The sequence below is a fragment of the Ceratotherium simum genome, chromosome 9 (genome assembly GCF_057802395.1).
Source record: "Ceratotherium simum simum isolate JZ-2026a chromosome 9, ASM5780239v1, whole genome shotgun sequence".
NCBI classification, from domain to species: Eukaryota; Metazoa; Chordata; class Mammalia; order Perissodactyla; family Rhinocerotidae; genus Ceratotherium; species Ceratotherium simum.
The window spans coordinates 11,687,693-11,759,338 of NC_141908.1; the positions used below are offsets into that span (position 1 = coordinate 11,687,693).

The 71,646-nt window shown below is 48.8% G+C and overlaps 1 protein-coding gene across 1 annotated transcript; it reads left to right on the forward strand.

Annotated features, from left to right (window-relative positions):
* Window positions 1–48,253: 48,253 nt before the first annotated feature.
* Window positions 48,254–52,544, forward strand: EN1 (engrailed homeobox 1). Its single transcript, XM_087434937.1, has 2 exons — window positions 48,254–49,139; window positions 52,228–52,544. The coding sequence occupies exons 1-2, from the start codon at window positions 48,254–48,256 to the stop codon at window positions 52,542–52,544; spliced, it is 1,203 nt and encodes a 400-aa protein (XP_087291063.1).
* The last annotated feature ends 19,102 nt before the right edge of the window (window positions 52,545–71,646 follow it).

The following is a 71,646-nucleotide window of genomic DNA, read 5'->3' on the forward strand; positions in this document are numbered from 1 at the left end:
AGAGGGGTCTAGCGTGTGGGCATCACCCAGCTCTGAGGATCTCCCCACCTGGACACTGGGGCTAGGTCTGCAGATGACAACAGACACGAGGAGCAAGAACAGCCAACTCAAGGCACTTCTGGCCAGTGAATGTTGCCAACTTGCTGTGTGCAGAGGGATTGGTGATCTAAATGAAACCCAGCACGGCGGAGTTTACTTACAGATATAGTTGTATAAGATATTCATAATTAATTGTGTAGGTTTAAATGCTTATGAAAGTTTATTTATCATCTTAGTCGGAGTCTCTGCATTAAGTTCATCTTAAACAGAATCCTAATTTAGGAACTCAGCAAGATACGAGTCATAGCTAATATACTGAAATCTAGGTGAATTCTACTCTTCACCTGGGCTCTTACAAACCCTACCTATGGAGCAAAGATAAGGGGGCATAGAGAAAAAAACCACACAAGTACAAAATATTATTATGATTTACTCCAGGTGAATAACGAATGTGCTGCTCGAGTTTGCTTTTTCATCCCTGCTATGGGCTCAATTCCAAGACCCAAAAGAAAGGACAGTGGGCAGCCAAAGGCATAAACTCAGGACAGGGCAGTGCGTGTCCAAGGTGTCAGCTGCACTCAGGCATTGCCGACTGACCCACAAGGCAGACAAAGCTCGGGCTTGGGCAAAAGCAACGGAAATTGAAAAATTATTTTGAAAGCACTTGATTTTCAATCTGTTCCCCAAAAAGAATTCAAGTAGCCTTCAAGGGGAAAGGGGATTTTATTAGACCTTCTTGCAGTTATGTTACAGTTTGGTTTGGGGGTACAGGCATCTTAATCATCATTAAGCCTTCCAGAAGGGCTCGCCTCTCAAATAAGGCAGGTGAGTCTATACATATCTCATGAAGTGAAGAATTGGAGGGGCTGATTCAGTCAAATCAGGCCTCAAACATTCAATTGTGCAAAAACATCCAAATGATGAATGTACAGGTATTTCCTGCGTGGTACCAGCATTTCACCTCCTTTGAGTTAAGAAGGGCGGCCTCAGCCTGGCACTGACTCACAGAATACTTGGTCCAACTGCAGAAACAAAGTGAGGGTGAAGCGATTTTTATTGTTATTGTCATCATTAATCCTTTAATTAAGGTCTCCTTTATTCATGTCAATATCCTGCCCCTTTTTCCCCTCCCTCTCTTCTAAATCTCATTCGTTGGGCTGGTTTCTCCAAGCTCTCTCAGCTCAAATTTTAATTAAAGTGAGTCACAAGCCTTGAATCTCTAATGAGCCCCTCTTCTAGATTCCATTAGAAATCAGAGTTGCTGCACTCTCTGCGGTGTTGTTCATTAGCATGGTATTATTTTTTGAATACAGACGGCCCCTGTTCTGAGACCTTTTGTTTTAAGTTGATATTCAGATGTGAGATTGCCTCTTTCTCACATTTTGCATAGGCACAAGTGGCAATGTCATTGAAGACATCAAAATGAAACAAGCGAAAGATGTATGAGCAAACCCTACCTCATCCTGAGAGGATTCACGGTTCATCCTGCATCCTTGGAGGTGGCGGGGTTCCATACTGGGGGGCTTTTCAGATGGCTGAGACCTCTTCTAGATATCAACTGCTTTTGTTTTACCCAGTTAATGTAAGTTTTCTAAAATGCAGCCTCTTCTTCAACAGAGGTCCATTCTTTCTGGATGATTCAGACCCCTCATTACGATGAATGTCAGCCAAGGTTTGGTACAGGGCATCCTGCAATCACATGCTAGGTTATAGCCCTGTTCTGGAAAGTTGAAGTTTCCACAAGCTGGACTTCCAGAAAAGTCTGGAGGAGTGGGATGCTAGCAAGGAGAGAGCGGGTTGCTACATTTGCTCTTTATCCTATTGTAGAATGTGTGAGCTGGAGAGAACCTCAACAGTCCACTAGTCCAATGCCATAATTTTACAGATTAGGAAAGGAAGGAAAATGTTCACTCAAGGTCACAGTGGAGTTGTGGCCGAGGTGGGCGCTCAACCAGTTCTGATCCAGGACCTGTGCTTTTCCCTATCCAGAGCAGGAAGGCCAGCACACATGCATCTTCCACTCACAGACTCAACGCCAGTCCTTTACTCTGAAACGGTATGAGGAAGTGGATCATCACCTGGGATCCACCAGCAAAGAGACAGGTGACTGGACTACCCGACCTTGAGCAGATGATCAGTGTTGCTGGAGAAGAATCACATTCTCTTCTCTCAACACATGTTTCCTTGTCTCCAGTTCCTCTCCACACACTCACCCTTGTGATTATTCCTTAATGTTTTATATATTTGTTATTCATATAGTCTTTTAATCCAAATTCATTTTAAATTTTTTAGCTTTCATAATTGTCAAGCATGTGTAAATGTGAAAGAATAGTGTAATAGTGGTAATGCCTATGTACCATCACCCACTCATGCCAATCTCCTTTCATCTATCTCCCCACCCACTTCCCAGCCCAGATTAGACATCACTTTATCTGACAATATCTCAGTATGCATCCCTAAAGTTCTGTTGTTTCTATTGTTTTGTTTTCTAATAATAATTCCTTTTTTAGAAAAATAAGTATAGTAATTCTTTCCTCTGCTTTCTTTTGGTTCATTTTTTTTTCTTTTTTCCTTTGTTTTTTTTTGTTGGTCTTCAATTTATTTTCACGTTTTCATTTTCATTGATAGAGACATGTAATGGTGAAAATTTCCTTCTGATAATTGCTTTACCTGATTCTACAGAATCTGACATACTACATTTTCATTCTCATTATTTTTCAGAAATTCTATAATTTTGTTTTGTATTTCTCCTTTGACTCAAAAAAAATTTTAGGGCAAGTTGCTTTCCTTTTTAAATTTCCAGGTATAAAGGCCTTTGATTCACTAAAACGTTCAGTTTTATGGCATTATGATCAAAGAATGTTATTTTTATATAATTTCTGTTTATTGGAATATATTGAGGTTTTCTCTGAGGCTCAAGACAATGATCAATTACTGTGAAAGTTACATGTGTATTCTCTATTATCAGGCTTCAGAGTTTGATATGTATCTTCAGATTTATCTAATTGATTATGTTGTGTAGGTCTTCTATATCCTAACCATTTTTTGTCCATTTGATCTTTCTTATACTGAGAGTGATGTATTAAAATCCCCCTAGTATTACACGTATGTTTACTTTTCCTGTGATCTCCGGTAGGTTCTGCTTTATAAACACTGTCGATGTGTACTTGGGTACATAGACATTAACAACTGTTTATTAGCATTGTGAATTGTAGACTTGAGCATAATAGAGAGTCCTTCTGTGTTGCTTTTAATGCGTTGTGGTATGAATTCTACTTTGTTAGGTATCAAGTTGCAATTCTTAATTTCTTTTTATTTGCAATTGCTTGTTATATTTTTGTCCAAACTTTTATTTTTAACCTTTCTGAATCTCTTTGTTTGAGGTGTATCTCTTCATAAATCACAGCACTGGATTTTGCTATATTAGCCAATCTGAAATCTTATGATCCATATATTTGGCCTCAGCTTTGTTCCATTGAGTGTTTGTGCTTTTTAAGAGTTTTTACTATGTGGTCTATTTTATTTGCTCTCTTTTTTTAGTATATCTTTTTGTTTTTAGGAAGGTTTGCATTTTTGTTCTGGAGGTTACTGTTTGACTAATATCTTCACATAATACTGTTGGCTCCCCCTCCTTTTTTGTCACTTCTTGTCTGGTGGTTACCGCCTATAAACAATATTGAAATTGGCTAGTTAAGTTTTTCCCCTTCTTTTCTCTATCCTCCAGCATTGATCTGGGGGATAGTAATATCCTTGTACTCTCACTTATTAACTCTAAGACAATTAGCAAGTTATATTTTATTTTTCACATATTTTTTCCATCTCCTCTTTTAATAATTGTATTGTATTTATGTTGTCAGAGCAGATAGTCATTACACACTCTGTTCTGTCTCCCTCATAAGCATCGTTTGTTTTAGATCCGCAGTATACACATATTTTAATATACATAGATATTAATACTTACCACCGCTCCATGCACTGATGTCTCTCCAATCAACCAAACATTTTGGTTTTTTGAAGTTGTTTTTTAATACCTTCCTGAGAAACGGGCCATGAGAACAATATTGTCTCTGTTCCTACATGGTAATAATAATAGGCTCTGGACTTTTACTCAAAGATTAGTTTGGCTGGATATAGAAATCCATGGTGTTGATGACAATCTGATTTTCTTTCGTTTATGGATGGCATTGTCTTTTTGTCTGGATTTCCAATGGATTTTTCTCCTTTAAAGTCCAGTAGTTTTACTAGACTATGTCTCAGTGTTGCCATTTTGGGTCAGTCTTCCTAGGTATATGCTATACCTTTTCAATACGTGGTTTCAAATATTTTTGTTTTCTTAATTTCAGGAATGTTTTTTGATTTATAAATTATACTATTTGCTCTGTTCCATTGCTTCATCTTCTTCTTTGTGACCTCCTCTTACACATAGGTTGGCTCTTCTTTCCTTATCTTCTATATCTATCATTTTTTTTGAATACCTTAAAAAAATCTTTGTTTTTTCTTTATATTTAAAATTCTCTACTTTCCATCTTCTCTTTGTCTTAAGGTACTATCCACTGTCATTTTTCACTCTTGTGTTCATTTTAGTTCTGTTTTCATTTATAATTTTTTTCTTTTATTTCTAATACTTTTCTGAATGTTAGCCTCTCTTTTAAAATCTTCCTTTTCTCTAGTGACCTTGTTTCTGAGCTTTCCTAATTCATTTTTATGTGGTCCTTTCTATCATTTAAAAAATTATTTTACCTCGTTTGGAATATTAGGGTATAATTTCACGTGGTTTATGGGCATGTCTTTTCAGCCAACTTGCATCATTTGTGTAGGAACATTATTTTGTTCCTTTTTTTTTTTCTTCTTATAATGACCTTGTACATATTCTTTGGACATTCATTTCTGTTGTTCATTTTCAGAGGAAATGACATTTCTTGTGCTTTCAGGAGTGTGAATGGGTCAGTGCTTCACAGCTCTGGCTTCCTTCTTGTGTCGTTTTTATGAAGCAATCAAAAACGTAGTTTCTACTTTGCAATATCTGCATCCGCTACTTCCTCTGGGATGTTTTTTCTTTTGCCTCTATTGTCCTTGTCTTTCTCAATTTTAATTCCACCTCAGCAGTTTGTCCTCAGGGTAGGGCTGTTTCCTGGGAGCCATATTTTATTTGGTTTACAAGGTCCACACTACTCCAAGACTTCCAGACCTTACTGAGGTCTCTTTGTGCTCACCCAAAAATTGGATTCTACAGAACCCCCTTCCAGTTTCAGCTCTACTCTCAGACTGGCCCATTGTGTTTTCTAGTGAGTACCTGTGGTGGTTTTGGAGTTGCGTTCTCGGGGCCATCAGAGGTCCCTTGTCTTCATTCTGAATGGATGCTGATATCTAACAGCTCTCGTAGGTGTCAGTGACTTGTCCCCAGTCACTCATAAATTGGGGTTTGTGAGCATATCTTTTCATTCAGTTTTGTTGTAACTATGGCTCATGAGTTTTAAATTTTGCTATCCTGGTTGTTATATATGCTTTAACTGGGGATTTACAGAAATTTCAAAACTACACTGCTACAACCATCTTGCCAGAATCCATCCCAAGTGACTTTGAACATGACTAGGCTGCTGGTTCTTGATCATAAACTCCACGAAGACAGGGAGAATAATAATCTGTGTCCTACAGCAGGACATAGAGCACCATAGATAGATAAGTTTACATTTTTTTTTTTTTTTAAGATTTTATTTATTTTATTTTTCCCCCCAAAGCCCCAGCAGATAGTTGTATGTCATAGCTGCACATCCTTCTAGTTGTGGCATGTGGGACTCGGCCTCAGGATGGACGGAGAAGTGGTGCCTCGATGCGCACCCGGGATCCGAACCTGGGCCGCCAGCATTGCAGCGCGCGCACTTAACCACCAAGCCACAGGGCCGGCCCATAAGTTTACATTTTTGTTAACAGATTATAAAAGCAATACGTAGTCATTCCCCCAAATTTGGAAACTACGGACAAGCATATAGGAAGAAAATTAATATCACCAGTTATACTCTCATGGTAGAAATACTCACTGTTAATACCTTGGTGTTTTCTCTTCCAGTCTTACATCTAAGCAAATTTTTTTAAATGTGCATTTTAATTGAGATCACAGGGTACACTGACATCTTTTTGTCACAGCAACCAGAGACTCACTCAATTTACCTTAGGGAAAAGGGAGATTATTGTAAAGTTATTTACAGATTGAAAATAGAAATATAATGGAGAGCCACCAGCCACTGTGGCTGCTTTAGGGACTGGTGAGTCCCATGATTTCTCTTCTGGGCCACATGCTCTTCTCTGTAGCTTCTCTGTTTCTCTTGTGTCTACTCTGTTATAATTTCAGAATGTCTTTTGTCCATCTTGGCTTCTCTCTACATCATAGTCATCAGCCTTAGCTCCTACTAATAATGGACTCATTTTCTGGACAATTCTTAGTCCAGATTCCTCAGAGAGAGGATCTGACTGTCCTGAATTATCTTTTTATCCAGAGGCCTCTCTTAAACAACCACCAGATCAAAGAAGAAATCACAAGGGAAATTAGCAAATATCTTGAGACAAATGAAAATAAAAATACGATATGCTAAAACTTATGGATGCAGCAAAAGCAGTGCTAACAGGGAAATTTTAGCTATAGTTGCTTACATTAAAAAAGAAGAAAGAACTCAAATCAACAACCTAACTTGACACCTTAATGAACTAAAAAAAAGAAGAACAAACTAAACCCAAAGCTAGAAAAAGGAGGGAAACAATGAAAATTAGAGCAAAGATAAATGAAATAGAGAATAGAAAAACAATAGAGAAAATCAACAAAACCAAGAGTTACTTCTTTGAAAAGATCAACAGAATTGACAAACTTGTAGCTATATTGACTAAGAAAAAAGAGAGAAGACTCATCTCAGTTGATGCATGAAAAGCATTTGACAAAATTCAATACCCTTTCGTGATAAAAGCACTCAACAAACTAGGAAAAGAAGATACTACCTCAACATAATAATATTTTGGCCATATATGAAAAGCACACAGCCAACATCATATTCAATGGTGAAACACTGAAAGCTTTTCCTCTAAGCTTAGGAACAAGACGAGGATGCCTGCTTTTGCCACTTCTACTTGCCATAGTAATGGAAGTCCTGGCCAAAGCAATCATAAAAGAAAAATAAATAAAAGGCATCCAAGTAGAAGAGCAAGAAGTAAAACTAGCCCTATTTGCAGATGACATGATGTTACATGTAGAAAATCCTAAAAATTCCACACATATACGCAAATCTGTTAGAACTAATACATGAATTCAGCAAAGTTGAGGATACAAAATCAACATGCGAAAATCAGTTGCATTTCTATACACTAACAGTGAACAATGTGAAAAGGAAATTAAGAAAACAATTCCATTTACAATAGCATCAAAAAAAGAATAAAATGCTAGGAATAAAGTTAACCAAGGAGGTGAAAGATCTGTACACTAAAAACTATAAAATATTGATCAAATAAAATGAAGAAAACACAAATAAATGGAAAGACATTCTGTGTACATGGATTGGAAAACTTAATATTGTTAAAATGTCCATACTACCCAAAGCAATCTACAGATTCAATGCAATCCCTAAAAAAAATCCTAGTGGCATTTTTGGCAGAAATATAAAAACCCATCCTAAAATTCATATGGAGTCTCAAGGGACCCCAAATAGCTAAAATAATCTTGAAAAAGAACAAAGTTGGAGGCCTCACACTTCCTGATTTCAAAACTTATTACAAAGCTACAGTAAACAAAACAGTGTGGTACCAGCATAAAGACAGACACATAGACCAATGGAATAGATTAGAGGGCCCAGAAATAGGCCCTCACATATACGGTCAAGTGATTTTCAAGAAGGTGCCTCCATTATTCAATGAGGAAAGGAGAGTCTTTTCAACAAATGATGCCAGGAAAACTGGATATCTACATGCAAAAGAATGAAGTTGGACCCTTATCTTATACCATATACAAGAATTAACTCAAAATGGATTAAAGACCTAAATATAAGGGCTAAAACTGTAAAACTCTTAGAAGAAAACATAGAGGAAAAGCTTCATGACATTCAATTTAACAATGATTTCTTGGATATGACACCAAAAGCACAGGCAACAAAAGTAAAAACAGATTAATTGGACTACATAAAAATTAAAAATGTCTGTGCCTCAAGGGCCACAATCAATTGAGTCAAAAGACAACTTACGGAATGGGAGAAAATATTGGAAAATCATATATCTGATAAGAAGTTAATAGCCAGAATGTATAAAGAACTACAACTTAACAACAGAAGAACTAACAACTCGATTAAAAAATGGGCAAAGGACTTGAGTAGACATTTCTTCAAAGAAGATATACAAATGGCCAAAAAAACCACATGAAAAGATGCTCAACATCACTAATCATCAGGGAAGTGTAAATCAAAGCCACAATGAGATACCACCTCATGCCCATTAGGATGGTTACTATCAGCTCTGTGATTCTATGATTTTAAGAAACATATTTGATTAGATGAGGGTTTCCCAGCCTTGGCACTACTGACATTTTGGCCCAGATAATTCTTTGTTCTGTGGGCCTGTCCTGTGCATTTTAGGATGTTTAGCAGCATTGCTGGCCTCTACCCACTAAAGGCCAGTGGTATCCCCTTCCATAATCGTGACCATCAAAAACATCTCCAGATATTGCTATATGTCCCTTGAGGGACAAAGTTACACCCAGCTGAGAACCACTGGATTAGATCACAAAAAGTAAATGAAGAGCCTGCTTACTTTACCAGTATGTGAGAGATTCAGCCCTAATAAAAGAATCCTTAAGGCATTGAGGCTTAGAGAACTGCATGCATTCATCATCAGCAAGAGGCAGTTTGTGTTCAGAATTCCCTTACCCTCCTCTTCAGAATCCCTCTGTATTTTTTTCCCATAAATTATGACCCCCCCCACCCCGCACATCCTAGGAATATGGTATCTTCTCTTTCTACTGCCATTCAAATATAATCTCAAGAAAAGAAGTGATACGGGCCGGCCCGTGGCTTAGCGGTTAAGCGCGTGCGTTCCGCTGCTGGTGGCCCGGGTTCGGATCCTGGGCGTGCACCGATGCACCGCTTCTCCGGCCATGCTGAGGCTGTGTCCCACATACAGCAACTAGAAGGATGTGCAGCTATGACATACAACTATCTAATGGGGCTTTGGGGGAAAAAATAAATAAATGAAAAAATTAAAAAAAAAATAAAAGAAAAGAACTGATAACAGAATTTAAAAGATGGTACAGGAGCAATATGGTGCAAGAAACTGAACTGGGAGTCAAACGACCTGGGTTCCTGTCCTGGCTTTATCACAACCAATCCTGTAGCCCTGGGCAAGGCAAGTAATCATTCTGGGTCTCCGTTGTCTCTTCTGCAAAGGTGAGTATTGGATCAGATGATATTTTACCACTCATTTTCACTAAACGGTAAATGACTAACAGAGCAAGCTTTGCTGGTTGCAACAGGGCACTAATATGCAACAAGGTGGTTGCAAGTTTGTTGGAAATGAAACAGCTAATTTTGAATGCCAGATTGAACATTCTACATCCATGTAAGATGAGAAAGCACAGAAAGTTCTGGAATATACATTCAGTCACGGAATTTAAGACTCTCATAGCTTGAAGGTATGTTAGAGAACACCTTTTCCTACCCTCTCATTTTACAAAAGAAGTTCCTGAGGCCTAGAGAGGGGAGATGACTTGTCTGCCTCTTGTTGCTAAGTGGTATAATCAACATGGTGTTTTAAATAGTGGGAACTTGAAAGCACAGGGAGAATTGCTTTTCGGAGGCTATACACATTACTCAGCTCTATGCACCATCAGGGTCACCTATCTGAAACCACTTAGCACACTCACTCATGTCTCCTGCCCTTGGTGGAATGAAAGAATTCATTTCCTGATGTATTTCTACAAACAAGTCCTTTGGTAAGCAAGACAGACACAAAAAGAATACTCAGAGCAGACAGATATTGAAAGACTAAAAACCTTCACTGGTCACAACAAGAGACCAAAAATACACAGGATTTTAAGCAGGAAAAGTTAAGTCAAGAATTATTAACCAGTAACAGGGAAATGTAGTAATAGGGCTTCGGCTTCTAAGGATAAGGAGAACTCCAAATAATCCAGGGTTGGCAGGTACGGGGAGCAGGCACTACTTTAGGGCTGAGGCAGAGTACCCTAGGAAAACACCGACTTGGGATCCCCCCCCACCAGAGGCGGAGATCCAAATCTTGTTGGAGGGGGTAGGGCTGTGGCCCACTAGATGGTGAAGTTGCTAAGGTTGACACAAGTGGAGATAGCTAAGCAGGAAACTGCCCCCTGGGGTGACAAAGAAACTTTCTAGGAAGCTGCTGAAGGGAATGCTGTTGAACTTTCTGGAAAGCTGGCTGGGACAGTGGTGAGATTCACCAGGAAGCTTCCGGGATTCCACCCTCAGGGAGTGTTCTTGAACTCCCTGGAAGCCAAATGAGGTGCCTGCAGAACTCACCAGAAAGCCACACACAAAAGGGTGGAGAAGGCTCCATGAGTGTCCTGCACAGGGAAGGAGCAAGAAGGAAGCAAAGCATGGGGAACCAGGAAGAGAAGCCCCTTCCTCCTGCAGTGTACCTCCTGCGCCCTCTACTGGCAAAGCTTAGCATCGTGCCAGTTGGCAAAGGAGAAACGTTTGCACGATTCAGATCCGGTATCACAAGCAGGGAAAAGAAGGATGGATTGGGAGACACGAGGCAATAGATTGATAAGGGACACATTCACAATCAGGAGCACAATCACTGTGTGTGTGTGTGTGTGTGTGTGGTGCGCACACACACACACACAGACTACACACGTATCAAAATAACACAATACACACATGGCTGTCCAGGTAACAGCTATGCAGCAAGCACACCTTTTCTTTAGTTCACGATCTCCTCTGGATGCTCAGAATCTCCACCCGCCTGGAATCACCAAGGAAGGCACACCATGCCCTTGCCCTCTTGGTCCCAGGCAGCACCCCAAGGTCCAGCCTTTCCAGTTTTCTTACTCTTCCTCCCCCAGATCTTCCATTAGGCCTGCAATGGACGATTCCACAAATGTCATGAAAGCTGAAAAACAAGTCCTGCTTGGGTCTCAGAGGCCGGGGGTGTTAGAGAGGAATGGTAGCTTAGCTAGGGTGACCTCGTGTCGGGTTTGCCCCTGCTGTCCCAGCTTGTCCAGTTAGTGCCCCTTCTCACACTCCAAAGCGTCCCGCTTTAGGCGATAAATTACATGGTCCCCCAGATGTAGCCAGCAGTCAGTCTATTGCCCTGGGCTTACAGATGAGGGACTCTCCCACACTGATGATAATCAAGAGGCTCCAAGGGGTCATGGGGAAGACTGGACTTGGATCTACCCTGTGACTTTGGCCGGTTACCAAGCCTCTCTCTAAGATGGCCCACCAGTTCTGGCTGAGAGATGATCAAATGAGATAATGTGTGCAGAGCATCAGGCACCAGCTGTGGCCTGAGGGATGTACCAGCCCCCATCACATAGCTCCTTTGTCTGCCACCTCCCCATTTCCTAGCACACGCTGTCGGTCATCTTTCAGACCCAGAGGACAAGATGCATTTTGATAGTAATGGAGCACGATAACCTTTCAGAATCATCACTACTAACAGAGAGGTTGAAGGGGGTGACTCTCAATTCATTTGGGAAGGAGGATCAGGGCTGTAAGTGACCCGGACTTGCTAAGCAACAAGGGGATATTGAACCCGCTCTCCAGTTCATGCCTCCCTCCCCACAAATTCGCTCTTCCTGAAGACTGCCAGGTGCTCAGAGCAGTGGACCGGGAGCAAACGCCAGCCCCTTGGGAGGCAGGTCCACCCGGATGCAAGTATTCTTTGGGCACAAGCATCCCAAGATTGCCATCTTGTGGCCACGCTGTAGAACACACTCCCTGGCCAATTTGATGACCAACCAGGTGGGCCACTGCCCTGAGGCCGTTTATTAGAGAAGAACCCCAGGCTGGGACTCCTTGTGCAGGACACCTGGTGATGGCTGCTAAAGGGAGCATGTGTCTGTACATGCCTCAGGCCACACTTTGACATGGATTCAGAGACTGCTCTGCCAGGCTGGCTGCCCTGGATCCAGAACAGGTTGCTCCAGGGTTCCTCAACTCAGCACTACTGACATTTTGAGCTGGATAATATTTTGTCATGAGGGTTGTCCTGTGCATTGTAGGAAGTTTAGCAGCGTCCCTGGTCTCTACCCAGTAGGTGCCAGTAGCAACTCCCACCCAGTTCCCATTTATGACAACCAAAATTGTCCCCAGATGTTGCCAAATGTCCTCTGGGTGAGGAGAAGGGAATTGCCCCTGGTTGAAAACCACTGGGCTACTCAACCAGTTAGCTGTTCATTTAACAAACATTCTAGTTCTTACCAAAATGGTGAGGGCAGTGGTGACCCTGTCCAAGTTAGACCAGCAGCAGTCCCCAGGTACCCACAGCAGGGGGTCTAGGAAGCAGAGATAAACCAGCCCCCAGTCCCAGCCCTCTAGAATGCCCCTCCATAAGGCTTTGCCCATGGGGCACCCATCCCCCATACACATGTATGGGTATTTCAAGGCTGATATATTTTAGGTCTTAGCTCAGTGGAAAACAAAACCTGTTCAAATGAGGTTTAGGTGAGCTCATCTCAGAATCCTCAGAATCAGGAGGGCCTGTAAAAACAGTTACTGTTTTTTTGCAGCATGAAATAAGTGCCAAGCCCCGTGCTCAGCATTTTTCTGCTTTCATTCCCCTCTACAGCTCTGTGAGGGGGGTGCCATTTTACAGATGAGAACACTGGGTCACAGAGAGGTTATGTAACTTGTCCAAGGCCTTGGAGCTTGTACTTGATAGAGCTGAATTTTGAACTTGGGGTCCACACAGCCTTCTGCAAGCCCCTGCAGCATCAGTGAGCTGACTTCTCAGATGCTGCTTAGAACTTGTCATCAGTCCCCCATGGTATGGGCTTTGATGAAGTTTCCTTCTCCTCTGCCTTGGGCGTGCTAATTCTTCTCCTTGAACGAGCTAGAGGCACCTCAAGGAAAGGGACCATGCCTTTTGCCTTCCTTATGCTGCTTTCAGATCCCGCACAGTGTTGGGCTCAAAAGCACCTAACGGGCTCACCAAGGCAGCCCCCTTTGGTGCAGAATGGGGTCTCTCAAAATTATGATTGCCCTGCCTAGAAGACCCCAGAATTCCACAGACCTGTCTGGCCCCTCTTTCCTTGGAACCATACCTAATGAAGAGATCCATCTCATCTCCACCTGCATCTCCCTCCAGTGGCAATCTAATTAGGTTCTTTCTACAATTAACTGTTCGTAATTAAAGAGGAGCAAAGCCCATGTGTCATTCTTAAACTTCATCCATTAAACAACAATGTCCAATTTTGAAATCCCTTTTCAGACAAGGAGAAACAGTACATGTGTGGGATAAGAATTCTCCAGATATGCTAACCTAAATTTAATTATGCGAGGAGAACAGAGGTTTAACTTCATTCTTCTTGGAAGTGCTGTAATTAAAACTCAATTAGGGGCAGTGCTGGCCGACATCGTTGTTCGAGCGTCACCTTGTTGAGGAGACGAACAGCTCAGTAGCTCGCACGTGGACGCTGGCCTGAAGTTTTTCAAGGAAACGAGTCATTTGGCCCATCCTCTGTCTTTCAGCAGTCTTCTAAAAGCACCATTTGTTCAATTGCTTCTTCTTCACTTATAGCTTTTTTTTTTTTTTTTTTTTTTTTATTGCAGTAACATTGGTTTATAACATTGCAAAAATTTCAGGTGTACATCATTGTACTTCTATTTCTGCATGGACTACATCATGTTCACCACCAAAATACTAATTACAACCCATCACCACACACATGTACCGAATTATCCCTTTCACCCTCCACCCTCCCCCCTTCCCCTCTGGTAACCACCAATCCAATCTCTGTCCCTATGTGTTTGTTTATTGTTGTTATTATCTACTACTTAATGAAGGAAATCATACGGTATTTGACCTTCTCCCTCTGACTTATTTCACTTTGCATTATACCCTCAATGTCCATCCATGTTGTCACAAATGGCTGGATTTCGTCGTTTCTTATGGCTGAGTAGTATTCCATTGTGTATATATACCACAGCTTCTTTATCCATTCGTCCCTTGATGGGCACTTAGGTTGCTTCCAAGTCTTGGCTATTGTGAATAAGGCTGCAATGAACACAGGGGTGCATGTACCTTTGCAAATTGGTGTTTTCAAGTTCTTTGGATAAATACCCAACAGTGGAATAGCTGGATCATATGGTAGTTCTATCGTTGATTTTTTGAGGAATCTCCATACTGTTTTCCATAGTGGCTGTTCACTTATAGCTTTTTAAAGCTGTTCTACCCATGCATCCAGGTAAAGGAGGAAATGGCCATGCAGGTGTCTTGTCCACTAATGATTTGTCAAGTGCTCGTGATGGGCCGGGAGCTCCACATCCAGTCTCTTGTTTGATCTCTACCTCAACCGCAGGAAGCAGGTGCCGTCCTTATTCAAAGACAAGGGAATCAGGGTTCACGGGAGTCCAAGGAGCTGCCAGTCACACCAACGCGAAACGGAGGGGCCAGGATTTAAACCAGCCAGGCTGCCCCCGGAGTCTGTGCTCATTATGTTACATTGGCGCTTTGAAATAGTTTCCCAGATATCTGATATTTGACATGAGACGCAATCTTACTCTGTTTTTGACTGTAAAACAAACAAACAGAAACAGGGTACTCTGAACTCTTCTTACAAGGATTGTATTGGGAAGAAGGCCCATGAGCTGGGAGATTCCATGCTGGCCTCATGCTGGAGTTGGCGCGAGTGAGTGATTTGTTGGGTGGGTCATTCATTCATTCAGGTGGCAAGAGGCTCACCTGCTTGGAGAAGGTGCTGTTCCAGTGAAACCCAGGCTCCCAACTCCGGGGCACAGTGCTACGAAGCCAGACTGGCCCAAGATGCACTATAGTTCAGTGATCAGAATTTCCAGGAACTCAGGGTTCACAAAGGATTTTGTGAAATCAGTGTGAATTTATATATCAGTGCCCTTGTTCACAACTTCCCTTCCTAAACCCCTGCCAGGAATCTGGGTAATTCCATTGTGGTTTGGGATCAGTCATAAGGGAACTGTGGTGTTTACATACCGGCAATGGGGGGGCAGGACCCAGACCACTTAGACCGTCAGAGAAACACAGCCCACATCCTTGGTGGGGCTGCTGCACAGACCACCCATGTCAGTGAACAGTCCTTGTGGCTCCTTCTTGGGAGCACCACCAAGAGTACACATCTGTCAAGCTGGGTACCTCTCCCAGGGCCACCACTTACAGTTGGTAAGTCGTGCCCTTCACAGAGAGGGCATCTGTGGGGGTACGAGTGCCTGAGATCCAGCTCACACTCCACTCCAGCCAAAGAAAGGGGACCTCTTCTAATTTGCCCAAAGGTGCTGATGGGATGACCGTGGTGTGACCATGCTGGCTTCAGAGTTCCCACTGGACATGCTGCCTCTAGCTCTTCCCACACAGAAAACAGAGGAAATTCGAAACCTCTGGAGGCAAACCTGTGGATTCACGCAGAACAGGAGGCAAGAATGACAAGGACCTGGAGGAAGGGCCACCCCCCTGCTCCTTTCCTTTTTCTAGGGGTCTGAGGCCCTCTCCACTCGTATCTTCTCTGTCCAACGATTTCATTCTACCACCTTTGTGGATTTCACTTCCCCATAGATAATGAGATAGTGTGAAACAAAGTTCTTAAGAGATCAAGGTTTCAGAATGAGGGCGGGAAGAGCTTGGTGTTGAGATAATCGCTTCTTCCAATAACAATCATGGTCAGAAACTTCAAAAGCCTCCAGACAGAGCTGAGCTCTCAGAGAAAGGTGAAGTGGGAGGACGGGGGTTACCCAAGGAGGGACGAAACCAGTGCCTGAGCCCCATCCTCAGCCTCCCCCAATGTTATAATCCGTTGGGTGGGTCCCTGCCCACAGCTGACCTCTGAGAGGGAGGGCCACTGGAGGCCACAAGCCCGTTTGGAGAACCAGGTGGTGGCAGAGCTGGGAAGGGTGCCTGGGCTGCTCTTTCACTTCAGTCGTGGGCATCTGCCTCCTGCCTTCCTAGGGAACAGAATGTTGTGTCTTTAGGATTAGCTTGGCTGGATTTCCTGCGAAAGCATCTGCAATAGGAATGTGGTTGAAAACCCAGGAGGGGCTCCCCTGGTGGCCTGGGCTTGGGTTCTTGGTGTGGTTTGCTGTACAAATGGTGCAGCAGGATGAGGCCAGTGAGCTGGGAGGCTCCATGTTGGCCTCATGCTAGGTCGGAGGGTGAGTGGTTTGTTGAGTCATCCATTCATTCATTCATTCATTCATTCATTTAAAACCCACCTACTCCCAAAAGTTATTGAGACAGTTTAAAAAATATCTAATATTAAAAGTTAAACAAAAGAGAACACGGTACAACCACTGTAGAAAACTAGAAGTTTCTAACAAATGTAAACATACACCTACCCTTTGACCCAGGAATGTCATCCCTAGGTTTTTACCCAAGAGAAATGTCTATATATGCCTGCAAAAAACTTGACAAGAATATTTGTAGCATCTTTATTCATAATAGTCAAAAAATGGAAATGTCTAGGTATCTATTGAAGGAGAATGAATAAACAAACTACAGTATATTCATATAATAAATTTCTATTCCATCACAAAAGGAAGAAATTTCAGATAGATACTGTATGAACGAATCACACAGAAATTATGCTGAGCGAAAGAAGCCAGACACAAAAGTGCATATATTTATGAGTCCACTTATAAGAGAGTCAAGAAGCAGCAAAACTAATCTATGGTAACAGCAGTCAGAAGAGCTGTTGCCTCCGTGTGGGTTGAGGGACTGGGAAGGAGATCAAATGAAGAGGGCATGAGGGAACTTTCTGGAGTGATGGAGATGTAGACCTTGATTTGAGTGTGAGTTACATGGTATATATATTTGTCAAAACTTATCGAACTGTACACTTAAGGTGTGTGCATTTCACTACATGTAGAATATAACTAAAACAAAGCAGAACAAGCAACAAAAACCTCCACAAATTGCTTAACAAACAAACAGACAGATAGAGAGGTAGTCTAGAGCCAGATGGGCTGCATTCAACCCTGGTCCAGCTCTTACCCGTGGTGGAACTTCAGTCACACCTAGTGGATGGTAAGCTCTCAGTGCTGTGTAAAAGAAATATTAACCTTTCAGGAAACTTACTTTTTACCTGGAGATCATAATTGGAGGTCTCCAAGATGGAGCTTTAGGAAGGGGCTCACAAACCTGAAAAATGTGCTGAGGGTAATGCGCATTTGTGTTGGGAGCCAGGTCATAGCTTTTGGTCAGATCCTAAGATAATGGCTCCAGGGCTGCAGGGTGAGGTGAGTCCTCCAGGCGGACAACAAAGTTAAACACTGAGCCCCCTGGCCTTCTACTCCCTACAAATGAGTTACTGAATCCAGCTCACCCTTAAGGGGAAGGGAGTACACAGAGCATGGCGTCCCCCACAGGTGGGAATGAGTAACAAACATGGCTTCTTGGGATTTAACCGAAAACAAGGCCAAGGATTGTGCTTTCCCAGCCTGTTAAGGGCAGTGATGCTCATCTGTGTGGACTGTGGAACCAGGGACATATGTGTAGGGGGCAGGGCTGCATCATGGGAAATGACAGTGAGAGAAATCCTTGAGCTTGTGGAGAAGCCATGATCAGACATTCAGGAAGAGGTGAAGGGCACTTGGAAAGTGGGATGAACTACGGAATGGGAACCCCAGCCCAGGAAGGGGGACTCTCCTCCTCCCACCTTCCCCTTCTCCTCCAGCATCTCCTCCATCCTCGCCTCCTGGCTTCTTGCCCCAGGAGGAAGTTATTGGAGTGTCTCTTCAAGGCCCTGCAGTTGTCTCCACTCAGGAAAGGAAGACGGGCAGGGGAGCTTGGTCTAGCTCCACTGTGAGGTGGAGGACACACAGGTGTTCTTGGGCAGCAGGGCAGGACGGAAATGACCCAGACTCTGGAGCCGGGCAGACTGGGATGTGAAGGTGCCTCCACCATGCGTTCACCAGGTGAGCTTCAGACAGGCTCTTTGCTCTGTGTGCCTCAACACATCATCTATAAAAAGGGATGAAAATCTCTCCTTCACATGGTGTCTGAACTGGACAGGGCCTGACACTCAGTAGGGCTCCGCACACAGTAGGCACCACATTAAAGCTCCCACAGCTACTACTAACCCACTGGGAGCTTCTGACTTCTTTATATACTGTCATCTCATGAGTTCAGTGAGTGCCATTTGGACTTATTAATTCATTCATGCAATAAGCCTCGAGCCCCCTACTGAGTACCAGGTGCTGTGCTCTGACCCTGGGACACAGTGACAATAAAATGGACACAGCCCTGTCCTTCTGGGGCCCACCAGCATCTCTGGAGCCATTGGGGTCTGCTGGGGTCATGGCAGCTCCTGCCTTCATCCAGGGACTCCTAAAGAGAGACCCCCAGTGCTCCCCCTTCCCTTCCCAGCCTGCTTGACATGCTGGGGCCAGGGTTGGGGTAGGGGAATGGCTCACAAGCATCAGCAGTTCCCGTGAGTTCTGGCTGAGAGCACCTCTGATGAAGGTGCCAGAGGTAATCGTCTTGGGATCTGATTCCCTGTGATTCATTACTGCTGGGTGTTGACAGCCGTGCTGGCGTCCCCACCTCCATGGCTCTGCCTGGGGCTCTGAGCCTCAGGACACCCTGCAACGCAACAGGAAAAGCCCACATGCACGTGGGCTGGGGAAGCCAGTGCGTTTCCAGGGGTTCCCATGTGGGGAATTTGTCCTGGTCACAGCTCTGAGTGCTGGCAATGGTCTTTCCTGAGATGGAGCCCGTGCAGCCGGCCACAGTCCTTCGGGAAGCTGGATGGCAATGAGTCTGAGGACCAGCAGTTCCCAGGAGAGCAGTGGGGGGAGGAGAGCCTCTGGTGGGGGTCGAGGAGGGGGCCTGGCCTGTAGTCCCAACACACTGCCACCACATCTAAATAGCAATGACATCAACAATCATTCTTGTAATAAGGCCCACAATCCCTTATCCAAAACTCTGGGAGCTAGATGCATTTGGAAATTCGGAATTTGGGGGGCTCTAGGAAGGTAATATGGTGTAAATAGTGTGTGGTTTCTGACACCTCCAACGGGGCTGGGGCACCGCCCCATAATCAAACACACAAAACGGACAGGTATTCAAACCAAGCCAGAGAAATAAAGACTATAAATTGATCTCACATTCATTTAGGAAGGGTTTGACTGCCAAACAAGTTCTGAAAAGACATGGTTTTCTCAGCCCTTTGGATTCATGGTCACGAAGAAGGGACTGTGGAAAAATGCTAATTACAATAACAGTTATAACAATAATAATATTCTCCTCTCTACAATTGTTTTCTTGATCTTATTCAAGTGGAGGAAAAGAACACTTCTAGAACACTGCATTTGTATTGATCTATAACATGCAGTTTAAGTAAAAACAGCGTTTTGGTGAGTCAGGGCCCAGCCCTCCCATTCCCACGCCTAAGTCTCTCTGATATGGAAATTCTGGAGCGGCCCTTCCAGAATGGTTCCTGGGAGAAGGCCTGCATGAGAAGATGCCTGGAAGGACTTCTGGCGTCCTCCTGCTTCATCGAGTACCTGCTCCCAGAGGTGGACCAGGAGCATCTGCAGCCTCAGTGGAGACTTTGCTGGAGCTGAGGGCCAGCCTGGTGCTTCTGCCAGAAGCAGAGAAAGAAGATGTCGTCTCCCGTCTTCCCACAGGGCTGTGAGGGCCATTCCTCCCTGGCTTAAGAAGCTTCCAGGTGTGTGTGCATGAGGGCGGTGGGGACATGGCCTCATGGAGTGCACATGGGCACAGGGTTGGGTAAGGGCCCTGCAGGGGGCCTCTTGGCTCCAGGGACAGCACCCACGGAGCAGCCGGCTGGATGGACAAACTGCACGTCCCTCTGTCTGCCTGAGTCCTTTACTTTATCCCTGACCTTGAACAAGGGAACATAGAGGAGAGGCAGAGTCCATGCTCCGGCCAGAACCTCAAAGGGCAGTTGGTGCCCTGGTGGCCTCAGCGCTGGCCACTGGTCACAGGGAGACACCAGGCTGGCGGTGGTGTTACAGTTGCATCTCAATTGCCTGGGGACCAGTACAGAGACTGAATTTTTAACTGTTCCCAAAGAGCATTTGCACACTAAAGTTGAGAAACTTGTGGCAGAAGAAAAGGGGCACCTCTGAGATACAGGGAGTCGAGAACGGCAGGTCCAGCCTCCTCAGCCCAGCATGGAGGCTCTCCACCATTGCCAATCTCAGAAGATCAGGGCTTCCTCAGCGAGAATCAAAACGTAATGAACCTGTGCGACTTTCACACGATTACTGTATTGTGTCATTCCAACAGCCCCTCGAACAAGGTGCTGTCCTTCCCGTTTCATGCTTGCACTCAGAGAGGGAGTCCGCGGTGGAGCTGGGATTCCACCGCTGGTCTGCTGAGGCTGAAGACTCGCTGTCTCCCGGTGCTGCCTGTTATACAGCAACCACAGGAGCTTACACTGTACCTGGGAGAACGAGGGAGTTTATGACACAACTGAGAGAACCCGCGGAACCTGATCCTCCCTTGCTTTACCTCCTGTTTCTAAAGTAGCCCATGCAAGTAACACCACCAAGTCATTGTGGATAACACAGTTTACAAAGCCCTTCTCCATACTGCATCTCGTTCCGATACTCTCAATGCAAAGGCAGGATCTGTAGAGTTTGGATTTTCTATGAGTTTGGGCATGGAGGCTCGTGAGAAATAAGCCCTCCTCTCCCAGCTGCAGGCAGACAGCAAGGACTCAAACACCAGGTTCCTTTATGATACATGTGCTGCCCATCAGCCGCCCTCATTCTACTTCAAACTTTCTTCCCAGGCTTCCTGACATGGTCAGCCTCCATCCAGTTCAGGCCAGGTTTACTGTTTTGGGTTCCAAGAACCTAAAGATTCATAACTTCAATAATTAATTTATATTGTCATAAATAATTGCACTCTAAAAGTTATTTTCAGAAAGTTGACATCAAAGGGATCATCTAGCGTGAGAGCAATGTTTGCTGACTCCAGGGACAATGAGACGCCCACTGGGGGATTGTGCCTTCATCAAACCCACGTCACTTCCACTATCTTTAAAAAAAAATCTTAATAGGGAAACAATAGCTCCTGTGAAACCCAGAATTCAGGTGCCTTCCCATATTTATATCTGTTTAATAGTTGATGAGTTCATTTAGAGACTCAATTGTTAACATTTTTTTTTTTCAGTTGAACCTCCCTGCTGCTAACTATGAAGGGGCACAAATATTGATTTAAATACAAACAATGGAATAGCTTCTGTGCATGTTCTTACTTGTCAAATGGAGGCAAGCCACAGCTGGGGGCAGGGTACATTTGGGTCATGCTGCTGGAAGCTCAGAGTTCCCCTCCAGCCTGCTGCGTGGGCTCATCCCAGTCATTTCATTAACCTCCCAACAGTGTGACCTCACGTTAGGTGACTGATTTTTACATTTTTTGATCCACTTAGCACACTAGGGCAGAGTTTTATTCATATATAATCTAAAACAAAAGTTTCATGAGACAATTCTTACCCTTACTTGTGGATGCACTCTGGAGTGTTTTAGTCTATCCTATTTCTTTGTTTTTAATGCTGGACATGGCCCACTAAACTGATTTCATAATCGGCTAATGGGTTAAGGTCTACAGTTCGAAAAATACTGGCCTAGGAGTTCTCATCCAGTCTCTTGTGTCCAGTTGCCACTTGTGTATGAGATGAGTCACTCCTGAATCTCTGCTTTCTGTTTTGATCTCTCTCCTGAGCTACAGACTCTAATCGTCAACTTCTCCCTGAGCGTTGACTAGGGGAATTCAGAGTGAACGTAACCCAAGCAGAACTCAACACCTCTCACTCCTCCCGGGCAGAGCTTCCCTCCCTTGTGTTCCCCATTTCCTGAGAGGATCACTCTTGATCCAGGTGCCAAGCCAGGACCCTGGTTGCTGTCCCCTTCCTTCCCCTCCTCATCCTCCATACTCGATCAACCATCCAGTCATGTCCAACATCCTTTCTAAATGTCTCTTGAATTGCCTACTTCTTTCCAACACCACACCCTCTCCCCTACATTAGCCCGCCATTGAATTACTCCAACAGTCTCTAACTGGTCTTCTTACTTTCCAGCATGGTCCGTCTCCGATTCACCTCCCACACCGGAGAGGAGTCCTTCTAAAATGTGAACCTGATCAGTTGCCTCTTTGGCTTCACTCTTTGCTTCACTTTTTCAATAGTTCCCCAGAGCTTGTGGTAACATGCTTCCCTTTGCCTGGAACCCTCTTCCATCCCCTCACCCCAACCCCACATCTGCCTCTGCTTGGCCCCTACTCATCCTTCATGTCTCAACTAAGATATCACTCGCTGTGGGAGATCTGACTCCACCTAGACAGAAAATTCAGGCCACCTCTGATCTGGGCCCCTCTGTATGTGTTCCTTTAGCACCTTACCCTCGCCTGTCCCACCAATGACCACCCTGCACTGTAATTGCATTTTTTCTGTCTCCCTCCTTGACTGGAAGCCATGTTTAGACAGAGACCATGTCTGTCTAGTTCCCATCATAGCACCAGTGCCCAGTCAGTGCCTGACAACAAATATATGCTGAATGAAAAAATAAATACTGGTATGTAATCTATTCTTTTCATTCAATACATCATAAGACATGCTTCTACATCATTTTAAAGGGGGTCTAATATATTACCGCACGAATGTACCATGATTTATTTAGCTATTTGTTGGGCACTTAGGTAGTTATAAGTTTTTTCTGATTATATATATTATTACAGTGAGCATCTTTGCATGCAGTTCTCAACACACAATCTTAATTATTTTCTTGGGCTAAAACTCCTAAAAATCGAATTGCTAGGTCAAATGTATGCATGTTTTAGCAGGTTTTGATTTATATTGCCAGACTGCCCTGCCGGAAGTCTGGGCTAATTTACAATATTAACAACAATATAAAAGAGTGCTCATTTTCCCTCATCCTCAGCAACACTGAGTTTTATGTTTTTTTTAAAAATCTTGCCCAATTTGAAAGGTGGAAAAAATAACTCCCTATAGTTTAATATGGGATATTAGCATCAACAGTTTCATAAAATCTTCTCATATAATATTCATTGTATGAGGGTTACAGGGGCACACAAGATGACAGCTGTTGTTTGTAGAGTGTCTACCTGTTGGCATTGTCAGAGAGAGAAGAGGAAAAATGCTGTTGAGAACTCTCCACATTAGGTTGTTAGAAGTTCTGTTTACATGACTCTTCACCAAATCCTCACAACAACCCTGCAGGGTGTGTAGTATTACATCTATTTTACAGAAAAGTTAACTAAAATAATTATAAATTAATAATTATAAATGATTATTAATGTGAAAATCTCTATTGTGTAATTCCTATGTGCCAGCTATTATGCTTAGTGCTTTCAAAGTCCCATTTAATTCTCACAACAACGCTATTATACATATATAAATTTTCGACACAGATGCCAAAGTAATTCAATGGGGAAAGGATAGACTTTTCAACAAATGTGCTGGACCACTGGAATTTCATATGCAAAAGTGTATTCCTCCCCCCTTATCTAATACTATATACAAGATTTACCTTGTAATGAACCATAGACCTAAATGTAGTAGCTAAAACTAAAAATTATAGAATGAAATACAGTGATAAACTTTGTGGACTCCGGTTAGGCAGGAATTTCTTAGGAAAAAAATAACAAACTATAAAAGAAAAAGATTGGACTTGATCAAAATAAAAAATTTGTGCTCTTCAAATGATACTGTTAAAAAAATGAAAAGACAAGCCACATACTGGGAGAAAATATTCCCAAAATACATATCTGATAAAAGACTTATATCTTGAATATATAAAGAATTCTTACAACTTAATGAAAAGACAATCCAATTTTTAAGAGTGAAAGATTTGAACAGCACTTAAAGAAGACATTCAATGGTCAACAGGCACAATACAAGACGATTAAAACCAAAATGAGATACCATTACACATTTCTGCAATTGGCTAAAATTAAGAAGATTGACAATACCAAATGTAGGTGAGGATGCGGAGGAACTGGAACTCTCATACACTGCTGGTGGAAAAGCAAAATGGTACAATCACTTTAGAAAACAGTTTGGTAATTTCTTAGAAAATTAAACATATGTTTACCACATGACTTAATAATCCTACTTTAGGTATCTACCCAAAAGAAATGAAAACACATTTCCATGCAAAGAACTGTAGCAAATATTGATAGTAGCTTTATTAACAAGAGGCCCAAAATGGAAAAAAAATCCCAAATGTTCATCAGCTGGTAAGTGGATAAATAAAATGTGATATATCACAATGAAATATACATCACTCTGCAATAAAAAGAATTGAACTACTGACATATACAATAACAGATGAACCTCAAAATAATTATGTCGAGTGAAAGAAAGGAGGCACAAGAGACCACAGAATGTATGGTTCCATTTATATGAAATTCTAGAAAAAGGCAAAACTGTGGTCACAGAAATCAGATGAGCGGCTGCCAGGGGCTGAGGGTGGGGGAAGGTGACTGCAAAGGGGCAGAAGGGAACTTTTTAGGGCGATGGAACTGTTTTATATCTTGATGATAGTGGTGGTTACACAACCAGAGACCTTTGTCAAAACTCTTTGTATTGTACAGTTAAAATTGGTAGACTTGATTGTATATAAATTATACCTCAATAAAGTTTATTTTTAAAAGAAAGACAGAAAGAAAATGCAGTACCCATCATAATCCAGAAATCTGACTCCTGGGTTTATATGAATCCACAGGTGAGCACATGTGCACTAAAAGGCGTGTTCTGTGATGTTCACAGCTGTCTTATTTGTAACAGTCCCAAAATGGAATCAACCAAAATGTCAATCCATAGTGAGATGAGTTGTGGCATATCATACAATGGGATATTACACAGCAATTGAAAAAAGCCGACTACAGCTACATGCAATATCCCGGATGAATCTCACAGAGGTAGCGTTGAGCTAAAGAAGCTATCTGCACAAAAGTACGTGTGACGTAATTCCATTTACAGGAACTTCAGAAACAGGCAAAACTAATCTGTGGTGATGGAAGCCTTATGAGTGAAGACTTGTTTGAGCACTGTCTTGATGGTTTGGGAAATTACTATACACGCAGTCACGTGTTCACATTGAATGTGCAAATTATAACTACTTCTTATCTGCTCATCGGATCGGACTTCCCAGCCACTGCCTCCAGGGCCCCTGGAGTCTTGCGAAGACCTAATTGCCGTCTCCCTGTCTGAGGACCTATTAAAAAGTGCTTTAAGCAAATGCTTGGGCTGCGGGAGGAGTGGCGAACCGTCCATGTTGCAACACTCGGAGGGCGAGGGTGCTTTCTGCCGCTGTCATGTCACTCTGGGTGACATGGTGTATGTGCAAGCTGACCTGGGAGTCCTCTTTACAGTTCTTCTGTCCATGAAAGTCCTTATTGAAGTGGGTAGGCTCTCAGGCCCAGCTCCCCTAGAGCAGGGAGGGGAGGGCAAGTCACTGATCCCAGAGCTCATCACAGTCTCGCTGCATAGACACCAGGTGTGGGGCAAGCACCTTACATGCATTACCTAATTTAATCCCCTTCCTCACTGACCTGATCTAGGAGAAATAATAAGTATCAGTTTTTAGAGATGAGACAACTGTGACTCAGAAAAGTTAAGCAACTTGCCCCAAGTCACACAGATAGAAAATGGCAGAGCTGGGACTCGAACTCTAATTTTCTAACATGTGGGCCTCACACTAAGGGTTGACTCATCCAAATGCGAAACTCATCCCTTTCTGCAACCTTCCTCCCTTCACGCACAGCCCCAGCTCCTCCCCAAACAGATCTTGTGCTAGGACAAAAACTGAAGCTGTTCGTAGACGTATCATGGAGCAAACAAGGGCCTGGAGACCCTCCCTTCAACACGCCCAAGCTGTTGGGGCTGGGGCTCTCCTTTCCTCTCCTGGGGTTTGTTTTGGTGGCTGCTCAGTGAATCATACGACTCTCCTCTCAGTGCCCATGCCTGAGGCCCTGATAACAAGGGCAATCGAAGCACCTATCTACAGGGGCCAATTGGCCAGGAGAGAGGACTTGCTAAAACAAATTAATGGTGCAGGCTAGCTGTTTAGAGCAACGACTTTTGGGTAAAAATGGTGGTCCTTCCACTAACTAGCTAGGTGACCTGGCAAAAGTCACTTAACCTCTTTGAAACTCAGTTTCCTTATCTGTAAAACAAAGATACTAGGAGATATATCACATGTTCATAGATAGGAAGACTCAGTATTTTGAATATGTCAGTTCTCCTCAGTCAATCTATGCATTCAGTGCAATCCCTCTAAGTTTCCCACAGGATTTTTTTCATAAAACTTGACAAGATGATTTTCTAAAATACATGGCAGTCCAAAGGACTAAAAATAGTCAAGACAGTCACGAAAAAGAATAGGCTGGGGGTAATTCAATACCAAGAGTTATCATAATGTTATAGAAATTACATGACAAATGAAACAAACTAGTCACCAGTACTAGACTTAGCTACATATGGAATTGTCATGTGACTTGGTGGCGTTGAAGACAGCAGAGGAGGAGGCACTGGGGCTGGGACAATTGATTATTCAATTAGAAAAAAATAAAATTGGATCCTTTCTTCTTCTATATATTCTGGATTTTGTGTCAATTCCAGACGTACTAAGGACTTACAGGTGAAAGGCACAATTTCAAAACTTTTCAAAGAAAATATCCTAAGTATCTTTCTGACTTTGAGAACAAGAGGATTTCTTCAACAAGAGAGAAAAAGCACTAACTATAAAAAGGAAAAGTTAATAAACCTGACTACACGAAAATTAAGAACTCTGTTTATCAAAAGACATCAAAAACAAAGTGAAAAGACAGGCTACAAACTGGGAGAAGATATTTGCAACATCTATAACTGATAAAAGATTAGTATCCAGAATATATAAAGAGCTCTTGCTAATGCATTAAAAGAAAAACAATGCAACAGAAAACGAGCAAAAGCCCTGAACAGGCATTTCTCAGAAGAGGAACACAATAAACAACTCCATTAGAAGCAGGGAAATGCAAAATAAGAATCCAGTGAGATACCATTTCAGAGAAAAAGCCAAGTTCTGGACAAGATATGATTTTACAGGAACTTCTACGTTAATACATTTCTGATGCCTGTTTCTTTGATGCAGTCTCTTGGGAAAACAATTTGACATTCCAAAATTGAGCATTTGGATACCTGGGGCCCAGCAATTCCACATCTAAGTATATATGTATAGCAGGGGTCAGCAAATCACGGCTCGTTGGCTCTTTGTTTTGTTTTTGCTGAATAACATTTGATTGGAACTCAGCCACACCCACCTGCTCACATGTCGCTGGCAGCTGCTTTTGCCCATCAACAGCCCAGCTGAGGAGCTGCAACAGGGGCCACAGGCCCTCAGAGCCTGAATTATTGCTACCTGGCCTTTTACAAAGTTTGTCAGCGCTGATGTAGAGACAGGTTTTACAGCCTCAGTATGATTTTTCCTATAACTTTTTTTAACCCACAACATTTTTAATAGACTATTTTCTAGAACAGTTTTAAATTTACAGAGAAATTGAGGAAATAGTACAGAGAGTTCCCATATGCTCCCTCCTCTAGTTTCCCCCAGTACTAACATATTACATTAGTATACTACTTTCCTTGTTTTCGATGACCTCGACAATTCTAAGGAGTACTGGTCAGATATTTTGTAGGATGTCCCTCTATTGGAATTTTTACTTGATGTATTCCTCATGGTCAGACTGGGCTTATGGGCTTTTGGGAGGCAGACCAGTGAGGTAATGTGCCATTTTTGTCATTTTATCAAGAGTACATACTAACGTGATTTGTCACTGCTGATATTAACCTTGGTCACCCGGCTGAGGGAGTGTCTGCCAGGTTTGCGCTGTCAAGTGATTCTTGCCCTCACCTCTGCCTTTGCAGAGTGCGCTCTTGGGAAGGAAGTCACTGTGCACAGCCCACACTTATGGGGTGGGGCTGTATGGTCCTATTCCTGAAGGGTGAGGTATGTATATAAATTATTTGGAATTTTTCTGCAATGGAGACTTGCCTCTTCTCCCCCATCATTTATTTATTCAATCATTTATTTATATCCGTATGGACTCATGGATATTTTACACTTTGGGTTATGATCCAATACTACTTTATTTTGCACCTCAAACTGTTCCAGTTTTACCATTGGGAGTTCTCTCAGTTAGCTCCCGTGTCCCTATGACACACCCCTACCAACGTAGGTTTTTTAAAATTCTTGAGCCCTTCCTTACTTTCTAGCACCACAAGATGCTCCAGGCTCATCTTGTATGTTTCCTGTCCCAGTTCTATAATCAGCCATTTCTTCAAGGATCCTTGGTTCCTTATTAGAGAATGGCATTAGAAACCAAGATCTGGGTGCTAATATGCTTATTGCTACTAGGGTGTCATTGCTTCTAGGCCCTTTCAGCTGACAGCACAGGAAATGTGTGTGTGTATACTAACCTGTATATACACACATCTATATCATTTCTGTATGTAGTCATCTGTATTTATAGCAAGCTGAACATGAGTTCATACTGATGTCTCCAACTCTAATCCATAATCACATGGATCATTCTAGCGTCCTCTCCACGATTATTTGTAAATTCCTATCTCAACAGGAAGAAACCTGGCTCCCCCCTCTGCCATCCGTTTACTTAACTGTCCAATTCCAGTGTCCATGCATAGCAGTATCAGTTACCAGTGCCTGCCCCCGTGGGGAACAGCTGTATTCACCAGGGTACAGTGCTTACGTGCAGTCCCTTTGCCTTTACTCTGACTTATTTCCAAAGTAGCTTAGGTCAGCACCCTTCCCCCACCACTTCCGTGGGATTGTTTCATTCATTTGCAATGCAGTTAGATTCTCTGTCACAGTCTGCATTCCTTCATAGGATTCCTTGACTTCCTAAATGAATTTTTTAAAATTATATATATTAAGGTTCACTTTCTGTGCTACAAAGTTCCATGGGATTTGACAAATGCATAATGTCATGTATCCATCATCACAGTATCACACTTTTAGGTGGTGAAACTAATTAATAATAGTTCTGTCACTTATTCAAGAATAGTTTCACCACCCCAAAACATCCTCTGTGCTTCTTCTATTCAAATATGCTCCCCCAAGCTCCTGGCAACTGCCGATCTTTTTACAGTCTTCCAGAGACACTTTTACACATGTATACCAAGAGACACAAGTGAAAATGCTCACAGAAACAAAGAGCTAGAAACAACCCAAATGTCCATCGACAGGAGGATGGATGAATAAACTGAAGTATTTTCCAATGATGAAACCTTTTACAGCTGTGAACATGACTCAAGTCCAAGGATGAATCTTAGAAAAGTAATATTAAGTGGAAAAAGTCCCATAGGACTGTATAATACCATTTTTATGAACCTCGAATATAAGTAAAACTAAACAATATATAATAAAACCAGTTTTTTAAAAAGCAAAGAAATGAAAAACAGATTGTAGGGTGGTGATTACTCTGGGCAGAGGCAGGGAATAAGACCAGGGAGGAACAAACACGTGGAAGCGAGTCAACACTGATGTTCTAGTTCTTGGAGTGGTCCATAGGTGTTCACCATAGTAATATGATTGTAAACTGACACTTTTGTACGTGTGTGTGTGTGTGTATATATATATATATATATATAGTATGTGTCATATATTATATTAAATAGTTTAAAATTGACATAGGGGCCGTCCCGGTGGCGCAAGTGGTTAAGTGTGTGCACTCCACTGTGGCGGCCCGGGGTTTGCCGGTTCGGATCCTGGGTGCGCACTGACACACCTCTTGGCAAGCCATGCTGTGGCGGCGTCCCATATAAAGTGGAGGAAGATGGGCATGGATGTTAGCCCAGGTCCAGTCTTCCTCAGCAAAAAAAAAAAAAAAAAAAAAAAGAGGAAGATTGGCAGATGTTAGCTCAGGGCTGATCTTCCTCACGCGAAAAATAAATAAATAAAATAAAATAAAATTGACATAACAATACCCATTTATGGGATGTTGTGAGGATTGAATGAAATTGTATTAGCGAGTATTATCACCTCCTCAGAGACCATCTCAGCTCATTTTTGGGTCACCTCCCTGGACCTCGAGTTAGGCCCAGTACTGGGCCTTTCTTGTAGGTACCACCACTGAGGCATTATTTCAGTCTTCTCCACCGATGTCTCAAATTCTACCCAGATTCATGGATTTGGGGAGCCAGAGTGAGCTTAGAGGTCACCTACTGTAACATTTTGTTTTGCACTTGAGGGGCCCAGAGAGGTCGAATGACTTTCCTAAGACCGCTCCACTCTTCTGCAAAGTTGCCAGGCTCAGATTTCTATCTTCTAGCCGAGTCCAGAGCTGTTTCCTCAGGTAAGAAGGAAAACCTCCCAGTGGGTTAGTGTCAGAACCAATACTGCAGATGTGGCAGAGCTGAAAGAAGGTGGAGAGGAATAAGAGGGGAGACTAAGGGGGGAAAGATATTCTTCTGCAGGTTGAGGATTTCTGATTAATTGGCCTATCCGGTGCAGAAACTACAGCAAGTGGTGGGTAACGAGGACCAGGGGACTGGGAACCTGCACGCAGCCTATGTTTGGTGTAGTACCAAGACTGACCACACGATGTCGCCAGAAGCCAGTATTTGGAAATGAATCAACTAGGGCTCCCACTCTGCCCCTCAGTTCCCATTTAACAGAAAGGACGTTTTACTGAAGCTCTGAGCTGCCTCCATGCATGTGGCTAACAGAGAAGGGAACTAATGAGCAAGCACTCAAAGCAGTTTCAGAAGGGAAGGGATGACCTAGACCAGCACTCTGCTAGAAACGTAATGTGAGCCCTGAATGTGAGCTGAATACGTCATTTTAAATGTTTTAATAACCACATTAAAAGAAAATAAAACAAAACAGATGAAATTAATTTTAATAATATATTTTATTTAACCTAAGATATTCAAAATATTATCATGTCAACACATAATCAGTATAAAAATGTTAATGAGATACTTCACATTCTTTTCGTCGTGCTAAGTGTTTGAAATCTGGTGCGTGCTTTATACTGACAGTGCATCTCAACCCAGACCAGACACATTTCAATGGCTCAGTGGCCACCCTACTGGGCAAAATCAAAACAAAGTCACATGCATCAGCTCTGAGAAGCAGCTTATATACAGTGCAGGGACATCGGGATCAAGGCCAGTTTATCCCAAGTGCAAGGATGATGTTGCAGACAGCGAGAGACAGCCTGGACTCCCCTAAACTCTTTGCCTCCTGCTGGATAATGCCTGAGATCCCACCATCAGCTCCTTTTAGGCTTCATGTCCTTTAAACCCTAAATGTGACACACTTCTCTTTTTTCACTCACAGACCAGAGACTTGGGTTCTGAGTTTATGGAAAGATGTGGGCCACGAGGTCCTCCCTCTGTGGGAAAGGGTACAGCCCAAGAGGACAGAGGAACGGCTTCTCTGGCCCACCAGAGACTTGTCATAGCAAAGAGAGTTCAGGGCCCAGTAACTCTCTCCCACCTCCCCACCCCCACTCAGCTTCCCTGACCCCATGCTGGGAATGCTCAGGACAGCCACATTTGCCAGCCTTCCCATCAATCTAGCTTCCCGAGGACGTGCTGGAGGAAGGCCAGCCTGCTGGGTCCCTGAGCCCTAGTGCACACATTCCTTCCACCGCCCTGGACCCAGCTCAGCCCGCGCACACCGGGCTGGGTCACCTCATCTGCATGTGTTGGGGGGGTTGCCACTGGTGGGAAATGGGAAAGTCTCCACGTTTCCCCCCTCCCCACCCCCACAGGTTTGGAGAGGACTTCAGTTTGGTGGTTTCTCTAGGCCTTTGACCCTTTCTACTCTAAGGACTTCTGCGGAAAGGAGGAAGGTGAACTCAACTTCCCAAGCCACTTTGGGACCTAATAACATGCTATTATCTGGAGGAAGAGGACTGAACATTGCGGCTTCCAGTGCCAACCAGCCTACAGTGTGGAAACATCTGAATTTCTAGAGAGACTATTTTTCAGTGTCTGGCATTGTGTTGACAGCTGTGGAGGAGGAGATGGGCTTGCCACATCGGAACAGAAGCCCCATTTCTGGAACAGCCTGCTCAGATCAGTGTTTTTGAAAGAATTAACCAAAATAATTAAACACAACACACGAGTACCCACAGCCCACGGCAAACACAGCAGCCAGAGTAGAATTACAGATGCCTAATGAAGACTGGGAGTCCGGAGTGCAGGGCAATGAAAACCATCCAAGAAAGGTGGCCGGCTGCATTGTCTCCCACTATGATGCTCCTTCTTCCCAGCTCATCCTCTTCTTGCTTCTCTCCCTGTATTCCAGAACCTGGCCCCGCTCCTTCTCCTCCACTCCACCCCACATGCCCCTACCACCAACCAAAGGGAACCAAAATGTCAAAAATTAAAAAAAAAAAAAAATGTTTGCTATGTAACTCCCAGAGGAGGAATGTTTTCTGGTGAACAATATCTCATGAAAACAAGAAGGCTGACTCAGCAGCTGTTGCTGAAAACTTACCTGCAGTATCATCTGCGTCTCCCTAGGACTTATCTGATTTGGAAACAAAGTCATTCACCATGCAGCAAGAATCTCCCCTGGAGCTGGGTAAAACAACCACCAAACAAACTTGTTAAAAAGTTACAAAAGAAATGTACGCATTCGAATTCCCCAGAGGCTCCCAGACCACAGCTCCCATTCACTTGAGGTGATTCTTGGGGTGCAGCCTCAAGGCAGAAGATAAGCCAGGGGTGGAGAGGGGACACAACAGTTCACTGTCCTCTTGTCTTGGATGTGAAACTGTGCCACCTGGCCTGGAAGCTGCCTGCATGACTTCAACGTTGCCTGTGGAGTTGGGGTGTCAGTGGGGAATCGTATTTTTAAATTACAGGATTTGTCGACTCCTCAGGCCACATCTGGGAACTATAAGGGGTTTTATGTGTGGATTTTCCTCCCTGTCCAAAGAAGCAGCAGGCACACGGTGTGGCAGAAAGGGCATCGGCCTGGAAGTCAGTCTCTGCGTGCCAGTAACTGTGGTGAGAGCTTGCACATGGCACACACTTTTCTGTTTCCCAACTAGAAATAGATGCGGAGGCTGGGCCCTGCAACACTCAGGCTTCTCATTATAAAGAAGAAATAAAAAACAAAGCCTATATTTGGACAAGAAAGAGTGAAATGGGCTAACTCCAGACCTCCTTTTAACTGTGCATTTGTGCTTGTGAGTCTGTGTGTGCGCATGTGTGTTGTCAGTGTGAGATCTTATAAACCCCCTCAAAGTTCGACCGTGAAATCTCACGTGGCCTAAACCCAAACCCTCACACTGCCACTGCAGAGAGCATCCCTATTTGAGTGCCTTTTAAAAAAGAAATACCTGGGAAACCACCTGTTTCTGTAGGATGTGCAAAAAATTTTACTTTGAAAGATAAGATGTTTTTGAGTTACCAAAGCCTAACATAAACAGAACAAAGTATTTTGTGTGTGTGTGTGTGTGTGTGTGTGAGGAAGATCAGCCCTGAGCTAACATCTGCCAATCCTCCTCTTTTTGCTGAGGAAGACTGGCCCTGGGCTAACATCCTGCCCATCCTCCTCCACTTCATGTGGGACGCTGACACAGCATGGCTTGACAAGTGGTGCGTTTGTGCGCACCCGGGATCTGAACCGGCGAACCCCGGGCGGCCACAGCGGAGCGCACGCACTTAACCACTTGCGCCACCGGGCCAACCCCTGCCCACCCCCCCACCGCGCCCCCCCCCCCCAACAAAGCATTTTGTTTTTAAAGCTTAGACAAGAATTTGCTTCTTTTGAATAATAATAATAAAAAGTCACCTATGCGCTTTCCAGGGGGAAGGGTTATGTCATCACACAGCAGAAAAAGCTGAACCTGAACTAAACTGGGAAGACAAAGGCAGTTGGGGAGAATTTGTAACTATTCTCTCACTCACTCAGAAGTGAAATTAGGGCAAGTTCAATGATCAGGAGTATCTAGGTGACTACTAAATCTCTAAAAGGCCCAGCAATTTCTGGGGTGGAAATTCCCAAAAGCATCCATCATGAGTCACCGTAATTTGCAGCCCTCAAAGCCTCCCTGGTTTTGGCAGACACCAGGGCCCCAAATCTCCAGGCCAGCAGTGGGGAAGCGTGGTCGGGAAAGGATGGGGATGAGGGACGGGCGGGGGTGAAATTGCCTTATAAGGAAATTCTAAGTCCTGGGGAAGGCCTGGCGTTTCACCACACTAGAAAAATGTTAAGGGAAGATCTGAGAACCCCTTGCCCCTCCCATGAAGAGTTCAGACAAAAAGCAGAGTGAGGGATGTGTTCCCTAACAGAACATCCTTTTCTTTAAACGTGAAGGGTAACCCACCTAAAGGCTATGTCTTAACGGGGCTCTGGAAAACAGAAGGCACCCAGCTCACAAAGGTGACACCTTGACATGAACGCACCCTGGAGCCCGTCAGAGCCTCTGAGGAAGCAGAATCCACCATGTGGGGTGGCCACACCCTGGGAGTCACAAATTTCCACTTTACACGTGATGGGCTCAACTATCAGAGGGCAGTAACTTAAGGACGTCCAACCAGGATTCCACCTGGTCTGCCTCCCAGGTGATGGGTAATGACCTGGAGCTCCCATCTGACACCTAGCCACTCAGAGCCCAGGCTCCACAGCAGAAAAGATGGGCGTTCCCTGGGATCCTCCTAGACATGCACATTGGGCTCAGTGCTGGGCTGTCTGGGATGTGCTTCCCAGCGCATAATTACCACCATCAAGATTATTATTAGCATTAGGCATTTACATGACACTTAATATTTTCAAAGCATTGCACTGCTGTTTAATTAGTTTTTCCTTGCAACATTCCTGTCGAGTCCACACTTGATAGCTGAGAGACTGACAGGGGGAAAAGATAAATGGTAAAGGTGGATGGAGAGGAGAGGACGGTAGCACAGTCTCTTGGCTTTCATTCTCTCTGGCCACCCAGCCAAGATAAATAACCTCCCCTACTCCCTACAAATTCTGCACCCCCTACCCCAGAGCCCCACTATCAAGGTTCCTGTAATGGGGGGGGGGGCTGGGGAGGGAGGGTGGATGTGGGGGAGGGAGGGAATCTCTTCTTTGATGTATTTTGGCTCAAGGATCGGACACCTTACAAAAAAAAAAGAAAAAAAAAAGAACAGTGTCAAGTTCACATTCTTTCAGAACTGCTGACACCTTCTGTCTCTTTCCAAACCTCTCTGTTAAAGCTTCCTATAAAATCCCAGGGTTGTGACTCCCAAACCTGAGGCAGCTTCTGATAGGAAAGTTTTAGCATTTGACAAACCCTAATGAGGTCTTTTAAAATAGAGGAGTGGCGCAGGCCGGCAGGTGCTGCCTCTTGGTGGCAGTGGGGGCTTCTCTCCTCTCCCGGAGAGCCCTGGAGGGGCCTTGAGAAGACAGAGGTCCTACCTGGGAGACAATAAGACCCTCTCGCTGCAAGCCCTCTTGTTCTGCTCCCCTGGTTAAAAGCGAAAGCTCCGGGGAAAAAAAGGGGCAGGAGGGAGCCAAGGCGAGGATGGAGGAGGAGGGGAGTGAGGAAGGTCCCCACGCCCTGGGGGCCCGTCAGCCCCCTCCTCTCCGCACACCTGCGCTTTCCCAAAGCAAGCGAGGCGCCTCCTTTCTCTCTGCCCGGAAAGTCCTCTCACCAGGCCCAGGTGCGGTGGAAACCCCCTCTGTGGAGCCCCAGCAGGTTCTGGGGGCCGGCGGAGTTCCCGTTGGCCTGCGGGTGACCTGGGGTCAAGGCAGGGGTGGGTGGAACTATGCCTCTTGGCAATGCTGGTCCTAGGTCCCCTCCTTCCTTCCCGCAAGATTCGGATCTTTTCCTCTCCATCCCCACTTCCATCCTTGTCGCGGGTGCTCCACAGGACGCGATGACCGAGACACCGACGGGCCCCGGGGCCTGAGAATGGAGCGATCCTGAGGGGCGACCGCCTCAGCGTGGTTGGGAAATGCTGGGTCCTCGGGATTCTGCCACCGGCCTCAACCGCCCCCGGGACCCCCACCACCCGCGCCAGGACAGTTGAGGCACAGGTCAGGGGAAGCCCGGAGACTTGTCGTCTCCGTGGGACCCGAGCTCCCTGCGCATCCCAGTTCTCGCCTGGGGTCCCCATCCGGGGTCCTAGCCTGCTGCCCAGCAGCAAGTCTGGGAAAGTCTAGGCCTTGACGATCACCCTCGCAGTCGCTGAGACCAGCCGCTGAGCATGGAGGCTTGGGGCGGAATGCCCCACCCTGGGAGCTCGGGCCTGCGGGCCTGCCCTGACCAGCGTCTCTGCCCCCGCCGCCCCGTGCAGCCGGCCGAGGCCGAGGCTCGGCCCTTTCTGGGGTCGCTGAGCTTGGAAGCGCGAGGGAAGAGCACGGACAAGCCCAGCAAGGAAAGGCTACGGCCTCCGCACCGCTCTCGGGCTGGCTCGTCTGGGCGAAGGAAATGCAAGGTCGTCTCCCCGCGGCGGGCCGACGCTTTGGGACTCCAGTCTCTGTCAGGGCCGGAGACCTGCCCGCCGCCCGCTCTCCGTGCCCGGAGCGGCCTGGACGGTGCGGGCCGAGGGCTCCCTGACGGACCCCGGCAGCCAAACGCCGGCCGCTGAAGGGACCGCGGCCCGACTTAAGCGCCCGGGAGCGCGGAGGCCTCGCGTCTGTGCCGGGAAATTATACCCCCGGCCTCCTGGGACCTGCGGGGCGACTTCCAAAGTCGCCTGAGTGGACCGGTCCCCATCTCGCTCCTCCAGAGCTGGGACAGATTCCGGTCTGCATTTCCCCTTGCTAGAGGCATGCCCTTGGGCTAGTTTACCACTCTCCGTGCCTCAGTTTCCTCCTTTATAAACGGGAGAGGATGCTATTACTACCTCAGTAAGTTACTGTAAAGGTAGAATGAGCCGACCAGATGAAGACCGCGCCCAGAGCAAGCACTCACTTATACTGATTATCACTCCTTATCCGTGACTTGTCTTTCGGAGGAAAGGGACCCGAATCAATCTCTCTTTCCCTTCCTCCCTCCCTCCAACCCTATCCGACACCCCCCCCCCCCCATTTCTCTCCCTCTTTCTCTCTCTCTAGCTCTTCCTAGCGCTCTTCCCTCTGTAAACGGGCAACATTTGAGGGAAATGTGAGAAATGTTTAAAATAAACCCGTTCGTTTTCCTATGTCAGTCCCACCACTGAGGTTGGTCTGAGCTGCGCAAGTTGGCGCCGGCGGTCTCCGCCCAGCGCCGGGACTTTTCGGCGGCTCTGGAAGGTTCCCGCGTGTTGGTCAGCTCTCCGCGGCGCACTCGCCTCTGGCGAAAGCCGGCGCGCGCCCGCTGGGAATGTCCAGGAGGGCGGGATGGACGCAGAGTCCCTGCAGCTGCTCCTCGGTCCGGCCAGTGGGCAGGGTCCACGCTGCCACCCCACTCAGCCCACAGCTCCAGCCCCGGCCTCACAGGCGGGCCGCGCTGGGCTGAGGCCTGGAGCTCCCCGTTTCCCAGGCCGACCTGGCTCAGCGGGATGGCAACTGGCTCCATGGCCGCGACGCGGAGGCCAGAAAGCGCCAAGTGCGGAATTCCACCGGTCAGGTCTGAGGGGCTGGGGATGCGCCGGTGTCACAAGCGGGGTGAGTGAGTCCCGCGGCGCCGAAAAGCGGGACCAGCAGACCTCTGCCGGCCCCTTGCGGGTGCAGCTGAAAAATCCCGAGCCGCACAGACCGCCAGGACATCGGGGCTAGGCCACCCACTGACCTCTCAGGCCTCGGTGCGCGTTCAGAGTGCTACTCACAAGGACAAGTGACCAGATCTCCCGACCCTTGATTTTCCCATCTCTAAATAGGAACGCTAACCCCTGGCCTTGAACCCCACGTGTGCGCCGGTTGTCAACACCAGCTCCGAGGAGCCGGCGGTCCCAGAACGATTCCTGGACTCGCAGACCGAAAGACCAGAAACGCCGTCTCCATTCCGAAAGTAAAGGGTCCCGGGTTCAAAGTGGCAGCCCCTCTGGATGTCCCACGGGGAGTTTCGATTCCCAGAGGAGGAGATGGCGGCGTCCCTCCAGCTTCGGGAAGAGGCAGCCGATCTGGCCCTGTGCGGCCACCGGGAGCTGAAAACGAGGATAGCGGGCTCTGCCTGCTGCTCTGTCGGGTGCGGACCCTTGGGGGCTCCCCAACCCGGGCGCCTAACTTGCGTCCCGGCTGTCCCACGCTTGAGCACTAGGCCTTGCGGAAAGGACCCACAGCACGGAGCCCGCGCTGCCCTCGAGCTGCGCAAACCCCCAACTCGAGTAGATATACATGATCTCCGCGTAACTCGAGCAAAATTCTGCCCCCTTCCTCCCCTTGCCGTGCTCCATTAAATTCATGGAGAGTTCGAAGGGAAGTGGATTGAGATCTGAGCTATCCTACATTGGTCTTGACGCCTGCTTTTTCTGCTCTCAGACACCGTGTGTCAGGAGCCTCTGGTCAGGGGCCACCCCCACAGGGGGCTCCAAGTGTCCCCGGCTTCAGCCTTCTCTCCAGTTCTCTCCAGCCTCGGTCCTTCTTCGGGTCGTCTCTGACACTGACCGCAATCCGGGGCCTGGGTCTTCTCGTCTAAGCCTCCCACCTAAGCATCCATTATGTTCTTATTGGCCTCAGGACACGAGTCCTCCCCAGCCGTTCCCCACTGCAGAGCGAACGAAGTTTTCTAGTTTGTCTGATTCTTAAAAAAGAAAAAAATGTTTAAGTAAATGGGCACTTATCAGGATAATTTGGGCCAAGAAACATCCTGACACCACTTAAATGAAATCTTCGGACAATTGAGAAAACAGCGATATAATTGAAGCAGCCATACATTAAATATGTATTAAAGATTAGGACGTAAATGGCATATAAAGATCCAGGATCTATTAATCGCTAGAACTAGAAAGAAGACAAGACACAGTTATCGACATATACTGCTCAGATTCAATGCTAGATTCAAGATCAGAGTTGAGAGGGGATCACTCCAATCCAATACCTTCAGTTTACGCGTAAGGAAACAGGCCCAGAGAGAACCAGGGGCAGCCCGAGGTCACACAGCACGGAGCGGGCAGAGGAGGCAAAAGAACCCAGTCCCTGACTCCCACTGCAGCACCCATCCCAGTGTGTCCCAGGTATTTTCTGCTTTTTGAATCGCAGAGCCAATAGTCCCTCATGGGTTTTTCTCTCCAGCTTTGGCTCTCATGTGCCAAGGGGATCCCAAGAAGGATTCCCTTCTCGGAATCCCGTTCTCTCTCCCCCGTCAGGCGTCGACTGTCAGGTAAGTGGCCGGATCTCTCCTACTCTCGCCCGGAAACCTCAAACACAAACCTCTCCCACAGCCTCGCCCACCCGAGAACACCATGCAAGTGCAGTTTTCCGATGGCCGACAGGTGGCGCGTTCCTCACAGGAAAACCGGTCGGGAATCCGCTCGCGCCCCTCCGACCCTGCTCCCTGCCTTATCCGCCAGCCTAGGGCCCCTCTCCCGAAAGAAAGGGGACGGGAAGGTGTGCAGCGGGCGAGCTCAGGCTGGGTGGCAGATGGTTTGGAAAGAAAGACCCTAGAAACCCTGATTCTAGCCCTCCGGCTCAGAGCGGCCTCATGCTCTCTTCTAAGGAGCCAATGAGCGTTGGGTGCAGAGGGCAAGGGTCTGCCCGCTTCGCCAGAGACGACACGGGACCCACCCGGGTCACCCCTAGGGGGCGTTATCTCCCCTCAACAAACACGTCCACGCACCCACTCATTCACGCGCGCTGGGCTGCTGCCTTCTTCTGCCACCATCCCCAGCCCCCACCTTCCGCCTACTTTTTTTTTTATATACTATATGGGGCGGGGGGGGGGCGAAGAAGAAGGGAAAGAGGGCGCTTTTTCAATTGCGACCATAATTGTCTGCGAGCTGGGTTTCTTAATCTGCTCATTCATTATTGACTTCTGTAATATTTGGCTCTGCTGCTTTGATCCGCCAGAAGATCACATACTTGAGTCCTTTGCATAACAATTTTGGGACGGGCGTCCTTGGCGCGGGAGGGGAGGGACGTGTCTGGAATGGCTTCGGGGTCGGTGTTGCACCACCCTACCCCACCCCACAGGAAATGAAGCCAGCTTTCCCCTCACCGACCTCCCCCCTAACTATCATCCACGCCTGGAAAGTTCTGAAAGCCAGTGGGGGCTAAGAGGACTCTGCTAACCAGCCCCGCCCCCCCCCCAAGGGGGCAGGAAACATAAGGGCCTCGAGTGAGATCCGACAAGAGGAACGATTGTGTCTCCCCCTGGCCTCTCACTGCATTCCCGGTCCCAAGAGATCCTGCTTTCCCCTCCCCCCAGTACACACACACACACACACACACACACACACACGGAAGAGAGAGTGATCCTTACTTGGAGGTTAATGGAATGGGGTTGGCAGCGGGGAAAGCCTGCCCTCTTAAGGACTTAGGCCGCAGGACGGAACTGAGCACGTCTCCCGAGCTCGGTTTGGCGAGCCCTGAGACCAGTGACGCCTCTGTGGCACCCTGACCTGGTCTCTTCCCCTCTCTGGGTCTCAGTTGCCTCATCAGTGGAGTGGGCTTTTGGTCTGTGTTCTCTCTGAGGTCTCTCTGATCTTGACCTTGCCACGTGTTGCCTCCCTACCTCCAATCCGGGTTGTGAGATTGCATAGGTGGGTCTTGGTGGAAAACAGAAAACCAGTGGCCGTTTTAGTCCGGATTTAGGCGACTGCCTCCTCTGCCCTTGCATAGTTCAGTGACAGGGGTCTGGATGGGGGTGGGAGGTGAGCGGTTGGTTTGCGGTCAGAGCCCTCTGGTAGTTGCGACTTCACACACCTCACTTGCAAAGCCTCAGTCTTGCTCTCGCGCACAACGCACACACGGAGACTCTACACATGGATATGCACAGGCACGTACACCAGCGCAGAGCCCATGCACACACACACTTGCACACGTGGACATAGCACAAGCACACGAGGATTAGAGGGACACAAAAAATGCCCGAAATCCTTCCGTACACACTCGGGCACACACACACACACGCACTCACCTGAAGCCTCTCATACACAGAGTCACGTACAAACACGCACGCGCGCAGCCGCACACTCGTCCCGCACCTCAGTTTCTGCAGGAGCAGGCCGACAGGGTTGGTGGCCCCGGAAAGGCCTCGGCGTTGGTTGCAGTGACCCTTCTCCCCCCACCCGCGGGCGATCCGGTCTGAGAAAGGAGGTGGGGCAGGGTGGGGGGAAGACACACCGGTCTCGCCCCTCTTTCCCAATCCATTCCCAGGCTCGTGAGTCTGCCCTTCCCCACCCGCCCCCCTTTCCGGACTAAACTTTTCCCTCCCCCACCTCCCTGCCAGCCCCCCGCAGCGCCGACCTCGGCTGGAACCCGGAGCTTTTCCCCGAATACTCCCCGGGAAGAGGATCGGGAAGCTGCACCCCCAAGGACCAAAGGGAGGCGCGGCGTGGCTCGCGCTCCGGGGCCCGCGGGGAGAGAGGCGGGAAGGCGCCGGCCAGCAACCTGAGCGCAGGGAGCTGGGTGCGCGGACATCTCCTTCATTTTCCCGGGTCAGTGGGAGAAGAGCCCCGGGACAACCCCACACCCCTACAGGAGTCAAAGGAAGGAGGAGGAGGACAGTTAACTCTGGGGCAAGCAAAAAGAACACGGTTTCGGAGCCGCAGAGCCATTCCTCCGCAAAGGACTTGGATGTTGTGGCGTTTTTTTCTTCTTGTCTCGAGTTATTTTTTTGGCCCCAACTTTTGGAGTTGGTTCCGGACCTCCCGGGGAGCATGGACCGAGCCGAGGGGGGTGCTGCAGAACCCAGAAGCCGCGATGAGCCCTCCTCACTCAATCCCACCCTCGTCCCGACCGGCATGCACACCCTCCAGGCCAGTTGGTGTGGACCCCGACCCGCGCCCAGCCGGATCGAGGCGGGAGCCGCCACTCGGACAGGTGGGGACTGGGGTGGGCAAGGGGGCCCGTCGGCCTGGGGGCGCCGGGCTCAGGAACCTTCTGGGGAGGAGGAGGGGGTGAGAGAGGGCGAAAAGCAAAATAAAGGAGAGAAGAAAATTCGAGAGTAGACGGTGAATTTACTCCGGATTTTGGGGGGGGGATGAACATTAGGGTTTCAGTTCTGGGGTTTGAGTGGCATTCAGTGTAAGGAGAAAAGAAGATGTCTGATTAAAGTGAAGAATAATATATAGGGAAGGGTGTGTAGTCGCCTTGCTTTCGGGAGCCGTGAGCTCTGAAACCCTCGCTCCAGGGGCCTGGCTGGCTGTGTGGTGCAGCTCCAGAGCGGTTTGGGGGTATAGAGGAGAAGGTGAAGGCTCCCCTTCCCCTGATCCGAGCCAAGGGGCCCTGCGTCTCGCTCCCCAACACCCCCGCGCAGCCCTAACCCGCCTCGTCGTCAACCCGCCACTAGCGACTGGTCTGGTGTTCGCGCCCTGGCGTCCGGGACTCGGCGCCAACCCCGCAGGCAGTCCGCCGGCTGGATAAGAAAACCAGGGCCAGGGGCGCCCTTTCCGAATCCTGACCACCAGGTGCAATTTACGGAGATCACTGAAATGTTTCCCCCATTTCCCACAGTCACGAGGAGAAAGGGCTTAATTTTCTCAGCTTGTCCGGGCTTTAGAGGAAACAAACAAAACTGTTTCTAGAACAAAAAGGTCCGTGCTGTGAACTGCTCCCTCGGATAAAAGGGAGAAAACCCTGAGGGAAGGCAGGATGGTGGGGACATACATCCAAATATTGAACTCCCCAAAGCTGACAACCTCCAATCCCAGGCTTTTTTCCGGCTTTCTAGGAACTTGGGCATTTATGGGCAGGCGTATTTCATGCACACAGAAAAAAAGAACTTCTCCCTGCTCCCCCACTCCCCAGTCTTCTGGGCCATCTACAAACAAAGCTGTGGCCCCAATTTGGAGAGTCAGCAGAGCATTTTATTTTCCATGGTTTGCCTCCCACGCACCCCCCACCCACCTCAGCTTTTTTCCTTCCCCTGCCTCTCCGGGTGCCACTCCAAGCTTCTGGCAGAATTGCTTAAGATCTCTAACCAATACCCAAGGAATCCCCCTGCACCCACCCACCCCCCACATTATTATCGCCTCCAAATGAAGACCAAAACCCGGAGCACTAATTGAATTAGTCTATTGAAAAGACTGTCAGGTACAATGACGTGGCTCGAGGCCCCACATTTCCCAAGGTCTATAGGCTTTGGGGACCTGCGATGTATAGTCTGACCTTCCGGCTCATAATAATACCGCAGCACTTGTAGCAGAAATCTCCTCGCATTCACTCCCAACAAAACCGCTGGTCACCCAGTCCCCGTAGGAAGGCTGTGCGCTATTGTGTTGCGACAACTCATTCATGTCCCTCGCCACGAGGCCCCACCGCCATCTGATCTACACTCGAAATGCGATTACCACCGTGTGCATGCAACACGCTCGCACTCTCGGCCCATCGCGCACACGCCTGCCCAGGCTGCAAGGTTTTCTGTCACAATTCTCTTCTTCAAACCCATCCTCAAAGGAGAGGCAGAAGCAGGCAGGACCAGCACATTTGTCTCTGCCTAAATGAAATCCAAAATTCTGCAGAAATGCAGGCTGGTGGGAGATTTTTTTGAACAGCATACACCAAAACCCTCAGCGAATGCATTTCTCCATGCCCAACCGGTGGGGCAGACTTGGGTGTACACACTAATGGGTATATACACCAGCTTCCTGCCACGCACACAAATACACACAGACACACAAACAATGCTTTTACAGACTAAGTTCCCTCTCTGTGGTTCTCACATACACAGACAAATAAACACAAAAAGAGGCTCCAGCCCCCACAGCCATGGGCCACTCTCCAAATCCCAAATCGATAAGTGGTTTTTGCAAGACTGAGAAAGAGAAGAAACAAAGGTACAATTTCTCAGCCTTCACCTTGAGAAACACTCATCAGTCTTCCTAGTATGTGACCCCCAAACTTCTCCAGCACTCCCCAAACATGCAAAGACACTCTCCCCATCTGTTTGGCCAGGTACCTTTTGCTCAGTGGAAGCCTCTGGTTAGCGTCAGAGAATGGAGGGAGCCTGGGAATGGGACAGAGACAGGAGGGTTGGGGTCTCTCCCTGTCCTGCTTACCCCACCTTCCACCATTGAAAGCCTCTCAGCCTCCTTCTTCCTTCAAGTGGGGGAAGCAATCGTAGGGTTTTTTCCCCCCTCTTCGGCATTTAAAACAAAACAAAATCGTTTTCTTTCTTGTCATTCTCCACTTTTAGGTGGGCTGGGTGTGGAAGCAGAACTTGGGACAATTTATTGCAGGGATGAGGCTAGGTCAGTGGCCTTCTGTCGGGCTTCTTGCTCCAGGGGAACTGCACAACTCAGAACTTCGAGGCAATGGAAATGGGCACTGGGTGCCCCCACAATTCCACACCTTTGGCCCGGGAGCAGAAGGTGTTTTGAGAAGGACTCCACTTCACTTCTGGCAGATTCCACCAGCTGCTTCCTGCCAGCCCACGTCCCTGCCATCATGACCTGGATGTCTATCAAGTTGGAAGAAATTCCTTAATTTCCAAAGGTTTCTACGAGTACCCCAAAAAGGACTGCCACAAAAATGTACTCACACATGCACACACATCGCTCCACACACACCGAACCCCTTTACCCACATACTTGTACACACAGCTCACCCTGCCTGTCCTTTCTCACCCACGTGCCCAGTCCTGGGCTCACTTCGAGTCCTCTGGACCCCTCACACACCCATCTCGGCCAGTGTTTGCTCACGGTCAGCCCTCGCACTCCTCACGCTCAGGCTTGCCAGGATACCAACCCGCTGACAAGGAGTTCCCAATAGTGTGTTCATTTTCAGTAAGGAGAGGAGGGCGTGGGCCCAGGTGGGGGTCGTGGAGAGCGGGCAGTGCTAGGTGCGGCTGGCGCAGCCCTGGCCTGGGTGGTGGTGGGGGGGGGACGAGCCAGCGCGCAAAGCGCCGCCTAATCCAGCCCGAGCTCGTGGGCCGCGGGTGCATTTATCATCCCATTACTGTAACAAATCCGGGCTCCACTACATGAAAGGTAAAATGAATTACCGACGTTAAGCCGTCAATAAAGTCATTTCTGTAAATGGTGTCTCCAAAGGGCCGCCGCATTATTCAGCTGGCTTTATCAGCTGGCTGGAAATTACGTGGAGGAGCCGGGCCGCGCGGCGCGCGGGGCCGCTCACTTTGATTAAGCGTCTTGCCAGCGCGATGTGACAGAGCTTTTGACCAGGGTTTTATTCACAGGCCTGTGATGAACGCCAAGCTGATCAGGCGGAATGAAGAGTAATTAAAACCTATAAATTATCTTCCGCAGCCCTTCTCGAGGCGTCTCCTGCAGGCGAGATAAGGCGTCGAGACCCTATTTACGGCGCTGAAAGGGACCGCGGCGCACAAAAGCTACGCGGCTAAATAGGATATTGATAGTGTCCTAATTAGAATTTAATTAAGTACCCACGCTCGCTTGCGGGATAAAGATTTCAATTTTGCGAACTTAAATATAAATAAAATCCCACCCCCATTTCGGGGAGAATGGGTGGGGTCACCGGGAGATTTCGGGGAGCCCTTGGGCGTACAACTGAAGAGGACCCGGGAGACTCCGAGGTTGGGTTGGGGGGAGGCTTGGGAGGGTTGAGGAGACCGCGGCGGGTCTGCTTAGTGCAACACTCCGGAAAGTGTTTCTCGCTGCCCCCGGCCTCCGGGCAGGTCTAACTAGGAACCACGAGAGCCCCGGGTATCGGAAGACCCTCGGCTGACCCGAAGATGCGGCTAGCAATACGAACTCCCGCTCTCCACAAGCCCTTCCGAGAAACTTCAGCTACTGAGGTGGTTCCGCTTGTGGTTTTCGTTTTATTTCCCTCCTAACTCTCTGTGACTTTTCTGGGCACCGAGGGATTATTTTGCATGTTCCCACCAGACAATATCTCCAAAGAGATCCTTTCTGCGTCGTCCCAGTTGAGAATGGCGGTCAGGGCGAACAGGTTCGCTGGAGCTCCCAGATAACATCCCTGCGAAGGCCTCTGTTGCCAGTGCCTTTCTAGCCACTCACCGTACCACAGGCTTCAGCACACAGTCGGATCCCGGCCCTCTAAAACGGCTCCACGAATAAAACTCACCGGTGATCAGCGTCTCACCTCCCCCCACCCCATCCATGGCGACGGGAGAACTTTTGGGATGCCTCTACCAGGAAACAGCGAAAAAGAGACCAGCGGACTGGAGACGGATCTCCGTGAGAGTGGGAGCGGTGGGAGCCCCCGCAGTCTTCCAAAGGTTGGGAAGAATATGCAGGGCTAGAGCCAGAGGCCTCCAGGGAGTCGGAAGCAATCCCAGGAAAATCTAGGCAACCGGGAGAACCTCGCTGTCCACGTCGTCAGCTGTCCACGGCAAACACCAGGGTTGCAGTACTTTTATTTGTTTGATTTCACTTTGCAGGGAAGTCTAACATTGAGGTTGCCCTCAACCCAAAAGCTGGGGCCTCGCGCGCATCTGCACCCTGACTTGGTTGGCCCAGGGGCCTGCCTGGGACAACTCGACGATGCCGGGACAGCTTCGACTCCAGCTGCCAGGGAAGGAACAGGCACCCGGCGCGCCCGGCGCTCGGGCTCTCTCGCGCCCTCTTGGCCTGGCTTAATGGCGCCAGGACAGCTCCTGGGGGTTGTCGAAGGTCCGGACAGGGAAGGGCACGGGTGCGGATACCCGGGAAAAGACACGCAGGGCGGCTGGCCGGCATGCACTGCAAACCTACAAACATACATACGGTGCCAGCTAGGCACAGCTGGCCTCGGGGGTTCGCTGTTTGTGAAAAATAAACTGCTTCTCTGAAAGTAACCAACTCTAGGTCTATTTCATATCTCCGACCCTCCTAGTCTCACCCCTCCCCCTTCACTACACACACACACACACACACACACACACACGGGCAGTGACAACAACCTTTCAACCTTCAAAATAGCAAGAAAAAGAAACAGAGAAAATAAAAGGCTGAGTTCCCTAGGCACGGGGGTGCCAAAGAGCCGAGGGCCCTGACTTTTGACCCTGCGCCCGGCGCGCACGCACCCATAATCCTGCATTTCTCCAACAAGTTGTTTATGGAGTTGCTTCTCTATTTGCCTACACCCCGAAACCCACCCTTCCTCGGTCTCCTTTGCCCCTTCCTCCGTCCTGGCCTGAAAGAGGGGGAGGGGCTCGAGTGCGGGTGGGGGAGCGGCGTCCCTACACGCGGGGACCGCACCACGGCGCCCCCACTCCGCCCGCGGCCGCCGCCCCCGGATTATTTATCCGCAAAGTCCCGCGCGCGCCCATTGGGCCAAGGCCCGGGTGTCAGCGCGAGTCCTGGCTCGCCATTGGCCCCGCACACGTGCGGCCCTGACTCACGTGCTTCCGGTTTGAAGGCAAAAAGTGTGCCTGGGTGATTTTTTTTTAAGCCAGAGAGTTTGTGCAAAGATCCGAGCTGTCAGAGATTTGAAGAAGAAAAAAAAAGGGCAGCCCCGGCGCTGGCGGAGACGCGCTCTCCCTGCAAAAAAAGCAAAGGCGATTAAAGGCGCTGCCAGCCTCGCGCTCTGGGCACAGCTGAGCGTGACACTCGGGGAAGTCAAACCCCTCACTACTGCCTAGGAAGATGGCTAGACTTTAAAGACTATTTTTTTTTTCCTTTAAGAAAAAAAATTCTTGGAGCTTTTTTCTTTTTTCTTGCTTTCTTTTTTCTTTTCTTTCTTTTTTTTCTTTTTGGCCGTGGCTTACTCCCCATTTAAAACAAATCGTTGAATCTGGTTACAGAAAGAAAAAAGAAATAGCCAAGTGCCTCGGTATCTGGATGTCTACAAATTAGAGAGAGGGAGAGACAGCAAGATCTGTCTGCTCGATAACAGCGAGCAATCCAGGCCAGGCGCCTGGGCTTTTTTTCCTGCACCCGCCCCGTGCCTTCGCCGGGGCTTCGCCGGCCTCCTTCCTCCGCGCACCCCCACGGGCCGCTGGCAAAGTGGGGTGGGGAGCGACGCGGGGGGGGGCGGGGGCCGGCGCGGCGGCCGGGGCGGCGGGGCGGCCGAGCATGGAAGAACAGCAGCCGGAACCTAAAAGTCAGCGCGACTCCGGCCTCGGCGCGGCGGCGGTGGCGGCGGCCCCGGGCAGCCTCAGCCTGAGCCTCAGCCCCGGCGCCAGCGGCAGCAGCGGCAGCGATGGAGACAGCGTGCCGGTGTCTCCGCAGCCCGCGCCCCCCTCGCCGCCCGCGGCGCCCTGCCTGCCGCCCCTGGCCCACCACCCGCACCTCCCCCCACACCCCCCGCCCCCGCCCCCGCCGCCGCCGCCGCCGCAGCATCTGGCGGCGCCTGCTCACCAGCCGCAACCCGCGGCCCAGCTGCACCGCACCACCAACTTTTTCATCGACAACATCCTGAGGCCGGACTTCGGCTGCAAAAAGGAGCAGCCGCCGCCGCAGCTCCTGGTGGCGGCGGCGGCCGGAGGAGGCGCAGGAGGAGGCCGGGTCGAGCGCGACAGAGGCCAGACCGGCGCAGGTAGAGACCCTGTCCACCCGCTGGGCACGCGGGCGCCAAATGCCGCCTCGCTCCTGTGCGCCCCGGATGCGAACTGTGGCCCACCCGACGGCTCCCCGCCAGCCGGCGGCGGCGGCGCGGGCGCGTCCAAAGCTGGGAACCCGGCGGCGGCGGCGGCGGCGGCGGCGGCAGCAGCAGCGGCCGTGGCAGCGGCGGCGGCGGCGGCAGCAGCGGCGGCCAAGCCTGCGGACAGCGGCGGCGGCGGTGGAGGAGGCGTGGGGAGCCCAGGAGCGCAGAGCGCCAAGTACCCGGAGCACGGCAACCCCGCCATCCTGCTTATGGGCTCAGCCAACGGCGGGCCCGTGGTCAAAACTGACTCGCAGCAGCCCCTCGTGTGGCCTGCCTGGGTCTACTGCACGCGCTACTCGGATCGTCCGTCCTCCGGTGAGTACTCAACCGCAGGCTGCGCCATGCCTTCCGGCCCCGCGGACGCCCCCAGAACTCTCAGCCGCCGTGCTGGGGAGAGCAAACCCGGCCTCGGGCGCTTTCTTCTCTCGGCTGCTTCCTCCTCCTCACCCCCGGTCCCAGTCAAAACCGAGTGTGGACCCAGTTCTGCGCTCCTGGCCTCTGCGGCCGCCACCCGGGAGGCTACAGCTCATGGCACAGGAAGCTCGAGTCTCGGTCCTTAGGTTTTGAACTCCGAGCCCCTCGGGCCTTCTTTGTGTTTTATCTTTACTATTCTTATGGAAAGACAGTCAGTCAGTGATTTTTCTTCCAGGGAAAGGGGTGTTTAGAGCCGGCGGGAAAGTGGGCCTAGTGATCTGGGTCTGAAATCTCGCCAGCCTGGTCCCGCGGAGGCCGAAATCGGGCAAGGATTTGATCAGAGAAATAATCTTCATCTTGTGTTCTTACACACACAAATACCATCTCGATATTTTCTGAGGAGAGTTCATTTACATGGAGATAGATTTGAGCATAAACAGAGAGAGAAAAGCATCTGATCGCTGTCCCTCTTGCCCAGGCTGGGTAGCCAAGAGAGTCTGACCCGGGTGGGTACGATCCAGGGGAAGGCTGTTGCCAAAACGGTGGGTGCCTGGAGCCCCTGGCCCCTGGTTCTCTGGAGCTGACAGACAGTGGGAGAGAAGAGAAGACAAGCCAGGCTCAGGCAGGAAACAGGAGCTGAGGGCATGCGACACAGCCTTCTCCGCAGCTTCCCAGAGGCCCGGCTCCCACATCCTCCCGGCCCTGCCCGGTCTTTCAGTCCTTTCTGTCGCATGTCTGACAGTTAGCAGATTTCCTTCCGCCAGCCGTAGGCCCGTTTTTCTCGACTTTCCTTCGGCCCTTTTGCCAAGTGTCCCCTGCGCTTGGAGAATCTGAGGCCGAGACCTGCCCTGGACAGCCACTAGGCCCCGAGAGAGGAGGCTGAGGCCTGCACGCTTCCCTGGCCCGACAGTGCCCGGGAGGCTGGCGCGCGCTGCAAGGAGGGCGGCAGGGGCTCTGGCCACAATGGGGGTTCCGGGCACCGGGTCCGGCGGGAGGCCGGGCACAGTGGAGCCGTGCGCCGCTCTCCTCTGGCTGGTCTTCTGCCTCCCCACCCCTGCCAGCCGGCGCGGATCGATGCGCGCTATCAGCCCCCGCCATCTCGAGCCCCGTTATTGACACGTCGGGCTCCCTGAACCTCCGAAAAGCTGCTTTGATTGACTCGCCTGATGGATAGAGTGATTGAGCTGTCAGGCCGTGCGGCTCGGGCTGGCCGGGAGGCTACGATTTTATTACAAGTGTCCATGCCTCTACACACACACACACACAACACTCTAACAACGTCCTGGACGCACAATGCACAGCGGGGCCTTTCTGGGGAAGGGCACACTCCCTGGGCCATCTCTGCCCGCTCAGCTAATTACTAATCTAAAGCTAGGCCTTCCTCCCTCCACATCCGCCTGCCAGTCCTCTCTGCAGCGTGCTCAGGAGTGGGCCTTGTCTTTGTTCTCCGCGGCTTTCCTTCCTATGGGCCTGGGGAGGTAGGGTCCTGGCTCCTTCTCCTGCATGGGCAGTTCAGGGAGATGAACCTCAATCAAGATCTGAATCGCTGCAGCCGGCCAGGCCTGGACTCTCTTGTCACAGGACAGCTGGTGACCTCAGGCACTGGCCTGTCCCAGAAGCCAGCTGCCCAGGTTGCCCCTCTGCTGTTAGGCTTGGAGATGCCAGTGAAGACCCTTCTTTCCTGACCGTTTTGGAGATGAATGGGCCTGACAGGGACCTAATTTGGCTCAGTAAGATCCCACAATCTCGACAGGGCCCAGTGAGTAAATGCCAAGAAGACTTAGGTGTGGAGACTGATGGACAGAGGTGCCGGCTTCACAGGCTGCCTCCTCTGTCTCCCTCCTCTCTCCAGGGCTGGGCTCCATAGCAGCCCTTCTCCTGGACTAGGTTTTGAGGGAGACTTCACCTTCCTGGGGAGGTTTCCTTTGGCCTCTTCCCATATCCATCTTAGGGGCAAAGCACAGATTTTTGCCAGGATTGTCCCTCCGCCTCTGTCCCTCTGCCCCTATTTTGTTCATGGATGCGGGAGGAGGATGTAGTCTCCTTGCAAATGCCATGGGTGGGCAGGGAAAGCAGATGGGGCTTGTTGTTGTTATTTAGGAGTTTTCAATTCTGATATTTCAGCCTATGTGTTCAAAAGAGAGGTAAGGGAGACTCTGCCTGTGCCACTGAGTGGAGGAATGGAGCGAGCCCTCTCTTTCTTATTGGCACCATCCAAGGGGCAAAGCAGAGAACCCAGGGGCCAGGGTCATGAGGGTAAGGCATGCAACTGGGTGAAGGCCCTTTCTCCCCCTTCAGAGACGGGGGTATTCAGTGTTTCCCTGGGACACTAGAAACGGCTTGGTTTAGGCCAAAGAGAAAGAAGAGATAGGGAGAGCAGACACCAAATCCTTTGGAGCTGGGCAACCTCTCACAGCCCCCTCTCCATCCCCTTGTGTTCTGAGGTCAACAGCTACAAGCAGAGGGGCTCTTGTTGTAGGTGCCCAGGTGTAGGAGCATTTCTTGAGGAGGAAGGAGGATTAGTTTGCAGTCTGGCATTCCCCCAGGGCGATCCTGCCCCGGTGTCCTCACTGCTCATCTTGAGCCTCTTTTTATTCCAGGGCTGTGAAGACAGCAGGCTCCTGAGCTCCAACTCTGGGCTGGGCCTGATGGAGCTCCAAATATCTCTCCATCTTGGATTCTGTGACTTAAGCCTGTCACACGGCTCTCCTGTTCTGAATTGGGGTGTGGGGTGCACCTACAATCTCGGCCAGTTTTCCTCCGCGGCCCTTCTGGCCCCCCAGGAGGGAACTCGGCGACCCCAGTAGCCAGGCGCTTGATCTAGGGGCCAGGAGGGAGCCAGGGGCGCAGCAGGGCCTCCGCTATGGCCCCGGAAGCGCGGGGCGCGATCCCCCGCTCGTCTCTGCCATTCTCACGGCTTCCTCTGCCCTCTCCCCCCTCCCCTCTGCCCTCCGTCCCCACCCCCACCCGGCCCTCTCCGCCGCTGCAGGTCCGCGCACCAGAAAGCTGAAGAAGAAGAAGAACGAGAAGGAGGACAAGCGGCCGCGGACGGCGTTCACGGCCGAGCAGCTGCAGAGACTCAAGGCGGAGTTCCAGGCGAACCGCTACATCACGGAGCAGCGGCGGCAGACCCTGGCCCAGGAGCTCAGCCTCAATGAGTCCCAGATCAAGATTTGGTTCCAGAACAAGCGCGCCAAGATCAAGAAGGCCACAGGCATCAAGAACGGCCTGGCGCTGCACCTCATGGCGCAGGGACTGTACAACCACTCTACCACCACGGTCCAGGACAAAGACGAGAGCGAGTAGCCGCCGCCGGCCGGGGCCGCGCGGTCCGGCCGCCGCGCCCGCGCCCCCTCCTGGCACCTCCACTGCCGCCTCGCCGGCCCCACGCCGGGGAGAAATAATCATCGCAAAGGAAGGAGGGAGCGACAGGGAAAAGAGAAAGAAAGAGTTCCTCAGAATGGAGAATCACGAATCACGTTGGAACGAAACGTTTTTAAAAAGGGAGAAAGACTCGGACAGGTGCTATCGAAAAATAAGATCTATTGTCTGTTCACAGTATAAGGGACGAAGCTGCGAACTCCTTAAAGCTCTATCTAGCCAAACCGCTTACGACCTTGTATATATTTAATTTCAGGTAAGGAAAAGAAATATGTGTAGCGATCTCTATTTGCTGGACTTTTTATTAATCTCCTTTATTATTATTGTTATAATTATTATAATTATTATAATTATTTTATCCCCCACCTCCGCCTCGCTGACCCCGGCCCAGTTTCGTTTTCGTTGCCTTTTTCATTTGAATGTTATTGCTTCTCCGGTGCCTCCCGCCCCGCATCGCTGGCCCTGGTTTCTCTGGGACTTTTCTTTGTGTGCGTGAGAGCGTGTTCCCTCCCGTGTCTGCCCTTCGCCTCTCCCCACCTCCCCGGCCCCTGCTGTCGGTCTGTCTGTCCTGCCTCCCCCACTTCGTTTTCCGGAGACTTGTTGAGAAATACGACCCCACAGACTGCGAGACTGAACCGCCGCTACAAGCCAAAGATTTTATTATGTTCAGAAACCTGTAGTCTGAAATAAAGTGTACACTGTGCTCACGAGCCGCTGGCGGCCGTCGTCTTTGCGGGCTCAGGGAGGGCGTGGGCGCAGGGCACACGGCGGCCCGGCGCCCCCGCGCACATGGCGCACACCCCGGGCGGGGAGCCCCGGGAGTCCCGCGCAACGAATACGGGGGACAAGGGGGAAGGGCGGCGGTGGAGGCGGCCAGATCCAGGTAGGGTCCTGCTCTGGAGGGTCTGGCGGGACACGCCTGGTCTCCGATTGCGTTCGAAGGAACCCAAAGCCCGGAACCCCCAGTCCCGACTTTGGAAACACTGCCGGGGCTGTGGGGCTGCTCCCTGTGCCGGGCCAGGCCCAGCCGGCTGTGGCCTCCTCCCGTTACCTGCTCCTCGCTCCAGCCTGCACCTTTCGTTTTTCTTTTTCTGGTGCGGGTGTTGCTTGAGGTTTTCTCCTATAGAAGCAGAAGGCCTTCCCAGGGCCGGGCAGAGGTGAGGGCTGCCTCCCGTCCTGAGCGGCCCGCTGGGATAAGGGGCGCCTCTGCCTGGCCTCTCGGTCGCCCTCACTTCACCTCACCTCACCTCACCTCGTTTGGAGAAGTGATTCCGTGGGCGAAGCGGCGGGTGGAGGGCGGCACACGAAGCCTCGCGGGGCTTGGATCTCATGGTCCCGCAGAGCCGCAGGAGAGGAGGCCCGGATGCCGGGGACCTGTGCAAAGGGACCAAAGGGACAGATGCTCTGTCCCGCTGCTGGGATCGCTCTGGGCCCGACTCACAGGCCTGCCTCTTCCCCACCCCAGACCTAAACAGGGTCCCTCTCAGAATCCCAACAAAGCCTGGCTTGCTTCCTGATCAAAGGGGATGCAGACGCAAGTCCCCAGGAGCCTTAGGACACCAGGACTCCCCAGAGGAAAACCTCTCTACTCTTGCCCCTGACCCTAGGGCCTGTTCTTCCTGAGCAGGCACTAGGCTCCCGACACTCACACGAGGAGGAGAAGGAAGGGGAGGCCCCTCCTCAGGAGGCACCATCTCCCTTTTGTCCTGGATTTTTTTAGATGGTAAATTCTGTTCTCCCCTTCAGCCCTCTTTTCTGCAGTATGTGTGTATGTACCTGTACGTGCGTGGCTACATATGTAGGTGTCTCTGAACACTTGTGTGCATATGTGATTATGTGCAGATATTGGTGCAGCTGAGTACCTCCTCGGTTTTGTGTATCCCTGCATGTGTGAGTATTGTGCGAATGGGTGTTCATTTCTCTGTGATTAGATGCACACTTGGATGTTTGCGAGTTCATGCTGTGTATACATGTGCTCGTTTGTGTTTGCACACCGAGATGTTTGCAGGTGTGTTTGTGGGGTTTGTGTACACATGGGAACTCCGTTTCTGTGCTCTTCCCTTCCTGGGTTTTGTTTCTTGTGGTCTTTGTGGGATTGCCTTTGTGAAAAGTGAGAATGGCCAGTCATTCCATCTTTTTTCTTGAAAAAGTCCCCCTGAGTTGGGCTGATTTCTGGGGAAGTGACAGTGCTAAGCTCCAAGTCCAAGAAGCCAAGGGGCCCTCCAAGTCCCTGCTCAAGGGTTTGGGGGCTTGGGGTTTGGTGGCTTGGAGTTGGAGGGCACATGGGACATTGCCTTGGGTTCCCAACTTCATTGCAGTACATCTCTTCCTTGTCCCTCTTCACACGTCCGTGGGTGTGTGGAGGAACCTCTGCACCTAACAGGTGCTCCACCAATCCTCTCGTGAAGAGAAGGGAGCAGTAAGATGGGCCTTCCCTGGGATGGCCCAGATGAGTTGTTTTCTGGTGGTTGGAAGCACATCCCTTGCTTGCCTAGCGGGGAGGGGAGCCTGGAATCTTTGAGCTCTGCAGGCCTTTAGGTTAGAGGGTCTGATACCAGGGGCCTAGGGTACCCCTCCCCTAATCCAGGCAGCTCAGACATCAAGGAGGGTCCTGGCCACACCCAGATGCAATGTTGAGGGCGCCCAGCTCTACAGAGAACTTGACCCATTGTGAGTGCCTGGAAACTGGGCTACCCTTCCTTCTCCTTTCCCCAGTGCGGCCCCTTAGGTTACCTAAACCCCTCAAGACCACCAGATTCAGAGGATAGGACAGAGGCGGGCCAACATGAGTAGCAACTCCAGGAAGCATCCTGTTCCTTTGGGCTCCTCTTCACCTCTTCCAAGAGATCAACGAAAAGAGCTTTTCCTCTTAACCCTGGGGGATGGGGAGGAGGTGGTTACCCCCCCATGACTGTATTAGTAAGTGTATAGATGTGTCATTATTGTCATTTGATTTCTTGCCCATTATCTCCTTTATTTTCCAATCACTATGGGCAAACAGAATTTTCTTCATTGTTCTGTGGAGCAAACTGAAGCTCTGAGGGCTTAAACATGTGGTTCATGCCTCCTCTGTGGCTGTGTGTCTTTCTCTATGTCACCTCTACTTGTTACAGCTGCCTTTACCTCAGGAATCTGGCCAAGGCCCTGACAAGTCGTGTCCAGAATGACTTTCCTCTCTTCTTGCCCTCCCCCATCCCCATTTTTCCTTCCTCCTGATTGGGGCAGAGGAGCGGGGAGGAGGACTCTGGTCCGACCTCTTTCTTGCACCTCCTCTAAAAAAAGAAAGTAATAATAATCATAAACAGGCATTGATTTCTCTGATTTATGGGGTGGCTTAGTGAGCTGCCTGTGTATTAAAGTCTGGGCTGCATTGAAATAAATACTGGAGTGTGCTCTCCCAACTTCCTCATATTCTATTTTTTTTTTTTTTTAAGATTGGATTGAACCATAAACTTAAATCTTCCTCAGCCCAGGAGGAAATACACGCTAGCTGAGTCTAAACAGTATTGATCTGTGGCTCTTTCTGAGGGCAAAGGTCTCTGTTTTTTGCTGGAAACTCCCTTTCCTTCAGTAGGGTCAGGGGGAGGAGGCTGCAGATGGTGGTGGAGGAAGGAGAGAATATTTGGGTGTGTGGGGCTGCCTTGTTTGTTTGTGGCTTGTACTGTAAGTGGACATTTGTATGGAGGTGATATTGAGGGTATGTATTTAGGCTGGGGAGGTGGAAGTGTGTGTTTTGGGTGTATGGGTGCCAGTAGTGATGATTTGATGTTTGTGAGTGTATGTGTGCCCAGTTCTCTGGCCCCCTAGGCTGACTGCCCAGGGCACAGAGAAGGAGTGGTCTGCTAGCCTGCTCCCTACCTGGCCCCCACATTGACGGTTGGCTGGGCTTCCAGAGATGATGTCACCAGCCAGGCCATTACGCCCCAGGCCTCCCCTCCCCCACCCAAAGCCTTCAGTAAAAAAGGCCTAGGGGAGGGACAGGGGTGAGCCTTGGCTGACTCCTAGAGGCCAGAGGCCAAGGCCAGGGTCAGAGAGGCCCCAGCCGGACTCCTTGCCCTGAATGAGGAGTCTGCTGTGGTTCTCTGCTGTGGCCATCATCAGTTCCTCCACTGGTCAGCTTAGCTTTTTTTTCCCCGTGTTGGAGAAAAGGGGGCAGAGTGGGGCAGGGGCGCCTTGCTGCGGTCCTGCCTTAGCTTTGCCTCAAGTCACCATGGGTTCCCCTTGGAGATCCTGTTCACTCTGTCTGGGGGAGACAGCGGACCTCCTATGGATGGGGCATGCTCCCTCCCTCCTCACCCCCACCAGAGACCTCCGCTTTCCTCTCCCACTTTGCACTCAGGTGAGAGGGTTACTCTTGTGTGGCAACTTGTAGAAAGGGATGGGGCTGGGGACTCTGCAAGCCCCCACTCCTCCCCAAAGGCTTTCGGCCAGTTTTTTAATGAAGTCCCGTCGTTGGTGGGGGTCCTCAGGGATTCTTGAATAAAAAAGTTTCATTTCACAGGGTGGGGGAGTCTTGAGAGGGAAAGTGCCTCACTCAGAGCACACAGCAAGTAAGAAGCAAAACCCTCAGATTTCCTATGAGCCCAGTGCTCTTCCCAGGGTGCCACTGGGTGGGTAGTGTCATTGCACATGCAGCCACTCAGCACACATGCACACGCTTCTGCACAGAAAAGCACACAAGGACACACCCATGTGTATACATGCACACACATGTATGTTCATGTATACAAAAAATATATGTGGGCTGATGTATAGAGGTGTATTCCCAGCAAGCACATGGACATTGCCTGTGTAGAAGTTTCTGGCACACATTGATACCTGGTCCCGGAATACACATACTGGTGTCCAACACACACCTGCATGCCCCGGCTGGTGGGCTTCAGTCCTAGCCAGTGTAGGGACAAGACATTGTTTCCAGTGCCTAGGACATACCTGCCTGCCCCATCCTTTCCTTGGAGCCCACCAGGGAGAACTGGGGCTGAGGTGGGTGGGTCGATTGTGTGGGGGCAGGGAAGACTGCAGTCAGGGGAGCCAGGGGAGAGGAGGGGCAGCCTCTTCCCTGTCTCAGGAGTGGCAGGGACCGCGTGACTCTAGGCTCAGACACAGACATGCTGGTACAGCCCTCATGTATACCCTGCACCTGCAAAGGTGTATCTCTTGGGTGTGGAGCAGGCCCAAGGCAGGAGGGGGCAAACTTCTAAATAGACTTAGAGAGCTTGGTAAGTTGTGAGCCACTACAATTTGCTCTTTGAGTCTGCTTCTAAACGCAGCCTTCCCTGGCTGAGTTATCACTCTGGAGGTAGAATGGGCCCCTCCATTTGGGAATTCTCCCCACAGATATGGGGGTGGGTTGCTTTGGGGACATTTGGGAAGATTTCAGGCCACCGTAATGGAAAACTCAGGGTGTGGGAGAGGCTGTAGAAAAGCAGAGGTTTACTGTGGGTGTGCAGGCACACACATCTTATCCTGAACAGAGGATTCTGATCAACCACTCCTGACTGGGCTTTTGGCTGTGCGAATGGGGTAGGGTGAGGGGTGGGGTAGGGTGAGGGGTGGGATTGGGAGGATGGGGTAGGGGTGTTGTGTAGAGGAGACGATGAGCACAAGACTCCCCGTCAACTCTGCCCAGGATGGAGTATAAACACAAACACGCTTTTAAGGACTAACAGCCGCCAGCAGATTCCTCCCTGGCCCCCGCCACCAAGCAAGGGTACCTGGGGTTGGAAGCGCTGCCATCAGGGGTGCGCTCTTCCTCCCCGCGGCCAGCAATTACAGCGCAGAGGGGAGGGAGCCCCCTATGGGCGAGACGGAGGGTGTCCGAGGATGAGAGGGATCCATGAGTATTTAAAATCTGGCCACAGCGGCTGCAAGAGTGGGCCAGGGCCCTGACCGAAACCAACCACTTCTGGCTGAAAGACCCACAGTTCTGCCGTCTGATAAAGCGAACGCAGTGGGAAACCTGGCCGATAAAGCTCGGCCGCTGCTGGGAGGCCTCGTCGGGCTGGGGAGAAGCGGCCTGTAATAGTTTCAATTTCGTCCAAGCTGAAGGCAGTGTAGATGCTGAAGAAAACAGAAGCGAGTCCCAGCATCCGCCTCGGCAGGTCTCTCCCCGCCCTCCCCCGCCACCCCCGTGCGCACGGCTTGTCCATTTGACACGTAGAGGCGATTCAGAAGACGACACTTCCAGAAATTTAAAATTAATAGTAATATAATCACTGTTTACTGAGTGCCAACCACTCACAATGCTAGCTATTTGACATAATTTACTTCATTCAACCTCACACGCTTCTTTGAGTGGGATATTATCATCCCCATTTTGCAGATAAGAAAAGTGAGGCCCAGGGTCGCTTTGCCAAGGTCACACCAAACGCATTAAGGTTTATACGGTAATTATGTATCATAAAACGCCAGGACCACTCGCCTTGGCACAGCGTAGTATCAAGTCTCCGCTGTAAGGAGGCCTCGGCACCTGGCAGAGAGCGGCGCTGACTCGGGTTATGGGATTAAGGGCTATTCTCTCTCTTCTGGAATCTTCGTAGGAGAAGTCCTTAGCCCTCACCCGCCACCCTCTACTTCCCCCTCAAGCTAGTAACTCAGGTCCGAAGTCCCGCTCTCGAACCCCACTCCACCCGGGGCTCAGACAGGTTCACAGGAGATTCTGCTCTTTTCCCGGGTGAAGACGACCCCTCCCCGCCCACAATCAGCAGCTTCCACGCTCACGCCCTCCTCTGCCACCTGAGCCCGGGCCGGCTCCGCGGAAGCCGCCCGCTCCATCTGGGCGTCTCGGACTTGGGCCTCGCTGCAGCCGGGCCGAGCTGCCTGAGCCCAGCGCGGTCCGCGGAGGGCGCTTCGCAGACGCACTTCCGGTCAGCGCGGCCGAGGCTGCGGGCCCGGAGCCCCCTGGGCTCCCTCTCTCGAGTGGGGGCTGGAGATGGGAGCGCATCTGGGGCTCACTCTCCCTCCAGGGGCCGCGAAACCCCAATTCTGCTCGCCCAGCGCGGGGCGCGGGTGCTGCCCATTTTGTCCTTGGGGACCGAAGGGAAAGGCGGCGCCGGCCACTTCCTTGGGCCGCGCTCCGGCCGAGTGACAGGGACCCGCGCTGCGGCCGCAGCCTCCAACACCCCCCCCACCCCGCCACCCCGCACCCAGGTTCTCCCAAGCGACTGTTCTTGGTACAGTTTCGATTTATGTCTAGGCCGGGTTCCCTTTCCTTTCTGTCATTTTCTGTGGGCTTCCCGGCCTCTGGGTTCTTCCTCGTCCTCTGCTCCAAGGTTTCCGTTTTCGCCCCGGAGGCCGCCCTTCTGCGGCCAACCTCTCTGGCCGCTCGGAGTCAGGTGCGCCCGGGCGTCCCTTCGACTCCCCGCGCCCCACTCCGTCCCCCGTCTCTTCTGGTCGCCTGGCGCAGCTCTCAAGTTTGCTCCCCTGGCTGCCTCGCTCCGCTGCTCCGAGGGAGGCTGGGGCGCTCTGACCATCAGCCCTCCTCCCGGAGCCTGCGCGTGGGGACCATCGCTGACCTTGGAGGCGGCCACGCTATCCCCCGATGTTCTCCAGTCACTCCTGTCCCCCTTAGACTCGGTGGCTCCCAAGTCGTGGCCACTGGGGGAGCGCCCTTCCTCTGGCGGTAACGCGCATCAGTTTGCAATCTTGGCTGCACAAAACTTGGCTCCGGGCGGCCGGGCCTGGGGTCAAACCAGGAAGGAGGAGGGGGGTGGACATCAAGGCTGCGGAGACCCGACTTTATTTGTGTTGCTTCAACTTGTCCTGAACGGTTAGAGGAGGCGCGCGCTCGGGCGCACACACCACGGGGAGCCCAAACCCTCGCTGGCTTAGCTCGCTGGCTCGCCCACCGGCTCAGGGTCCTGCGCGGCCTTGGCCGGCCCGGAGGCCCTGGCATCAGAGGGCTGGGGCGCCTGCCTCCTCCGTGCCTGGCTGGGGCGGACCTGGCCCGAGAAGGGCCGCCAACTGAATTTTCCCGGATTAGGTGGAGCGCCTTCCGAAATCCCCGTTGCGGGATCCTTTTCTGGGCAGAGAAAAAGTTGCAGTAGCAGTCCTGCCCCCTGCCGTCTCTTCCCCCAAGAAAGCGACCACCTGCAGGGCGCAGACATTTGCCCACCTCCCCTCTCCTTTTCTGGAGTTATTTGGCCAATTCGCTTCCCTAGGCACAGCTGCGGTTTCCCGCTCGGGTTCACTGTTTACTTGGAATATCTTTAATACTAGCGGCGCCAACTTGCCCTCGCTCTGCGTCGTCTTCTGGCGGCGCCCACCCAGGCCTCGCAGAGCTTCCGGAAGGGCGCGGCCGGGCACGGGCGGGCGCGGGAGAGGCCACAGCCTGGCTGGGTCGCGTTCCTCCATCCCTAACTGGATTTCCCGTGCCCGCTGCCCCTGCCGATTGAGCTCTGGCCTTCACCGCCGGCCTCCCAACGTCGGGGTCTGTCCAAGCGCCCTCTCTGCAGTAGGCGGAAGCGGAAAGCTCCATCGGGAATTGGGACCTAGAAACCCCAGGGAGGACGGCTGAACCCATCTCCACGTTCATCAGGCCTCGAGTTTCTTATCTATTCTCCAAAATGTCCTCCCAGGGCCGACCTCATTGGTGGTGCATAGTGAGAAATCTAATGTTTGTTGGTTTGGGGACTAGCATGGAATTGAGGGGCCCCGAGTTTTGGAGAAGGGGGGAATTTGAAGGCTCTAGCCTCCCACATGCCAACTTGCATTCAGCTAAAGTGAACAAGGGCCCCTTTCGGGGACAGAACAGGCCCCTCCGACCGGACCTGGGGGTGCGGGGTGGGGAAAGGAGGCGCTGAGTGTTCTGTGTGCCCCAAGTCCAAATTTTGGACCCAAACAGAAGCGGTCACCAGGTGAGAATAACCAGAGATGCGAGGGTGTCGGGGTAGGCGCCACCACGGCTGAAGTTCCCGCGTGAAGTGCGAGGCTCCTGCTCCGGGAAGAAGAGGCCGCTGCCCCCAATCGTGGCCTTGGCGAGGTCGGGGGTTCCATTGGGACTGCTCACTTTCCTTTCTCAGGGACAGCGGGTCTCCGATCTCTCGCTCTCAAGGCTCCCCCACCCCCTCAATTACCTCAGGAAGAGTTGTTTGTGCCACTCACTGCCCTGCTCCCAGGAGAGCTGCCTGCGTTTGGATTTGGCCCACCAATCCAAGCAATTCTAGACCCGCCCGGCGAGGCGCGGCGCGGCGGCGTCCCGGGGTGGGGTGGGCACTCCTTCTCCCCTAGAGACCCTCTAGAGCCAGAGTGCTGATGATCATTACTTTAAATTAAAAGTCCCTTTTTTCCTTTCCGTCTAAGCCTCAACTTAGTTTCAGAGAATGAAGCGTGAAAGCTCTTTTATGAAGATTACCGATGCTTCATTTATTCCCGCAAATGGCAAACACGGCCCAGAAAAACCGAGCGAGCGAGCTCCTTGTCTCGGATCCTCAGCCGTCTCCGTGTTCACAAGCTCACTTGGCTGTGAGGCCACGTCGGGGAAGCCCCTGCAGTGGGCCTACCTGGGGAATGCAATCGCTCTTTCTCTGGGACTGTGAGAGCAAGCACGCTGGATGGGATAAAGACCTAGCCACAGACTCCTGACTTGGGAGCTGAGGGATTTGGGACCAGGGAAAGTGTCCAGAGTGTTACCCCTGAGGATCCCTGAGGTGTTGAGTTTTTGTGTGCCTGTGAGATACTGGCTATCTTCACTGCCCCATCTCCCTTTCACTTCCTATTTATGGTGGAATCCCGTGGAATTTGGGGTGTATTGCAGGAGAGAGCCAGGAGACCCAAGGACCACCTCCCGACCTCATTGACATTCCCATTCCAACCCTACACCAGCCCTTGTGACCTTCTCCATGCTTGGCCAAGTGGTTGTGTCCACAGTGACAGCTCTCTGTCCACAGTTTTATTTTGCACATATACACAGCCCTGAGGGCAGGCACTCCTCTCAGCAAAGGGCGAGTCCTTTTGGAAACGGATCCAGAGTCTTTCAACCTTTGGGATACAAGACTCACCTCGTGACCTGGTGGTCCTCTCCTCCATAATCAGGGGTTCTTTGGTCACTTCACAAGGGGCAGTTGGAAGGAAGTGAAATGGCCTCCAGGAGAAAAATGACAGAAGGTTCTTATTCTTTTGAGACAGAGCAGGGAAGTTTGAAGAGGGAAAAGTATATGCTCCTAGAAGGAGAATTTCCGAGTTCAGGCTTAAATTCCTTTGTGACAGTGTGTTATTAACTCCAACACAGTGGCAGCTCCACATTCCAGCCATCCATCCCACGCTGGGAGCCCCTCTAACACAAAAGCTATTGTTTGGGGGGTGGGGGGGACAACCAGGTGGGGCCACCACCTTCTTCCTCTCACCTGACCCAGCTCACAGAGCGCAGGGAAAATGGAAATGCTGACTGTGTTTTAGAGGGGCTTGTTTTTATTAAGAAGATATCTTATGGAAATGTGAGTGTGGGAGTTGCCCTCGGGTGTCAACATGGACCAGGCTGAAAAGGATGCATTTTCCCTTATTATGTAGCTGGTGACTTGTCTGTAACTTGCAAGGGAGTCGGGCCCATGTAGTTGCCCTTTCTGCCCTTAATAGATCATGACTCTTTCACCACAAAGGTCTTCAGTAGCCAAGAGGGGCAGTCTAAGTGGTTCCTTGAGAGGGAGGTCTCCTGCAGAGCCTGGGGAGTTTCCGTTGATGCAGTGAGGGAAGGCAAGGCTGGCTGGGTGGGGTGGGGGTGCAACACGAAATACTTGTGAACACACAGCACTAAGTTGGGAAAGGAGGAGGAGGGCTTGCTGCCTGCAGGAACAGTTGCCAGCTTTCATTAATGACTCAGTCATTTTAATGTGAAAGCAAATACCAAATACTCTAGTGCCCATTCTGGATTAATGGCCTGCAAAATTAGATGAGGAGGGGGCAAAGAGAGAGTTGAGGTGTTCAGCAGTATTCAACCCTTCTTTCAAATCTAGAGGGATTTTTTGTTGTTGTCTTTTTTCCCCCAAAAAATGCCTGAGGTGGTGGTCAGGGCGTTAAGACTTAAAACAAAAGGTATTCCTTAGTGAACAGAGGTTGGATTCTAATGATGACAAACATCAGAGGGAAAACCTTCTGCTGTATCCTGATCAATTATTCAGTCACTCAACCTGGCCTCCACCAAGGGCCTGTGATGCGCTGAAATGGGCTCCAATGGAATGGACTCCTCATGTCCAGGTGCCCAGGTTGGTGTGGTATAGCCCAGATTTGCCGATGATTCAAATGAATTCTTGAAGGCTACTCCAGGGTGTTTGGAATATTGTAAACAATCAGAGCCCGTCTCTTAACTTGGGTAATGTCACAGGCAATACCTGAGGGACAGGTTTTTGCTTGGTTAACTTAGCTGAACTTATGATCTGTGAAATAGAAAACAAAGTCAAGTTTAGGGGCACCCACCTTAGTTTATTATGTCAATAGCTTCAGGAAAAAAAAATTGACTTCCTTACTTCCACCACATAGAAACTGTTTAGGTTAGTAGAATAAACTGCAGATTTACAGAAGTTAGAGATTATATTCGCTTTTCCTTGATACTTTTCCTCCTCATCCTTGTATTTGTTCTCAGATGCTATTGACACATGTGCCTGCATTTTTGATGGATTTTTGTGGGAAATGTTGTTGTGCAGAGCAGTCTCAAATAGCTTTCAGGAGCATTGTCTTGGGTTTGGAGTGGGGCATTTAGAGCTGGGATACAGGGTAACTCCTTGCATTCTGGGTGTCCTATAAAGTGGATGAAGCTGTAGGGGCATCGTTGAAATGACTACAGGTCTCTTTTGGGGTAATGTTCTTCGGAATTATTATTAAGGAAAATACCTTCATCATATGCATCACATTTCTGTATGGGCAAAACTTGGGCAGAAACTTGAAACATCCTGCTGGGGCCATTTTATGTTTAATTGTTTGTGGTAAGTTCACCATTGTGGGCCTAGCCCCTGAAGTTTACATTCTTGGAACTCTAGGACTCTTTCTGGGATTCTTTTAGGCACAGTCTATACACGTAAACTGCTTTGAGTAAAAACGACACAGTGAAATAGGAGTTGGTCAAACAACAGCAATGTGGTTGTTAAAACGGCTTCCCTTACCTTGCCCAGACTAGACTGTGGGTGGAGAGCGGGCCTGTGGCTGGTCTTTCTATAAAGTGTACTACGTGCCCCTGACTTCCTAGAGTTTGCTAGGGTGTAGGTAAGGGACAGACTGGGGGGACTGACACCCTAGAATGTCCCTTTAAAATCAAGTGAGTTTACCCCTAATGAATACCTTTCATGAAATCAGAGGATGTTGAATCCCGGGGGAGGAATTCGGAGCTGGCCTTAGAGCAGAAAGATGACTCATTTCTTGCTGGTGTTGAGTTTAGGAAGTCCAAGTCTAGGCCCTTAATGAGTGTGTGTGTGTACGTGTGTGTGTGTGTGTGTGTGTGTGTGTGTGTGTGTTTCCTTCAAGAGGTTATGGTGCTTACATGGAGGCTGCACTTGAACTACCTCAACCTAAGGGAAAGTCCCTTTTTTCTTATTAATTTCTATGGTTAAGGACCTTACGAAAGAGATGGCTCCATGCACTTTTCCTTGGGAACCCCAGACAGTGAGCTGCCAGCCTCTCTGTGGAACCAAGAATTTAATATGCACAGAGGTGGGAAGCTAACGATCAAACTAAGTCCCAGAACCACCCCGGATAAAGATGAAAAAAACCCTCTTGGATGATCTGACTCAATTTCCTTGGCATCAGGACGAACAAGTCATCATAATCCCTCACACAGTTTTGCTAAACGTTATCTAGAGTCTCATCTCTGACATGCCGAGAGGCAGATGCCAGAGTGAAAATGGAAGTTTATGCCACTGTTTGACCATCGAGGCTGTCATTTATTTATTTTCCTATGTGGGAGGAGTGGAGGATGTAAGAGGAGAGACTTTCTGGGAATCTTTAATGGTAGACGTAAGGCTGATCTTTTTTTAAAATGGAGTTTGCTGTTTAATAAATAAAACTGCATGTGTCAATCTGAGAAATGTAACCTTTATTTGAGTGGATAAAAGATTCATAAGGAGTCGAATCACGGGATGTGTTGGTGCAGCTTCGCTCCGTTTCTAGATTTGCGTTTGGGAGAAGGCAGGTCCCTTCACTCAGGTACCTCAGGGTTCAGCTGGGTCTCGCCTTGTGGGCAAGCCTCAGCCTCAGAGGCCTGCATGACTGGAGGAGATGGTCAACCTCCCAGGTTGTGGGTCCTATTTTCCTGGTCTTTGAGGTGCCTGTCTGCCCTCTCTACTTGAGGTGGTAGGAAATGGAGACGAATGACTTTATGGGGAAGGGAGTAGAGGGGTGCCCTTGAGCTTCTGGTGCTCAGTTTAGGCTGTTTTCTTTCCGTCGCTCCGTGTGTCTGAATAGTGAGAACTTTCTAGCTGGAAGAGAATTATTTCTGTGCACAATTGTCAGTCCTGCCGGGAAAGTTATGGCTGCCCTGTAAAAGGGGACTGCCTGTCTCCCTTTGTCCTAGGTTGGGAAGGCCTCCTGGTCAATAAATACATATTAATCACGTAAAAGGATTGACATGCAAATGAAGGGCACCATTGACAAGCCCTGGATGGCAGAGGAGAAACTCTTCTGCAGCTGTGGTCCTGGCTGGAGGAAGCCAGGGCTGCACCAGGCTCTGCGTTGGGTGTTTTCTAGAGAGTTAAACACCCTTTTCCAATAATTATGTGAAAGAGTTAATTGAACTGGAGATGGCTTTAGGATCTTTTGCTGTACCCTGCTTAACTCGGCCGAGTCTCCAGATTTTTTTTTTTTTTTTTAATTTAAGTCTGGCAATAGGCAGACCACCCTTTGGATCGCCATGTCTCTCGGCCCAACTGGAAGTCTCCAAAGGTATTTTGTTCTTCTGATCAAAGAAAAGTTGAACCAAACAGAGAAACTGTTAAAAGCTTAGCTGAATTTTTTGAGGAATGCTTGATATTGCAGGAATAATTATTAGTTGCCATTATGAATTATTGCTTATGAAATAGCATGTTATATATTGTTGTGGCTTTCTTTACAGAGCAAAGACACTACAAAATAATCTTGGCATAGGCAGGACTAAGCTTTGATTCAGACTTTGCTATGTGTGTGACACCTGTGGGTATGTATAGCCCAAACAATGATTTTTTAGGATACATATGACCACTGAAGAATATAATTTGGTGTCAGGATATATATAGAAAATCTTTTGCTGTAAAGACAAAACAAAATACATTATTATATGCTCCCAGCAAATCTTTGGGTGAATATAGTTGCTTTATCCATTGTGAATCATTAGAATATAAGAAAATATTTTATCCCCTCTGATAGATTAAGTTATTACATATACTGAAATAGAAGTGAAGGGAATTATTCAAGCCAATGGATGGTCTCACTTTGATGGTCCTCTAGGGCTGTGTGATGTTTAAGAGGTGGATACTTGGAATTTATATGATTTAGGCTCAGAGTTACGCCTGTAGGCACTTGTCAGCCGAGGTGCATGCATTCAGTAACTTTGGAATTTGACCACAAAGCTGTTTTTGGTGATATTCCTGCTCCTGTAGTTGTCAAAATGTGCCCTAGTTTGGTAAAGGTTTTGGTTATATTCCTGCTCCTGTAGTTGTCAAAATGTGCCCTAGTTTGGTAAAGACTATGAATGTCTGGGGGTTCTGGCTGGTCAGGCCCTGGGAACAGTTACTGGGGAAGCGTGTGCATGGGCCTAGTTGCTGTCTTTCTTTTGTGGTCTGTGTCTAATCTTATCTGACGCTCTGCAACTGAATAACAGATCCAGCCACACCAACTGGATGAAACAGATGGGAATATAAATGGTCTTCCTCTCCTGGTATGGAGCACTAACCACGAAGCTTTGTGAATTAAATGTATCTGAGGATGACTGGGGGACCCAGCTCTTTCTGTATTTTGGGGCTATCTTAGCGCTGACTAGATTATTGAATTGCCAAAACACTTGCATTTTCCTTCTAAGTAAATTCATAAAGATCTTTTTTGATGGGACTTGTTGGCTCTGAAAATCCATTCCCAGTTCAAAATCAAGCACTAAGTCTCCTAAATTCTCGCTGTGGACATATTATGCTTAATGCATTTTGCTAATGTTTGTCTAGATTCTAAATAAATCAAATATTACCTAGAATTTGAACCTAGCAAACATGTTGTCTATTGAATTGCTGTGTGTGTGTGTGTGTGTGTGTGTGTGTGTGAAGGAGAGAGTAGCTACTGCCAGAGATAAATTATTTAACATGATTTTCCTGTATTGTAGAAAGGCAGGCTGAGCCTCATTTTTTGGATTATGATTTGTATTATGAAATGCTTATCAAATGTTTTCCAAAGATTAGTTTAATTTTAATTAAATAAACCTTTCTCAAGAGGAGGCTCCCAACTATTTCTTGTACCCAGAGGCTAACGTACTTGTTGTTTTTAATTATTTTCTGCTGTTACCCAAACTGCTTTGGGTACTCCCGCCCAATTAAATCAAAGGCGCAGGTTTCTTATACACAATATGTTTAATATTTAATTTTAATTAAATTAATTAAATTGTTTATTTAATTTTATATGCATTATAGTGCATAGAATAATGCAAAATTCATGATAGTAAGAATTAGGATGAGGAAGTGAATCAGAGAGCTTTCAAACAAGCTAATTACAGAGCTTAAAGGAAACTTCCCCTTCATTTCCAGGGGAAACATCCTAACATAACCCAAACTTTCTCTCCTAGCGTTCCATGACTGTAGCCGCTGTAGATTTGGGTTTGTTGGCTTCTTTCATCCTCTTGAACTTGCCTTGCAATTTGCAGCTGCAGCAGCTGCTCGGCAGAGGAAAGGGTATGTGCCGGCATGTACGTGCTGTTGTCACGGCTCATGCTCTTTTGCTGAACGAAGAGCCACCAGCACAGTGCTCCTGGGAAGGACCATTTTCTACCAAAGATACAGGCAAAACTTCCAGTAATGTCTTCCCATTCAGGAAGGGCCCATTCTAATGGCTTTCTGCTGCCTAATCCAGACCAGTTTTTAAAAATGCAGAGGCATGTGGCGTGCTCACCTTTTGGTTGGAAGCGGTTCCTTTAAGAGAGGGGTCTGTTGGCCTGGCTCAGTTTCCACTACAGTTTGCATCTTTAGGGCATAGTTTCTCAGGAATGTTTTTGTGTGCACAGTGCTAGGCTTAACTGTCTTTCACTAGAGTGCTTAGTTCCCCCAAAATCTGTTTTAATAGACATAAGATATAGAGACCAAACAAAGCCCCCAGAATACTTGGTTTGCTTTGCCGTTTCTCCCATCTGAGTTTTCTCTAAAACAATGAGCCCTGGAGTAAAAAGTTTGAAGTGCTCAAGTTGAAGGAGCCCACCGAATTTTGAGGCATTTTATTATCTTTCTTCCCTCTTTTCCTGACTTACAAATAATGACGTTATCACCATTGTGGCCTGGCACTTGGGGCATCTGAGCCACATTTCCAAACTTGACCTCGTGAAGTGGCGTATTCACGAAAGTCTTTTCATTTCAGGGTTTTGCACATCTGCACCACGGTTGGCTATTTACAGTTATCATCACTCTGTAAATTTTTTGATAGGGGGAGAGTTTCTTTCTTGGAGCCTTCTGCTTGTTGAGACTTGTTAGCTGTACTTAGAGAAAGATAATCTTTAACTTGATTAGCTCAGCCACAGGGAGAAAAAAGGAGAGGAAAAAATAAATGGAAAGAAGGAAAGAAGACAGAGATATAGAGAAAAAGAGAGAGAGAAATGAGTGCCCTTAGGTGAGGCTGTTTCAGTTTGCACTAGCCACCTTCCATGCGAGTAGACTTGCTAAAAATAAACTCTTTCTCTTTGTTGTTGTTGTTTGGTTTTTTTCCCCCTAAGGTTGGTTTTGTTTCAGTAGATTAAATATTATCATAAAAGTGGCTGATGATGCAGTAAATTAAAAATCAAGTTGTGGAATATTTTGCAAAATCCTTTTTACTTCTGTGGCACTTACCCAGATGGGGCAAACATTAGTGTTAAACCAAAAGCATTTGTCAGGAGGAATTTTTATTTCAATTAAGGCTTCAGGAAATACTAAGAAGCACAGTTAGCCAGAATGGGGGGAAAAAAGAGTAAAAAACAATAAGAAAAAAAAGTAAAGAAGAGACTCTGAATTTGGAGAGATATTAACGTTGGCTCGCTAGGCATAAAAAAAAATAACTCCCTCACTCTCCATTTATGCTGCACATCTGTAAGCTTAAAAACAGTTTTAGTATAATACATAGGCCTTTGTAGCTGCAAGAAATGTATCTGAGGACAGATGCAATCGAATTTGTGGGGCACTGCTGTGTCACCACGTTTAGCATCAAATTATGAATTAAACAAGAAGAATGAATAACAAATTAGGATTCGCCTAAGCTTAGCTTTGTGCAGTGGGACAATGAAAATTTATTTGAATTCTATTCCTTGATGAGGTTACAGATTTTCTCCCAACAGAAGATACACATTAATACGGTGGAGACAATTATTGGAAGTTCATTTTCTGTGCACATCTTAGAAACCTTTTCATGGGAACAGAAAACACTTGTGCAGATTTAGATTTTAGAAGAAACCTTTGACTCTATGTAACTTCTCCTTTGGAACTTCCAATGTAGGAATAATTTTTTAAAAATATTTTGAAGGATAGTATCAGAAATATCAAAGCTGAGTTGTGTGTATTTGTGTGTGTGTGGTTTTTTGTTTTTGTTTTTTTGTTAACGTGTAAGAAAGCAACTATTAAAGAGTTTGGCTTTTAGGAGTACTACAACAGGCTAAGAAATGACAGGCTTCTTACCGCTGGGCTGTTTGTAAAAAAAAAACAAAAAAAAAAACCCGTACTTTCCAAAGCTGACTGCACTTTTGAAAGTACAGTTAACTGTTCCTCCTCACCTAACTGGAACGGGGAAATAATGTGCTGCGGCCCTCGCTAATGCCTTCACCACATGCTGAAATTGGGGTGAAGAAAGGAAAGGTTGCTGGCACGTTCACGAGGGAGCAGACAAGTAGACAAGTTAGATATACTGGGAGTAATTTCTTGTGTTGCTGGATATGAGAAAACTTTTCAAGCCCTTAATGCAACCCATGTGCATCATCATTCCAAGCTTATTAAAGAGACTCAATCGATAGACATATAAAATAGACATAAAAATATCATCTGCACACATACCTAGGGTATTTTGGAAAATTAAACAAAATATAACCCAGTTTGACTGATGGTTCTTTGCTACATAGGTACATATAATACCTAAATGATGTTGCCTTTTTTTTAAAATCAATTTTTTATCCTCGAAGAGTTTCAGATTTACAGAAAAGTTTGGAGAGTGTGGCCTGATCTTGATTGTTACCATTGCCGCTGTAATTTACAAGTTTACCTCTGACTGAGTACATTTTCAAGAGGCAGAAGGCTTCCTTCTGAGGTTAGATAGGGTGGGGTAGCGTAGCTTTATCGGGGCTCCCGTCTCCTTGAAGAAGAGGCAGGGGCTTCACACACAAAATCAGTTTAGAAAATAAAATAACAGTTAAATATATTCAAATACCAGGTTATTTAAAAAAAAAATTGCCTGTTAGTCAAAGGAGCAGCTTTGCATGGATTGTTTGCAAATAGGTGCCGTGTGGCTTCACCGCCTGTTTTCCTCCCGCCCTGCCTGCCTGTACAGACAAGGTCTCTGTTATCTTGCTGGGCCTTTCTCCGTGTCACCTTTGAGATTCTAACAAAAAATGGAGCAAAACCTGAAGTCCAGCCTCCTTGCCCTGTTCCCCTCCAAGTCCAAGGAAGATTTTTGCACCTCTAAGGCCTGTCGGGGCCCCTGCCTTGGAAATTCTGTTCTGAGGCCTTGAGCAGTGAGGAGCTAATTTACTATGTCAGGTTTTGTCTCAAAATGGGCTTAATTTCTAAAGTTGGGGGCTAGGGAGATAGAGTGTGCAAGGGGAAACCTCTCTTGGAAATCAACCACCAAAATCACTTTTCGGAGGTCTTACACTTTTCGAATGGACTCCCTCCTCCTGCTGCCTCCTTTCATGGGCTCCCAGCCT

Bases quoted from the DNA above. Each gene is read 5' to 3' on its own strand.
- EN1 (XM_087434937.1), top strand. From the start codon at position 48,254: ATGGAAGAACAGCAGCCGGAACCTAAAAGTCAGCGCGACTCCGGCCTC. The intron at 49,140-52,227 runs GTGAGTACTCAA...CCGCCGCTGCAG, and splicing joins CTCGGATCGTCCGTCCTCCG to GTCCGCGCACCAGAAAGCTG.